At 43.0% G+C, this 72,089-nt stretch overlaps 2 protein-coding genes across 2 annotated transcripts; one reads left to right on the plus strand and one right to left on the minus strand.

Moving 5' to 3' along the window:
- Positions 1 to 4,716: 4,716 nt before the first annotated feature.
- LOC124144805 (lysosomal thioesterase PPT2-like) lies at positions 4,717 to 25,985 on the plus strand. The gene is made up of 9 exons (XM_046514376.2): positions 4,717 to 5,001; positions 11,672 to 11,825; positions 12,771 to 12,863; positions 13,614 to 13,668; positions 17,969 to 18,021; positions 19,388 to 19,471; positions 21,426 to 21,510; positions 22,833 to 22,887; positions 23,110 to 25,985. Exons 1-9 carry the CDS (start codon positions 4,858 to 4,860, stop codon positions 23,251 to 23,253), a joined length of 867 nt encoding a protein of 288 aa, XP_046370332.1. The 5' UTR covers positions 4,717 to 4,857; the 3' UTR covers positions 23,254 to 25,985.
- A 6,189-nt stretch (positions 25,986 to 32,174) lies between these two features.
- Positions 32,175 to 51,648, minus strand: LOC124144806 (kelch-like protein 24). The gene is made up of 2 exons (XM_046514377.2): positions 51,513 to 51,648; positions 32,175 to 34,716 (listed from the first exon to the last, which is right to left on the minus strand). Exons 1-2 carry the CDS (start codon positions 51,540 to 51,542, stop codon positions 32,968 to 32,970), a joined length of 1,779 nt encoding a protein of 592 aa, XP_046370333.1. The 5' UTR covers positions 51,543 to 51,648; the 3' UTR covers positions 32,175 to 32,967.
- Positions 51,649 to 72,089: the final 20,441 nt, after the last annotated feature.

The raw sequence follows: 72,089 nt of genomic DNA on the forward strand, positions 1-72,089 counted from the left end.
CATATATACCCTGTACACCCTCTATCCTTCAATGTGACATGTAGACTACGCCCTTCCATATTTCCTAAAACACCCCCGTCCTCCAGTATGATATGTTCTCTACGTGGTATATATATATGTCCCCTTCACCCTCCGTCCTTCAGGGGGATATATACACTACGTCCCTCCATATATAACCCGTACACCCTCCGTCCTTCAGCGTGATATGTACACTACGTCCCTCCATATATACTCCCTACACCCTCCGTCCTTCAGGGTGATATGTACACTACTTCCCTCTATATACACCCCCTACACCCTCCGTCCTTCAGGGTGATATGTACACTACTTCTCTCCATATATACCCCCTACACCCTCCGTCCTTCAGGGTGATATGTACACTACGTCCCTCCATATATACCCCCTACACCCTCCGTCCTTCAGAGTGATCTGTACACTACGTCCCTCCATATATACCCAATACACCCTCCGTCCTTCAGGGTGATATGTACACTACGTCCCTCCATATATACCCAATACACCCTCCGTCCTTCAGGGTGATATGTACACTACGTCCCTCCATATATACCCCATACACCCTCCGTCCTTCAGGGTGATATGTACACTACGTCCCTCCATATAAACCCCCTACACCCTCCGTCCTTCAGAGTGATATGTACACTACGTCCCTCCATATATACCCCATACACCCTCCGTCCTTCAGGGTGATATGTACACTACGTCCCTCCATATATACCCCCTACACGCTCCGTCCTTCAGGGTGATATGTACACTACGTCCCTCCATATATACCCCCTACACCCTCCGTCCTTCAGGGTGATATGTACACTACGTCCCTCCATATATACCCAATACACCCTCCGTCCTTCGGGGTGATATGTACACTACGTCCCTCCATATATACCCCATACACCCTCCGTCCTTCAGGGTGATATGTACACTACGTCCCTCCATATATACCCCCTACACCCTCCGTCCTTCAGGGTGATATGTACACTTCTTCTCTCCATATATACCCCATACACCCTCCGTCCTTCAGGGTGATATGTACACTACGTCCCTCCATAGATAGATAGATATTCTTTATTTCCTCCAATTGAATGAAGATTACAATATGCAGATATAATTATGTTACATGTTTAACATGAATTGGGGGTATATTTACACATGTGCATAAACATACAAGTTTTTTAGCAGGTATCGCCATTTTCTTATAAAGCGGCTTACATTAATTATTACTTCTGCCAACACATCTCTTTCTAGTTCCATAATACTTTCTATTGGACATCCACCAAGTAAAAACGCAAGAATAACATCATCTTCTCCCAGATCTTAACAAAAACATTTACATCCAGGATATCACATATGGTGTTAAAAAGTAAATTTCGGTCATTCATATTGACCGTGCAAGACATAAACAAGTGCTTTACAATATCATTGGCAACAGTTTTACAATAGCATTCTCTAGAGACAATTTCAGCTGATCCATAGACTACAAGCCTTGCAATATTAGTTGAATGGTTATACTTCTCCAAGGCTAGTTTCCAGAGATAGTAGTCGTTACTTGATCCTATTCTAACATATCTTGACAGACTGAGTCTTGAATTAAGATGGACATAAAATATATCATCTCGATCAGATTTAATAGCATCATTCACGGCCTTGGACCGGCATTTCTTATCAATAAATTGACAGTTATTGACGTAGTTAACAAGTGTATCACTTAGGTTATGCTTCTGTACAAGTTGTAGCATATTATATATCGGGGATTTTCTACTCCATACATTGCATATAAAACTATCTGTACACATAAATTGACCCAGGCGAACTAGAAACATTACTTTAAAAACGCAGTTATACTTTGCATTGCATAGCTTTCCTAAGAAGTAGAGTGCTCTTTTATCTATGTAATACTGTAGTGGCATGATGCCGATAGCATCCAGTACAACAATACTGGGAGTGCGCCTGTGTAGTCCCTGGACTTTTTCTTACAAAATTGACGTTGTACAACTTCAAGTATTTCATACTCTTTAAGAGGAAGTTTACCCCACACGCTGCATCCATAGAGGCCACATGATAAGATTACCCTCTCCCAGATACGTGCTGCAGATAAAGGATTCAGGCCACCAAAATACAACCCATTATTATGGTTACTGTTGATGAGTACACGTAACCTTTCACAAGCAGATTTTTTACGTTCAAGTGATGATTTATCTGTACTAAGATAACACCTGCATATTTAATAGATTTCCTTTGTGGAACATGCATGTCGCCAATTGATACAAACGTACTTCCTGGCTGAGGCGACTATGCTTGTCGTAAGAGGCGAGTAACGGGATCGGGTGGTCAGGCTCGCTGACTGGGTTGATGCATGTCATCGTATTCCAAATGCGTGGATGGATGCTCATGATGTCAGTCACTGGATCGTCTGGTCCAGACTCGATTATGTACAGAACACCGTCATATAGCTGGAATATTGCTAAAAGCAGCGTTAATCAACAAACAAACAAACAAACAAACAAAACTTCCTGGCTGGCCTCATTTTCATATTTATCTGAGTGAGTATGGTTTTACGCCGCTTTTAGCAATATTCCAGCAATATCACGGCGGGGGACACCAGAAATGGGCTTCACACATTATACCCATGTCGGGAATCGAACCCGGGTCTTCGGCGTGACGAGCGAACACTTTAACCACTAGGCTACCCGACCGCCCCCATATTTATCTGAAAGTGATACCAGCGAGTGAATGAGTGAGTTGTGTTTAACGCCGCTTTTAACAGTATTCCTGTCATATCAAGGCCTGTGAGCTTAATGTGGGAGGAAAGCGCCAAGTGATGCAGGTCGTTTACCACTTCGGTGAAACCCAAGAGCACGGGTATGGTGCTGACAAACCTAGAAACATAATCGGGGCGAACCGGGATTCGAACCCACAATCATAGGTTTCTGGCGTGCCCAAGGGACGCAACTCTGCACAGTGAATCGCGTCGCCTTAGATGACTGGCCCCCCCGTGCCCCCCGTGCCCCCCCGTGCCCCCCAGAATCATACCAAGTTTACCGTATTGGTTAATCGCATTGGCAACACTGCCTATTATATACTAGTGGATAAATTAATGTGCACCATTAATAATCACATTGAAAAAAACATGCCGTGAATCTTTCAGAATCGTACATGAATCTACGACAGTAGTTGAGAGGAATCGATTACAAGAGCACAACCGACCATGGTGTCCAACTGGAGGCCTTACGTCGAGTTTGCCTGCCAGTTGATCGAACTCCAGGCCTGGCATGGTCACGACATCTGAGGTTCAGGTAACAGACCCGTGGTTAGTTATCTTCACAGGTGTGTCCAGGTATCATCTTGACAGCAGTGATGGCCGTCAGCGTGTTTATCGACGTCGGATTGAACGTTACGCTGACGCGTGTTTCTCAACGATCTGGACCTGCACAGGATCCCTCTTGTGGTCATCAGTGGCAATTGGACAGATATACTTGGCCTGCTGTTTCCCCATCGAACATCGTTAACGCCGACTTCCAAACCAACCAGTGCGACGGTGTTGATCCAGATGCGACGGACCTGGGTCTAGATCTATAGAATGACATCTCACAGGCCTTCCTCAACCATCTCGCTTCGTCAACGAGGCACCCTGATCAAGCTTGTGTCAGGGCTAATGCTGGCCATGCCCGATACTGACCTGTGAACTGACAACAGTTATAATTACTGACCCCACACCGCGCCACATGACGTTTACAGGGTGTCATGTGTTGACACCGTCATGATGTGTTCATGTTGCATCGACATCAATATAGTGTTCTGTTGCAAAATCGTTCATTGTTTCCGTTTATTTCACTGATAGTCGATGATGCAGAGGAATTTATTTCTTCCAGCATATGATAAAGTAATACAATAAAGTTTATCAAAGCAGCGTTTCACTCGCTCGCTTTTTCCCACTGCGGGGTACGGGTGGCCCAATCGCCTTCAGGTGCCGCAGTTCATTGTGCAGAGTTGCGTCCCTTGGGCACACCAGAAACCTATGATAAATTGGTTAGGATCCTGATAAGGCCGATTAGGTTTCAAGGTTTGTCGGCACCATACCGTGCTCGTGGGTTTCCCCGAAGCAGTGAACGTCTGAGACCTGCATCACTTCGGGCTTTCCTCCCACATTAAGCTGACACGCCGTGTTATGACTGGAATACTGTTTAACAATACTTAAAGCACCGTTAAACCCAACCCACCCACTCCCCACTGTTGAGTCGCGAGTTACCCCTCTCACGCACTCACATACCCGTCGATAGAAAAAAGAGGCCTAGTTATAAAAAGATTGAGAATTTAAGGCTAAAAAAATTATAGCCTTGGTTCTCAGGCACTGCCCACATCACCATAAAATTCATTTCACGTTTCGTTTTTATTTCAATTTTCAATTTATTTTGTGCATTGTGTTTAAGTATAAGGATTTTTGTATTTTTTTTGAAAATGGAAATAAAAACAAAACGTACGGCAGACTTGATGATGATGCGGGTGGTGCCTGTGAACCAAGACTATTATTTTTTTAGCCTAATACGCCTGGTTTCCGTTTCACATGATTCGTACCACCACGACTATTGTGTTCAGATCGCTTTGTTTAATATGCACACAAAGGCACATATATTAAACACACGGAAATATTTACATGACGATGTTGTCAAGGAAGTAACTTGCAGTTGTCTATATATAAAGCCATGCAAGCAGAGTCGCCTCTAAAGGGAACCTGCTCGGAAGCCGCGTAGGATTGCCGAGTAAAACACGTGTCCTTATTTATAGACTTCTAACTGTTGGTTTGGTTTTTCGGAACACTTCTCTAAAGCCTCACACACGACCATGGCCTGCTGTGGAGTTGTGTTGTTGTGGCTATTGAGCACAACGTTGACGGGGACGACAACGGCATACAAACACGTGGTCTTCATGCATGGTGTGCTGGCTGGGACTGAGGAATTCACGCTGCTCGTCAAACAGCTGCAGACTGTGAGTTATCCCTATAAATTTTGTTTGTTTGTTTTTGCTTGCTGCTCTCAGCAATATGACATGTACACACCCAGCTTTATGTCGGCAGTCTGTTAATAATCGAGCCTGGACCAGACAATCTTGTGATTGACATCACGAGAATCTATCTTCGTATCTGGAATACGACAGCATTTGCGAAACTAGAAAGGTATGCTGCCTACAACGTACTACGATTCTTTTGGGTTTTTTAAAAAGAAAGAAAGGGGTGTGGGTGAGTATCTAGACCCCATGACATTTCAGGGACACATGGGGCGGTCTGGAAGCTTTGTGGTTAAAACATTCCCCCGTCACGCCGAAGACCCGGGTTTGATTCCCAACATGGGTGCAATGTGTGAAGCCCATTTTTGGTGTCCCCCGCCGTGATATTGCTGGAATATTGCTAAAAGCGGCGTACTCACCCACTCACTCACTCACTCAGGAGCATATTTTGTATATTATATTACACAAACACTCTTATATATGTATTGTGCTTGAAATAATTAAATTTTAAGGGGTATATTTTCAGCCAGTTTCTTCCGCATCTGACAATTGAGCCCTCGTCACCCATGCTCTCGGTATAATTAAACCAATAAGGTGACATCACGCTTCTGTTATTGCAGTTGATATTAAGCCAGGAATTCACTTGGCATTCAGAACAAGTTAAACTGAGGTAACTATATATGCAAAACTGCAGAGACATTGCATAAATAACCATGACATTGCGTGTGTTTTTTGGTAGAAGTCACGCAAATCTTTTGATTCAGGAAGTAAATCAACTCACTCCTTCGGACTGTTTAATTCTTCTTCCGGAATCCACAAGTTCTCAAGATGTCCCCTTTACTTAAAGCAGTCGATATTATTCAGCTAAAATATAACCTATTTCGTCGAGCTTCGTCGGGCACCAAAACCTAAATTCTCTTTTCCAAATCCACTGAGCATATCAATATCCTTTTCATGTACCTTGTTCTACTTATCTCTATCTACAACGAAGAAAATCGTTTACACGCCTCTAGCTACGTCGAAATAAACATTTCATGTTCAATATTCAAACAGCTCAGTTTATCGAAAAACCTCAGCTTTGGCGATAACCCCTTTTCTTCAGAAGTCATTCGACATATTGTTTCAAACTCTTTTTAACAATCCTGTGTTAATGGTGAAAATATTAAAAATATTGTCATGGGACTTGTAAGGGTGTTTGTAATCAGATGAATAATCAAAACACTATTTGGTATCCTCATCGCACATGTCATGTCAAAATGTAAACTTAACACCTATACAACCGGTATAACCAACAGGACCAGTATAAGTTTCCGATACAACACTTTAATGTAAACACAAACGTTACAAATGCAATGTATAATGCACTGAATGTGAACGTTTAAACAAGTATAATAGTGAGTGAGTGAGTGAGTTGGGTTTAACGCCGCTTTTAACAGTATTCCAGTTATATCGCAGTGTGTCAGCTTAATGTGGGAGGAAAGCCCGAAGTGATGCAGGTCTCAGACGTTTACCACTCCGGTGAAACCCACGAGCACGGGTATGGTGCTGACAAACCTAGAAACATAATCGGGGCGAACCGGGATTCGAACCCACAATCATAGGTTTCTGGCGTGCCCAAGGGACGCAACTCTGCACAGCGAATCGCGGCGCCTTAGACGACTGCCCCCCCCCCCCCCCCCCCCCCCCCCCAAGTATTATAGCTAAAATGCATAGAATTATCACAAAAAATGCCCGCGTGTTATCAGAAATCTGGAGACCACTGTAACTTGATAGCAGTCGTCTTTTCCTTAACAACGGTGTTATCGTTTCTATTCCTGTGTAGTATCACTTTTGTTAATAGGGGAATTTACACAGTTTATTATGATCAATAGGTAATTATCTTGATACTATTCCTATTCCTTTCAAACAGCAAACATTTTATATCAGAAAATGCCTTTGTAAACGCATGAAGTTATTGATTTAGTTGTTGTTACAGTTCAGCGTTCTCATTGTGTGTAAACACAAGGGTAAACAGATAGCGGGAAACTTTATCACCGTGATAACAAATAATATAAAGATCAAATAAATAGACATGTCACATCGAAACTGAACAGGACATATATATCCCGTAACGCGATCCCATTGAATGTTAACAAATGGTTTTCTTGTCAATAGGGTTACGAGAGCATGTCGGTATCAATAGTAGTTTCCTTGATATCTTCCTGGTGCTGTGTACTGTTGTTTCGGGTCAAGGTTAAGGTTCTTTGAGGACTTTAAAGTGTCAATATAAGCAGTAATGATTCTGTTAACATACCCTGTTTTATGTGTGTGTAGTATACCTCGCTTTGAACAGTGTTTGTGTTTCGTTAAGGTTTCATTCATGTGAGTTGAAGCCCAGAGGCAGGACGGTAGAATAGTGAGTGAGTGAGTGAGTTGGGTTTAACGCCGCTTGTAACATTATTCCAGTTATATCACGGCGTGTCAGCTTAATGTGGGAGGAAAGCCCGAAGTGATGCAGGTCTCAGACGTTTACCACTTCAGTGAAACCCACGAGCACGGGTATGGTGCTGACAAACCTAGAAACATAATCGGGGCGAACCGGGATTCGAACCCACAATCATAGGTTTCTGGCGTGTCTTTATAGTGCTAGCTCACTGAGATACCATGCCGCAGTTTAACATGAATACCCCACTCAAAAACAGTATACTGACTGTGAGACGACCAGTCCTTGTCGAGCGCCAGGAAGGGTAACAACAAGTACCATCTTTTAACGTTTTCTTTGGTATGACGCGGGCGGGGATCGAACCCCGACCTTCTGCTTTCCGGGCGGACGCTCTACCACTAGACCACGGAGGCGGTCGGGAGAAACTGGGGTAGAGCCCATGTCACTTACTGATACAACTCCCAATAGTGTATTATAAAAGGAACCATTTGCGTATCATATTATTTAACACCCAAACCATGTCTGAGCGCAAGTAGTATCTCCTTCGAGATATCACCACAATTATGTTCCATCACAAAACTTTCCAAGCCTTTGTGCTATCATCGGTTACCATGACAACACTCTCATGCCATCCCTTACACTTTTGACACTGAAACTGGGTAGCTGTATATTTTACACCAAAGGTACTGCTTAATACTGTTAACAAACTGAAAGAGATGGACGAATGATTTTGGATGATAAATAGAATCTTAACCTCGTGTCTGAGATATGAAATATATCAACTCTTATCGATAAATGTCTAAAACTCATCGATAAGCCTCGGGGATAAACTTGTATCTACTTGTGTTGATATATTTGATATAAGTTGACACTCAGGTGACATTCTCTATGTGAAGCTTCATCTTCAGTCAGCATCCCTGAACCGTACCAGGATATGCTGGTCGCGGGCTCGAATCTAAGACATGATTATGACCCTTGGCAAGTCAGAGGGACACAGGTGGCCCATTCGTGTGAGGCGTCGCAACTCGCTGTGAGTGAGTGAGTTGGGTTTAACGCCGCTTTTAACAGTTTTCCAGTTATATCATGGCGTGTCAGCTTAATGTGGGAAGAAAGCCCGAAGTGATACAGTCTCAGACATTTACCACTTCGGTGAAACCCACGAGCACGAGTATGGTGCTGACAAACCTAGAAACATAATCGGGGCGCACCGGGATTCGAACCCACAATCATAGGTTTCTTCAACTCGCTGTGCAAAATTGCGTCCCATGGACACACCAGAAACCTAGCGGGTTCGAATCCCGATAAGCTCCGATTATGTTTCTAGGTTTGTCATGTACCCTTGCTTTTGGGTTTCAACAAAGCAGTAAATATCTGAGACCTGATTCAATTAGGAGTTTCTTCCCACATCAAGCTGACACACGGTGATATAAGTGGAATACTGGTGGAAGCCACGTTAAACCCAACACACTCACTCACCTTTCTTGAAAATAGAAAACGCGATTTTTATACATCATTAGTATGATTCAACCTTGCTTTCGATAATTAAAGATGAAAACATATTGTCTCATGCTTGTCATGTGATGGAAGAGGATGATACATCTGTTTCCCAGAGAATCACGAGTGTCAGAAATTTATAAACTTCGCATATATCCTTTCTGGACACGCACACAAACGTGGGATTCTCACGTGATTTTGTTACATCCTTACTCATGCTATTAATAATTATCCAACAGTGGTTATACTTGTTGAGCATGTATGCTTCACCCCTCGACATAATTATAGCTAACGAAATTCCTGCTGTGCCAAAGACCTATTATATTAGTTACCGGCACGGGTGGCCAAGACGTCTAAGGCGCTGCATTTCGCTGTGCAGAGTTGCGTCCCTTGAGCACAGCAGGCACCTATAGCCGTTGGTTCCAATCCCGATTTTCCCTGATTATGTTTCTAGGTTTATCAGCACAATACCCATTCTCGTGGGTTTCACCAAAGTGGTACACGTATGCGACCTACATCACTACATCACTTTGAATACTGTTAAAAGCGGCGTTAAAGTGGAAAGTGTAAAAAGCACAGCTAATCAGTGACGTCATGGTAACGTAACACGGAACTACATTTTACGTCGCAATTACAAGGGGTCGTGAAACGTCCTTGCGTGTTAAGTGGGGAGAAATATTACGTTAGGTACACATTGACAAGGAAAAAAATAATGATAGATGGTAGTTTATGGAGTTAATATCACTTCCTGCCGTTTGTTATTCTCTCGGATATGTTTCCTTAAAAACTGTAAATTTCTCATTTAACTCGTCAATCGAGACTATTTCTTTCGCAAAGCGCCATTTTTGTTACTTCACCAACGTGTATTCTTTCGCTTCCAACAGCGGTTTCCTCGTTTTCAAGACTATTTTTTGTTTAAGTTGATTCTGTATTATAATCATTATCTAAATGTATGATATAGAATTTTCGTGACCCTAAATACTTTTTGTTACTTTTGTTATATTTTTTAAGATTTTGCAGACACGAAACTACTTTTTAGTCGCAAATACAAGGGGTTGTAATGTAATGATATAATTTAATTTTCTGGCAAAGTACACAAAAAGTATATAATAAATAGGATGTTCCATGTGTCTCGTGAAATATCATATTTCTCTCATCTCGTGACGGGGGGAAAAGGAGATATATCGGATATTCGATCCCCGACCGCGTCATACCAAAAGACGTTAAGAGATGGTACTTGTTGTTACCCTGTCTGGCGCTCGGCATTAAGGGGCTAAAACAAGGACTGGTCGGCTCAGTATACTGTGTCTGAGTGGGATATTCATGTTAAACTGCGGCATGGTATCTCAGTGAGCTAGCACTATAAATCGGCATCAGTCCGGACTAGTACAAGCAGCCGCACATACATATACGTGCATGCACGTCGCTAAATAAGTGCAATAATCTTGGATGCGACGTTAAACCCCATTTCACCGCACCTAATAATCTCCTCCTCATGCGTGCGCGTGTATGTGTAATATGATCAGTAATCAAGGGTAGATCACAAGGTGTACACTCGCATGCACCTGTTTGAATACACATTGATATAGAAGAGGTATAAAATCATCTGATACGTCATCTCATGCCTCTCTGTGTCCTTCTCATTCAACACCCCTCTGTCAAACCGTATCTCTGTAAAGGATAAAAACCTCCTCAGTCTTGACTGAGAATGTGAGCCCGGGTCATCGGGAAATTAGGTAGGGTCGACCCCGACGCCCCGGGCTTACATTCTAAGTCAAGGTGGAGGAGGAGGGTTTCATCCAACTTTTACACCGTCTAAATGCAAGAAATACCAGAAAGAATAAGAAGACATCGCGATATTATGGTGAAGCAATACTGTGCGTCGCGGTATAAAAAGAATTCGATGAAAGCGTGCGAGAGAAAGACCACGTGCAGCATGTACACAACTGAGGTCATGACATGTAAGATAGAAGACCATTTCATCCCCGTTTGCTCAGTGGGAAAACGGTTGGTTACAAAAGGACATACGATATATGAGGTTGTAGGTTCAATTCTCGTCATGGAATTTTCATGTTAAGAGAATTGTGGCTTTCATCCAATCAAAAAACATAGAAGTTCAGAGGGTATATTCTTAAAGCTGGGGAATATCATTTCATACTCGCGGAATGCCTAGGGTTCTCTGGTTAATAAATACATTCGCACTTTATTAGCTTTGTAAAGAACCTACTTACACAGCAGTGCTGCTGCTCCCTATAAACGATATTGATATTGACTTGTCACTACACAGAGCTATGCCCGTGAAGATCCTGGGTAGAATAGGTCTTCAGTAACCCATGCTTGTCGCAAAAGGCGACTGTGCTTGTCGTAAGAGGCGACTAACGGGATCGGGTGGTCAGACTCGCTGACTTGGTTGATGCATGTCATCGATCCCAGTCGCGTGGATCGATGCTCATGATATTAATCACTGGATTGTCTGGTCCAGACTCTATCATTTACAGACCGTCGTCATATAGCTGGATTATTGCTGAGTGCGGCGTTAAACATCAAACCAAATCAAACCAAATAAACAGAGTTCCGGGCTGTTCCATAGTGTTTCCCATACTGTATACGTTGATTATTTCTCCCACGTGTGCATGGGTCACCCTCTATACGGTGATTATAGACGGTCATTAATTCTCCCACGCAGGATCACCCTCTATACGGTGACTATAGACGGTAACTTATTCTCCCACGCAGGATCACCCGGGCACGAACGTGACTCTCATCAGTTCCTACAGTGAGGTGCGCAGTGTAAAACCGCTTTGGGTGCAGGTGAACACCATCCAGTCCCAGGTTGCTGCGGTCATGGCGGACAACCCTGCAGGCATCCATCTTGTCTGCTTCTCCCAGGGTGAGTGATTGGATATGCTTACAGGGGTGGGTTTGTTTGTTTGTTGTTTAACGCCGCACTCAGGCAATACTCCAGCTTTATGACGGCGATCTGTAAATAATCGAGTCTGGACCAGACAATCCAGTCATTGACACCATGAGCATCGATCTACGCAAGTGTGATACGATGACAACCAAGACAGCGAGCCTGACCACCCGACCCCGTTAGACACCTCTTACGACAAGCATAGTCGCCTGTTATGGCAAGCATGGGTTGCTAAAGACCTATTCTACCCCGGATACAGATAACCTTGTTAGAGATGGCAGCCTCCTCTCAGTTTCAGTCTGAAACATAAATACTTTGTGTGAGATAGGTGGATGGTAATACACGCATCTCACTGTGTCTGTTAATATTATTTATTGCCAGTCTGACATATTGCAGGAATATCATGACGACGAGTACTTTTATTCTGGACCAGAACAAAACAGTGACTTGAAACCTAATCCACGCCTTCGGGGTTAGATGGAATGCACTCAAGCAGGGTAATGTGGCCCGCTTTCTTCCCCTGTGACCCGTGAAGATCCGGGGTATAATATGTCTTCAGCAACCCATGCTTGCCGTAAAAGGCGACTAACGGGATCGGGTTGTCAGGCTCGCTGACTTGGTTTGATGCATGTCATCGTATCCCAATTGCGTGGATCGATGCTCATAATGTCACTGGATTGTCGAGTTCAGACTCGATTATTTACAGACCACCGTCATATAGATGGAATATTGCTGAGTGAGGAGTAAAACAACAAACAAACAATTGATTTTTAAGCCTGTTCCTGTATCCCCACAAGAGATGGTGACACACTGCTTTCAGAATGAGGGGTGATATATTTCCCTCAGAGAGAGAGGTTTGTCCACGTTCTTGTGACAATGAAGTTGCCAATAAAACCTGATGTATTCCTTGTCGACTTTCAGGGGGACTGATATGTCGAGGTCTCCTGTCTGTGCTCCGTCACAACGTTGACACGTTCATTGCCCTCAGCTGCCCTATGGCCGGCCAGTATGGATGTGAGTATCCACCCTACGCAATCTGAGTAATCCCCGAAACAAACTGTGAGTATTCGCCGACATAATGTGTGAGTATTCCCCGACATAATGTGTGAGTATTCCCCGACATAATGTGTGAGTATTCCCCGACATAATGTGTGAATATTCTCCGACATAATGTGTGAGTATTTCCCAACATAATGTGTGAGTATTCCCCAACATAATGTGTGAGTATTCCCCTACATAATGTGTGAGTATTCCCCAACATAATGTGTGAGTATTCCCCTACATAATGTGTGAGTATTCCCCAACTTAATGATTGAGTATTCCCCAACATAATTTGTGAGTATTCCCCAACATAATGTGTGAGTATTCCCCGACATAATGTGTGAGTATTCCCCAACATAATGTGTGAGTATTCCCCAACATAATGTGTGAGTATTCCCCGACATAATGTGTGAGTATTCCCCAACATAATGTGTGAGTATTCCCCAACATAATTTGTGAGTATTCCCCAACATAATGTGTGAGTATTCTCCTACATAATGTGTGAGTATTCCCCTACATAATGTGTGAGTATTCCCCAACTTAATGTTTGAGTATTCCCCAACATAATGTGTGAGTATTCCCCTACATAATGTGTGAGTATTCCCTATCATTAGTCTGTGAGAGCTTACCTTCAGTCAGTGATTCGGGCTTGTTGCATCTCTTTATTTACCGCATTGTCAGCCCTATGATTAGCCCTATAGTTTCATTGGTTCACTGTTGTAGACTCGGATGACATCAAGAAGTGGTACGAGAATTATCTCGCAAAAAACCTTTACAAGTGAGTAGACTCAAACAGATATATCTGAGTTGATCTGTGATTTGCCATGTCTCGACCTTTTTTGCAATATAAATATTTCGATGATATTAACATAACCGACTCTCAAAACCTACAACGCTACACCTCCTTCCTACAACCGACTGTCTACACCTCCTTCCTACAACCAACTCTCTACACCTCCTTCCTACAACCAACTCTCTACACCTCCTTCCTACAACCAACTCTCTACACCTCCTTCCTACAACCAACTGTCTACACCTCCTTCCTACAACCCACTCTCTACACCTCCTTCCTACAACCAACTGTCTACACCTCCTTCCTGCAACCAACTGTCTACACCTCCTTCCTACAACCAACTCTCTACACCTCCTTCCTACAACCAACTCTCTACACCTCCTTCCTACAACCAACTGTCTACACCTCCTTCCTACAACCAACTCTCTACACCTCCTCCCTACAACCAACTCTCCACACCTCCTTCCTACAACCGACTGTCTACACCTCCTTCCTACAACCAACTCTCTACACCTCCTTCCTACAACCAACTCTCTACACCTCCTTCCTACAACCAACTCTCTACACCTCCTTCCTACAACCAACTCTCTACACCTCCTTCCTACAACCAACTCTCTACACCTCCTTCCTACAACCGACTCTCTACACCTCCTTCCTACAACCAACTCTCTACACCTCCTTCCTACAACCAACTCACTACACCTCCTTCCTACAACCAACTGTCTACACCTCCTTCCTACAACCAACTGTCTACACCTCCTTCCTACAACCAACTCTCTACACCTCCTTCCTACAACCAACTGTCTACACCTCCTTCCTACAACCAACTCTCTACACCTCCTTCCTACAACCAACTGTCTACACCTCCTTCCTACAACCAACTCTCTACACCTCCTTCCTACAACCAACTGTCTACACCTCCTTCCTACAACCCACTCTCTACACCTCCTTCCTACAACCAACTTTCTACACCTCCTTCCTACAACCAACTCTCTACACCTCCTTCCTACAACCAACTCTCTACACCTCCTTCCTACAACCCACTCTCTACACCTACCACAACCAACTGTCTACACCTCCTTCCTACAACCGACTGTCTACACCTCCTTCCTACAACCATCTCTCTACACCTCCTTCCTACAACCAACTCTCTACACCTCCTTCCTACAACCAACTCTCTACACCTCCTTCCTACAACCAACTGTCTACACCTCCTTCCTACAACCAACTCTCTACACCTCCTTCCTACAACCAACTCTCTACACCTCCTTCCTACAACCAACTCTCTACACCTCCTTCCTACAACCCACTCTCTACACCTCCCACAACCAACTGTCTACACCTCCTTCCTACAACCATCTCTCTACACCTCCTTCCTACAACCAACTCTCTACACCTCCTTCCTACAACCAACTCTCTACACCTCCCACAACCAACTGTCTACACCTCCTTCCTACAACCGACTGTCTACACCTCCTTCCTACAACCATCTCTCTACACCTCCTTCCTACAACCAACTCTCTACACCTCCTTCCTACAACCAACTGTCTACACCTCCTTCCTACAACCAACTTTCTACACCTCCTTCCTACAACCAACTCTCTACACCTCCTTCCTACAACCGACTCTCTACACCTCCTTCCTACAACCGACTGTCTACACCTCCTTCCTACAACCCACTCTCTACACCTTCTTCCTACAACCCACTCCCTAAACCTCCTTCCTACAACCGACTGTCTACACCTCCTTCCTACAACCCACTCCCTAAACTTCCTTCCTACAACCGACTGTCTACACCTCCTTCCTACAACCGACTGTCTACACCTCCTTCCTACAACCGACTGTCTACACCTCCTTGCTACAACCGACTGTCTACACCTCCTTGCTACAACCGACTGTCTACACCTCCTACCTACAACCGACTGTCTACACCTCCTTCCTACAACCAACTCCCTAAACCTCCTTCCTACAACCAACTGTCTACACCTCCTTCCTACAACCCACTCCCTAAACCTCCTTCCTACAACCAACTCTCTACACCTCCTTGCTACAACCAACTGTCTACACCTCCTTCCTACAACCGACTGTCTACACCTCCTACCTACAACCGACTGTCTACACCTCCTTGCTACAACCGACTGTCTACACCTCCTACCTACAACCGACTGTCTACACCTCCTTGCTACAACCGACTGTCTACACCTCCTACCTACAACCGACTGTCTACACCTCCTTCCTACAACCAACTCTCTACACCTCCTTCCTACAACCGACTGTCTACACCTCCTTCCTACAACCAACTCTCTACACCTCCTTCCTACAACCGACTGTCTACACCTCCTTGCTACAACCGACTGTCTACACCTCCTTTCTACAACCCACTCTCTACACCTCCTTCCTACAACCAACTCTCTACACCTCCTTCCTACAACCAACTCTCTACACCTCCTTCCTACAACCAACTCTCTACACCTCCTTCCTACAACCAACTCTCTACACCTCCTTCCTACAACCCACTCTCTACACCTCCTTCCAACATCCGGGATCTCCACAACAAAACAAACAGAGGCGGTCTCACGCTAAGCCGGAATCTTTATTGTATAGTATGAAAAGTTATCTGAAAGGTAAACAACGAGGTGACACCTGAACCGAAACAGCCTCAGTAAAATAGCTTATGATAATCAAATTCTTCAAGATAATGATGACTAAACATTTTAACACTTTTTTAACACAATTTCAAGTTAGTAACATATAACATGAGAAAGTGTTTATAAAAGACATGCTGCCAATTTTTAGGGTTGCAATTCTTATATATGAGACTGCAAATGAAATGCCTGTACCTTTATCGACAACATACGAGGGGTGTTCATTAAAGATTTCCCCTGACCCACTTCCGATGGACCTAGTGGAATGAAACTTGGCATAGGTATTTCTCCACATAGGAACAACCAAGAGTTACACACTTCTCCCATCGTTTTATGCAACTATGGAGACCTCGCTTGTAAAAGCCCTCATTTTGCGTCTCAAACCAGGACTTGACTTCAGAAATCAGTGTTTCATATTCTGTGAAACGTTTTCCCTTCAAAAATGACTTCATGGTTGGAAAGAGGTGGAAGTCAGATGGTGCAAGGTCAGGAGAGCAAGGAGGATGTGGAAGGATTTCATAGCCACAGGACCGCGCTTCTGTCTGGGCAACATGAGAGTTGTTTACTGGAGCATTGTCTTGCAGGAGAAGGACACCCTTGATCAGCATGCCACGCCTCTTAAGCTTGATAGCGCCCCGCAATTTCCGCAGCAGTGAAGCATAATAAGCTCCTGCAATTGTTGTACCCTTTGCCAAGAAATCCATCATCACTACTCCGTGCTGGTCCCAAAACACCGTGAGCATGACCTTGCCTGCAGAGGGTTCGACACGTGCCTTCTTTGGGGATGGTGACTCCAAATGCTTCCATTGCATCGACTGAGCTTTAGTCTCAGAATCATAGTGATGGACCCATGTTTCATCCTGTATGATAAGTCTGTCAAAAAAGTTTGCCTGGTTCTGGCGTGTCCAGGGGACGCAACTCTGCACAGCGAATCGCGGCGCCCTAGACGACTGGGCCACCCGTGCCCCCTGAAAATGTATTTAAAAGTCAAGTATGAGTAATGAGCTACAGAAAGGGTTTTTCTTTTTGTGTATTGTATTCTAGACATTGACGGTCACAGACCGGTTATCTTTAAATACATGCAAACACATTCATAAAATAACTCATTATACTGATACATAAAATAATTCCAATGAAAATACAAACAATAAGACAAATAACATGACAAAAACATAAATGCAGACACAGTACTTGATACAGTAAACGTTATTCACGTTGAGCATACTGTTTAATAAGCATCCACGACTCCCATTACTAAAAAGACGTTACAATTTAAATTGGTACATAACGACTGGAATACCAGTGGTTGTCTTTGAAATAATTATATTTTAACCGAGACGTTTTATTATTATTATTATTATTTTATTATTCCGCATCGTTTTTTAAACATTTATTTTAACTACACGAAAGTAACGTATTATAGAGCAATCAAATATTAGACAGCAAGTTCATTGTTAAAGCAGAGTATTAAAGTTAGAATGATTTTGAGCAAGTTTAACAAAATGGAAAAATAACAAGTAAAGTCCTCACATCCTTTCTTCTACTGACACCTTATTCCCACCTTATTCCAACAACCGATTTGTCCTGAGCCTTTATAAGATTCTACTCCTTCTTGATGCTGCTCTGTTGCGTTGTTGCAGGGTTTTGTATACCAAGAAAGGACAGGAGATTTCATTCGGCAACTACTGGATGGGTGAGTTACACTGTACTGTCGAGTGTGTTACACTGTGCTGTCGAGTGAGTAACACTATGCTGTCGAGTAAGTAACACTATACTGTCGAGTGAGTTACACTATACTGTCGAGTGAGTTACACTATACTGTCGAGTGAGTTACACTATACTGTCGAGTGAGTTACACTACACTGTCGAGTGAGTTACACTATACTGTCGAGTGAGTTACACTATACTGTCGAGTGAGTTACACTATACTGTCGAGTGAGTTACACCACACTGTCGAGTGAGTTACACTACACTGTCGAGTGAGTTACACTATACTGTCGAGTGAGTTACACTATACTGTCCAGTGAGTTACACTATACTGTCGAGTGAGTTACACTACACTGTCGAGTGAGTTACACTATACTGTCGAGTGAGTTACACTATACTGTCGAGTGAGTTACACTATACTGTCGAGTGAGTTACACTATACTGTCGAGTGAGTTACACTACACTGTCGAGTGAGTTACACTATACTGGGATCAAGAAGGTGGGATGTTGGGATCAGGAAGGTTGGATGCTGGGATCAGGAAGGCGGGATGCTGGGATCAGGAAGGTGGGATGCTGGGATCAGGAAGGTGGGATGCTTGGATCAGGAAGGTGGGATGCTGGGATCAGGAAGGTGGGGTGTTCGGATCCGGAAGGTGGGATCAGGAAGGCGGGATGCTGGGATCAGGAAAGTGGGGTGCTGGGATCAGGAAGGTGGGATGCTGGGATCAGGAAGGTGGGATGCTGGGATCAGGAAGGCGGGATGCTGGGATCAGGAAGGGGGGATTAGGAAGGCGGGATGTTCGGATCAGGAAGGTGGGATCAGGAAGGTGGGGTGCTGGGATCATGAAGGTGGGATGCTGGGATCAGGAAGGCGGGATGCTGGGATCAGGAAGGTGGGATGCTGGGATCAGGAAGGCGGGATGCTGGGATCAGGAAGGTGGGATGCTGGGATCAGGAAGGTGGGATGTTGGGATCAGGAAGGCGGGATGCTGGGATCAGGAAGGCGGGATACTGGGATTAGGAAGGTGGGATCAGGAAGGCGGGATGCTGGTAACAGGAAGGTGGTATGCTGGGATCAGGCAGGTTGGATGCTTGGATCAGGAAGGTGGTATGCTGGTATCAGGAAGGCGGGATGCTGTGATCAGGAAGGTGGTATGCTGGGATCAGGAAGGTGGGATGCTGGGATCAGGAAGGTGGGATGCTGGGATCAGGAAGGTGGGATGCTGGGATCAGGAAGGTGGGACGCTTGTAACAGGAAGGTTGGAACCCGGGATCAGGAAGGTGCGATACGCTCTATTGTATATCTTTATTGCATTAATTACCTGCCTAACTCAGTTCAATCAATGTTTCAGATCCCCATCACTTGACGGAGTATCGCAAGTATTCCCAGTTCCTCGCTGTCATCAACAACGACACAGAACAAGGAAAAAGTCAAAGTAAGATGGCGGGGAGGTTGTTACCGGATAATCCAAATGCCTAAATACAGTTTCATGTCCTTCTCAATGTCTTCCAAACAGCGATAACGGAAACTGACTACCAGGGTTCGAATCAGGGGAAAATATTATGTGGAGCTTATTAGGATGCATACAAAAATCCTCGGACGCTTTTTTTTCGAAAGTGAGGAGGGATGCAGGACATTTAAATTTTCTGTTTCTTTAAAACAAGAGCGATGGAGGAACCCTGTTTATTTTATTATGTTGTCACACTCAGAATACCAACACAACGGGACACACACTTAACCCGTCTCTTTGATACAATGTCAGTTGTTAAGCATGCCACATTACGGATAACATGTAATATTAAATATGGTGTCTTTAGTTGACGTATACGGTGTCATATTAGGTTAGCAGGAAAATGTTTTTCTGCTAACCTAATATGACACCGTATACGGCAACTTAAGACACCATAACGAATATATTATGCCGAAAAGATTGTTACTGACGGTATACGGGCTCATGTGGGGGTCAGTAGTTCTGCTCTCTGATTGGTCAATCTCACTTTGAGGCAAAATAATGCAGAAAGTTTGTAAAAAAAAATATGACAGGCGCAGGAGTAAAAGTGAAGCGCTGATGCTCGAGAAACACTTTCTTTTTTATCCTTAGTGACGTTGCGATGTTTTTGCTATGTCAAAGTGACTTTAATTCCCCAGGGCACCAGCCTCACTTGCTCAGCTTGTCTAGCCAGATGGTATAATTTCATTTGAAAGGTTGGATAAAACCACTACATGGAGATTTCCCCCATTATATCTTTATATTCATATTCCACCTGGATGTTTTAGAATTCTGCTTGATGATTGGTCAACCGTCGGTATCGAATTAGGCGATAAACCTAGTGTGTTCCAAATGAGAGGTTTCGAATCTTAATTTGACACCCATAACACTTGGTTTATCGCCACTCTCCCATTCGTTTTAAAGACTCCCTCGAAATAATGCATTGGTTGAATGTTTAGGTTTAATGGTCGAATTCAGGGATTCATTTACACAATTCCTACATTTCTCCTTAATACTTTCCTAGCTTTAATATGAACCCAAAACAAATCATACTGTGCAGACACCATGTAAGAATTATATGCAAACGGTCCTCACTTGATAAAATGAAGTGACTTTGCAACGCCTCTGTTAGCGACCTTCCTTTTGATATTCTTTTCCTGACAAGCTGATAAAGTAGCCGAATCATTTTTTTCAAGATAATTTATTTAATTATCAACAGACATTTTATTATCTTGGACAGTTTATTCTTTTCGATAAAATTCGGCCAACCCTCACCCATCCCCAGACTCTCTTAGAATATATAATGGTAGGTCCCTTATGACGTCATAATGTTCTACAGACACGGGTGCCCAAGCATTATGTTGCGGTATACATGGTAGAATACAACTTTAAAGGTGTGTCGCATTGCATTTATTTTGTCTTTGGTCGCCAGGTTTTCTATCTAAAATCAATGAGCAATATTCCAGCAATATCACGGCTAGGGACACCAGATATGGGCTTCGAACATTGTGCCCATGTCGGGAATCAAACCCAGGTCTTCGGCGAGACGAGCGAACGCTTTTACCACTAGGCTACCCGACCACCCCTCCGCGTCATACCAAAACGTGTTAAAAGATGGTACTTGTTTTTATCTTGTCTGGTGCTCGGCAATAAGGGGCTAAAGCTAGAACTGGTCGTCTCGGAGTCTGAGTGGGGCGTTCATGTTAAATTGCGGCATGGTATCCCAATTTCACGTCACCTCACCAAAGAGTTCGCCTCTGTTTTGTCATTGTATCATGGTAGAATGGACGTTCGAAACCTCAAAATTGAAAACACCCTTGATGTATCTGCTAATTATATGATTTCTTTACATTGACTACAGCTTTCGCTATTAATCATATTATTTTGCCCATTGTTGCAGTGTACAAGCAGAACTTCTCTCGCCTGAAGAAATTAGTGCTGATTGGTGGGCCAGATGACGGAGTCATCGGACCTTGGCAATCCGGGTAGGTGTTGGGAAAAAACAGCCATAATTACCATGAGCAATCCGGGTAGGTGTTGGAATATCACAGCCATAATTACCATGAGCAAACCGAGTAGGTTGTGGGATATAACAGCCATACTTTACCATGAACAATCCGGGTAGGTGTTGGAATTAGACAGCCATAATGACATCAACAATCCTGGTAGATGTTCGGATAAAACAGCCATAATTACAATCAACAATCCGCGTCGGTGTTCGGATAAAACAGCCTAATCACAATCAACAAGCCGCGTAGGTGTTAGGACATATCAGATATAATCACAATCAACAATCCAGGTAGGTGCTCGGATGAAACAGCCATAATTACAATCAACAATCCGCGTAGGTGCTAGGACATATCAGACATAATTACATAAAAAGTAGGCCTTGCGATATAACAGTCATGATTACCATGAACAATCCAGGTAGGTGATGGGACAACAGCCAACATTACCATCAACAATCAGGGAAGGTGTGGGAATACAATAGCCATAATTACCATGAACTATCCGGGTAGTTTCTTGACATAGAACAGTCATAATTACATAAAAAGTAGGCACTGCGATATAACAGTCATGATTCCAGACATGGCATCCATAATTACAGTAAAAATCCGGGTAGGTGTTTGAATAAAACAACTGTATTTACAGCCATAATTGCAGTCAAAACTTTAGGTCTTTGGATATAACAGTCATAATTACCATGAACAATCCAGGTAGGTGATGGGACATCACACCCAACATTACCATCAACAATCAGGGAAGGTGTGGGAATACAATAGCCATAATTACCATGAACAATCCAGGTAGGTGATGGGACATCACACCCAACATTACCATCAACAATCAGGGAAGGTGTGGGAATACAATAGCCATAATTACCATGAACTATCCGGGTAGGTTTTTGGATATAAAAGCCATACTTACAATCAACAGTCCAGTTACGAAGTTCGGACATAACAGCCATAATTACCATGAACAAACCGGGTAGACTTCAGCAGATAAAAGCCATGATAACGATCAACAATCCAGGTAGGGCTTGGAATAGATATGGCCATAATTACCACGTTGGTTTAATACATGACATGGAACAACGTTTTTTACCTTTAAATGTCGTTTGAATGAATCCTGTTTTCAGTATCCAGACACCTAAACAGACGAGATAGATAGATAGGTAGATAGACAGATAGATAGATAGATTGATAGATAGATAGATAGATAGATAGATAGATAGATAGATAGATAGATAGATAGATAGATAGATAGATAGATAGATAGATAGATAGATAATTTCTGTTTTCTTCAGACACTTCGGGATGTACAACTCAACCGAGACTGTTCTACCCATGGAGGAACAAAGGGTAGGTATTCCCCATCATCCAAGTGGTAAAGGTGTCGTCTACAATGAATGTTTGATTTTGATGGTCAAAATGCGAATAAAATCAGGTTTCTATTTACATTAGATTACTCAGAATCTCCTATTTATCATCCTACAAGTCATATAATTGTTTTTATCGTTACTTAAATGGTATTATTGTTATTTATTATATATTATATATTATATATATTTATCATGTTCCCAGTGGTATAAAGAGGACAGTTTTGGACTCCGTACCCTCAACAACAGGAAGGCAATCAAGATGCTCACATTCGCAGGCGTTACACATACCAACTGGCACAAAAACATGACCATCTACCAGCAAGGCATCAAGCCATTCCTCACATAAATACGCACAGAACTATCACACACCAACATGACCATCTGCCTGCTAGGCATCAAGCCATTCCTCACATAAACACACACAGAACTATCACACACCAACATGACCATCTGCCTGCTAGGCATCAAGCCATTCTTCACATAAACACGCACAGAACTATCACACACCAACATGACCATCTACCTGCTAGGCATCAAGCCATTCCTCACATAGACACACACAGAACTACACACACCAACATGACCATCTACCAGCAAGGCATCAAGCCATTCCTCACATAGGCACACACAGAACTATCACACACCAACATGACCAACTGCCTGCTAGGCATCAAGCCATTCCTCACATAAACACGCACAGAACTATCACACACCAACATGACCATCTACCAGCAAGGCATCAAGCCATTCCTCACATAGACACACACAGAACTTTCACACACCAACATGACCATCTGCCTGCTAGGCATCAAGCCATTCCTCACATGAACACACACAGACCTATCACACACCAGCATGACCATCTACCAGGAATACATCAAGTCATTCCTCACATAGACACACTGAACTATCACACACCAACATGACCATCTACCAGCAAGGCATCAAGCCATTTCTCACATAAACACGTACAGAACTATCACACACCAACATGACCATCTGCCTGCTAGGCATCAAGCCATTCCTCACATGAACACACAGAACTACACACACCAACATGACCATCTACCAGCAAGGCAGCAAGCCATTCCTCACATGAACACACACAGACCTATCACACACCAACATGACCATCTACCAGGAATACATCAAGTCATTCCTCACATAGACACACTGAACTATCACACACTAACATGACCATCTACCAGCAAGGCAGCAAGCCATTCCTCACATGAACACACACAGAACTGCACACACCAACATGACCATCTACCAGCAAGGCAGCAAGCCATTCCTCACATAGACACACACAGAACTATCACACACCAACATGACCATCTGCCTGCTAGGCATCAAGCCATTCCTAACATAGACACACACAGAACTATCACACACCAACATGACCATCTACCAGCAAGGCATCAAGCCATTCCTCACATGATCACACACAGAACTACACACACCAACATGACCATCTACCAGCAAGGCAGCAAGCCATTCCTCACATGAACACACACAGAACTACACACACCAACATGACCATCTACCAGCAAGGCATCAAGCCATTCCTCACATAGACACACACAGAACTATCACACACCAACATGACCATCTGCCTGCTAGGCATCAAGCCATTCCTCACATGAACACACACAGACCTATCACACACCAACATGACCATCTACCAGGAATACATCAAGTCATTCCTCACATAGACACACTGAACTATCACACACCAACATGACCATCTACCAGCAAGGCATCAAGCCATTTCTCACATAAACACGCACAGAACTATCACACACCAACATGACCATCTGCCTGCTAGGCATCAAGCCATTCCTCACATGAACACACAGAACTACACACACCAACATGACCATCTACCAGCAAGGCAGCAAGCCATTCCTCACATGAACACACACAGACCTATCACACACCAACATGACCATCTACCAGGAATACATCAAGTCATTCCTCACATAGACACACTGAACTATCACACACTAACATGACCATCTACCAGCAAGGCAGCAAGCCATTCCTCACATGAACACACACAGAACTACACACACCAACATGACCATCTACCAGCAAGGCATCAAGCCATTCCTCACATGAACACACACAGAACTACACACACCAACATGACCATCTACCAGCAAGGCATCAAGCCATTCCTCACATGGACACACTGAACTATCACACACTAACATGACCATCTACCAGCAAGGCAGCAAGCCATTCCTCACATGAACACACACAGACCTATCACACACCAACATGACAACCTACCAGCAAGGCATCAAGCCATTTCTCACATGAACACACAGAACTACACACACCAACATGACCATCTACCAGCAAGGCAGCAAGCCATTCCTCACATGAACACACACAGACCTATCACACACCAACATGACAACCTACCAGCAAGGCATCAAGCCATTTCTCACATGAACACACAGAACTACACACACCAACATGACCATCTACCAGCAAGGCATCAAGCCATTCCTCACGGACAATTACTTCCCTTCCCCGTTACATTCTTACTATATCAATTACATGAGTTCCAGTTGGAATGAAATAGAACTGACAAAAAAAAGAAAATAATTAAGCTGGGGGTAAGAGTATTCGGAATCACGGAAGTCATCACTCGTTTGTAAACATAACGGTCATTCGGTTACGAATTCAAATTTAAGCATGGTTGTGGCCCCCCTATCACAGTGGGGAGTTTTGACTTGTGGCAGCGATAGTTTAGAGAGCTCCGCGAACGGGCTATCGCTGTGAGGAGCTTTGGTGTGCCTCGTGTGACGTCAGACAGGACCGGAATATCTATCAACAGCACCTCTAAAATCGAGTATGTGATACTCATACTGCTGATACCACAGTTGGAGCAAGGGGACGCACCATCAGTGAAAGAACAGTTATGTCACGTCATGCTGCGGTCGGCTCACGTTGCCGCTTCTGACATGTGTTGACCACCGTGTCCTTTCCGGTGACCATAACACCTTGTGCATTAACGTTGTGATCTTGCATGTGTCAGTTCTGTGGAATAAATGATGGTTTCTCATATGTACATGCTCATTGTCGAAACAAGCTGTGATTTGTGTTTATGAAGTACAGTTTGCTCACTATCAGGATTGCGTTTATGATGTTGGTTAGTATAAACTCATTGGTTACCACATGAGTTTGTCAACATTGTGGTGGTTTGGTCTTTAAACTTCAGACAGTTGACAGTTATTACTTAATACTTTGTTTGTTTGTTTGTTTGTTGTTCAACGTCGCACTCAGCAATTTTCCAGCAATGTGACGGCGGTCTGTAGGTAATTGAGTCTGGACCATACAATCCAGTGACTGACATCATGAGCATCGATCTACGCAATTGGGAAACGATGACATGCATCGACCAAGTCAGTAAGCCTGACCACCCGATCCCGTTAGTCCCCTCTTACGACAAGCACGGGTTGCTGAAGACGAACAAGAAAGCATTGATGCAGGGCATCAAAGGTCCGCGCAAGATGTGATGACTCAGAAATGCATAATTATGTTGTTACTGGGATAAGGAATTAAACTTTACTGCAAAAAGAATATTAAACAGGAGAAAATGTAGCTTTAATATTCTACACGGATCTCCTTTATGGCAGAAGTAACAGGCATGAAGCTGCATGATTATATTTACATCAAATAAGTGAGTGAGTTGGGTTTAACGCCGCTTTTAACAGTATTCCAGTTATAACACGGCGTGACAGCTTAATGTGGGAGTAAAGCCCGAAGTGATGCAGGTCTCAGACGTTTACCACTTCGGTGAAACCCACGAGCACGGGTTTGGTGCTGACAAACTTAGAAACATAATCGGGGCGAACCGGGATTCGAACCCACAGTCATAGGTTTCTGGCGTGCCCAAGGGACGCAACCCTACACGGCGAATCGCGGCGCCTTAGACGACTGGGCCACCCGTGCCCCCACATCAAATAAGACAAGGCTGGTATTAAAAAAACAATATATATTAATAGCTCCGTTTGCATGTGGTGGCCGTAGTTTAAAGTAAGTAAATCGTATGAAATGGCAGCACTTTCTGGCACAAATATATACATGTGGAAAATGCATCGAAACAGACTACAATACGATGCATACAATCAAATAATATAACATGACCTTTGCACTTTATTATGTTTTACAAGTTTCATTGTTCTCTCCAAAAACTAACAGCTGACCTATCATCACCAGGGATTATTTCATGGGGAACAGGTTCAAACGGCGACAATGTATCATCACCACATAAATAATGTTCAGATTCACTTGTTTTCATAACAAACTGTAGGTAATTTTACTGTGGTAATTTATTACACTTCCCCGCCTTCTGAATTTAAAGCCAAAATGACCAATTAAGAAATTGGTTAACAAATTGATTAAGAGATTGTAAATTTTGAACAAGAGCGGAAGTAAAATTTCTGTGGTCGGCTCGGAGTCAGTATACTGTCTCTGAGAGGGGTATTCATGTTACACTGCGGCATGGTATCTCAGTGAGCTACACACACACACACACACACACACACACACACACACACACACACGTGCATGCTCGTCGCTGTATCAGTGCAATAATCTTGGACGCGACGTTAAACCCAATTTCACCTCGCCTCACCTGTTGTTAGTAAATTCTTAAATCTCAATCTGACAATTTAGATATGTTTGTTTGTTTGTTTGTTGTTTAACGCCGCGCTATATGACGGTGGTGCGTAAATAATCGAGTCTGCACCAGACAATCCAGTGACTGACATCATGAGCATCGATCTACGCAACTGAGATACGATGACATGCATCAACCAAGTCAGCGAGCCTGACCAACCAATCCCGTTAGTCGCCTCTTACGACAAGCATACTCGCCTTTTTACGGCAAGCATGGGTTACTGAAGACCTATTCTTCCCCGGATCTTCACACGAGCCACATACAAAGGAATGCACACTACAAATAACTGAGTCAGTGACCAGAATGGAGGTGGCAGCATTCTTCAATGTGGTCTATGAATTCACGTCATCAACCACACATAACCAAACGTTCGGTGACAACGGTAAGGAAACCCTCTGTTGTGGGTATATTGACGGGCTGACGTGGTGACTCGTAACAGCCACTGGTGGCGCTACAATCAATCCCAAGAATTCCAGCCTAGTTCGGCAAGGGTGGAAACTGGACCTTTATGGTCAGTTAACTCCCTTGCCTCGGGAAGATATACCGAGTAATGCTATTTGGGTTGACACTTCCAATTCTGTCTCCATTCCGTGGTCAGTGATTCATGCTACCCTTGCGAGTGGTTGCGTCATTAAGGTCACGCAGGTATGATATACGCTCGTTCGAGGCAGGCCTGGGCTTCCTCCAATGTTGGCCATGGTTACACCTGTGCTAAATATCTGTGCGATGTAAACTGACGGCTGAAGGGAACTTCATCATAACTTTAGTTTAAAAAACATGGTTGTAAAAGATGGATACATGAAGTACAATGTATTCAAAATATCAAAATCTAAACAAAATCTATATTTAAAATGAGTCATTCAGCATCCGACAGTTGCCCGAATTGTGGTTGGTAGCAAAAATAGGCTTTCAGCGTGATCGACAAAGGGCACACACATCTAAATTCGCTCAAGTTCAATGCCACGTCACATTATTAGCGTGCTACAAGACACGCAAAAACTCTGATGGCGTCACGTGTGATAGGTCGCCATTCTTTTTGGAAGATCCGGGGTAGAATAGGTCTTCAGCAACCCATGCTTGCCGTAAAATGCGACTATACTTGTCGTAAAAGGCGACTAACGGGACCGGGTGGTCAGGCTCGCTGACTTGGTTGATACACGATCGATCCAAATTGCATGCTCATGATATTAATCACTGGATTGTCTGGTCCAGACGCGATTATTTACAGACCATATACAGACCGTCATATAGCTGGAATATTGCTGAGTACGGCGTTAAACAACAAACCAACCAACCAATCTTCTTGGAGGGTCTGGATCAGTTCTTGTCGGTCGGGTGAAGATTGTTGTTGCTGTCGAAGACGAGGATTCATGGCATCCCAGAGGTGTTCTATGGGGGGCCGTGCAGGCTGCGGCAACACGCTGACGTTGTTGGCTGCAAGGCAGTTTAGTACGATTCGAAATGGTAGGACAATCGGACGAAGAATGTCAACCATGTAACGCTGAGCTGTCAAATTTCCTTTAACGATGACCACACCATAACACCCCCTCCACCATACGACACGACCTTCTCAAAGCAACATGCCGCTGTTCGTTCTCCCCTTAGCGGTAAACACGCTGTCTTCCATGAGCTCTGAACAGACAAAACCGTCTTTCATCAGTGAAGACGACCCTCTGCCAGTCACGTCGCTGCCAATGAGGTACAGTCCGGGCCCGTCTCAGTCTCTGACGACGATCTTGCACTGTCAATAACTGTCATCTGTAAGGTCGGTAAGCCCCAGTTCCTTGAGACCTGAATCGTCTGGCCACCGTCTGTCGACTAACCATATGCCCCAAGGCTTTCGTCGCTGATGACGTCACTGCCAGAATGCGATTCCGGAGATGCAAAGTACGCAAGTACCGGTCTTCATTGGGCTTAGTTACCCTGATTCTGCCTGTTCTTGGCCAGTCTTATATCTGCCCGGTCTGTCCTTAACGTTGCTTTAGGTAAGCAACCAAATGTTCTAGCAATGTAGGCATGGGTATCTCCCATCTGTATCATACCCAGGGTTCGCTCGTGTTCTTCGGGAGTCAGTCGTGGCATTTCTGTGGTGTTTTTTTGGTTTGTTTTTTTATCAGTGTGAGTGTCTGACATGCCGTCCGTATCATTCATATATCCTTATTGCCCATGTAGTTTTTGCTGCCAAAGCGCCACGTGTTTTTCACTTTTTTGCATTTTCTGCACACAAAAAACAAAACGTGCCCTGGGCGCGTATCCCTTTCTGTATAGAGCATTGTTGTGTTTGAACGATTTGTCTGCATTGATTTAGTTTGAATTTGTTTTTAAATTTTGGCAATTTTTATTTTTAAAGTGGTAAAGTTTCTTTTGGCCGTCAGTTTATATGTCTATGCAATACATCTGTATGTTATGTGTCAACGTATTGTATTGCTTTTGTATTTGCTATATGTGTGTTATAGCTCTGCCATTATAAGTTGTCAACCGATCCTGAGGGATGTGTGGCGTGATATACCCTATAGTGTGACCCTATGCACGTCAGGGTACTTCACACCATTCCATTTGCCCCGGGGGATCGGTTGACAACGAATTTATCAAACCGACATCCATTCATTCAGGTCCAGAATATATGTCCACAGTTTCACTGAGTATCACTGAGCAAAACTTGTAGCAGACGACAATAACGAACCGAGTTACTTCCCTTTGCCCAATGCATTCGGATAAACATCGCTTCATTTCAGAAACTCAACGATACTTATGAAGCAAGTTACCTGAGATGTGTTCCGATTAATTTCTCACCTGGCTACATGGCATATGTACCCCCGCCTATGAGGGCTGTATGGAAACTAGGGCTGGTACGAGTCCGAATTTACTACCCGGGTACCCACCCCCCTATTACCCGACCCTACCCGTGTACCCGTCCCAGCCCTAATGGAAAATCACTGCCGCTCCTCAACCAACCAGAAGCTACTATGTTAAGATAAATGGCATGTAATATATTTCTGTACAACACCTCTGCGTTATTCCTCTCTCTCAAAACAGTTGGAAACATACACCATGAATGAAAGACTTCTCACACTTTATACAGTGAATATAGGCAACATGTTAGTCTTATCACAGAAAGGTCAATCGTTATGGGAAAATGACATGATCCCGCGAACAATTAACAATGACAGGATACAGGGCAACACAATAGACTGTCACACAGTGAGACACATCTGTGGAAAGTCAAACAAACAGTTGACACTCACCTCCTCTAGGAGTATTCAATGGGAGTAAAGGGGGGTGTCGTTTTATACATGTGCACAACATCAACACCTGGTAAAAAGCTAGGCACCACACCTTTTTTCACATATGGTGAAGTTAAACGGAACTTTAAGTAATATACTACTCAAAAGAAGTTAAGGGTCACCAAATTCTTTCATGTTACTGTAACTAATCTGATATGGCATGACAGATTAACTATTGTGATATGAAATAATCGGGTGGTCTTTAACTTGTTTTGAGTAGTATATTCCCATGTGCATTGATCAGAATATATGCTTAAGATCCCACCAAAAAGTGATGAAAAAATTGCGAAAGTTCCATGTGTATTATTCTAGATAGACACACACGTACTGTTTTACATACCATCTTTGGGGCGGTCGGGTAGCCTAGTGGTTAAAACTTTCGCTAGTCACGCCGAAGACCCGGGTTCGAGTCCCGACATGGCTAATGTGTGAAGCCCATTTCTGGTTTCCCCGCCGTGATATTGCTGGAATATTGCTAAAAGCGGCGTAAAACCATACTCACTCACTCACTTTATAACATACTGAAAAAGCAGCGGCGTCAATTTAAAGGGTACTCAAATAAATATTGTCATTGAACAGTCACAAAACATTGTATCAGATAATCTATTTCGTTTTCTGAATTTAAACATATAAGTATGACACATTGTGAATAGAAAAATGCGTTTCACGAAAAAAATAATACAGGATACGATTATAAAAACATGACTTATATTTTTTATGAGATAACATGAACTGCTCGGTTAAAAAAAGTTTACTTGAAAATATGACTTGACCAAACAATTACAAACGTTATTATTGGGTTGAAAACGCCCGTCGTGAGGTACTCATTGATATGAAACATACTGTAAACTACGTTTATAACGAACATGCTTATAAAGAAATGACCGATATAACGAAGCTATTTTTAGTCCCGACTATTTGTTGTATATATGCTATATTTATGCTTATAACGAACTATGGTTATTACGAACTAAATTCAGTGGTCCCCTCGAGTTCGTTATAACCGGAGTTTACTGTATTATATCGCCAATGGTTTGTAGCCACTAAACATGGTTTTGTACTTTCTTTTTCCCGGCAGTTTAGTAATGGTGCTTAACATTTGTATACTATACATGGTGTGATGTACCCTGTGAGCCTATGTTCCCGAGGACCCGTGAAGATCCGGGGTAGAATAGGTCTTCAGCAACCCATGCTTGCCGTAAAAGGTGACTATGCTTGTCGTAAAAGGCGACTAACGGGACCGGGTGGTCAGGGTCGCTGACTTGGTTGATGCATGTCATCGATCCCAATTGCGTGGATCGATGCTCATGATATTAATCATTGGATTGTCTGGTCCAGACCGCCGTCATATAGCTGGAATATTGCGGCGTTAAACAACAAACCAACCAACCAACCATGTTCCCGAGTCGTCGGGGGAATGGTACATAAGCTCACACACAGGGTACATCACACCTTATGCCCCGAGGGATCTGTTGACAACGAAATTATCATACTGACAGTTATTCATACAGACCCTGAATATAAGTATGTCCACATGTATGAATATATATATATATATATGAATATATATGAATATATATATATACTCGTTACATTTGTCTTGAGAAGCAGACGATGCAAACGAACCGAGTTACTTCCCTTTACCCAACTGAATTCGGAATTATACATAGGTTCATTTCAGAAACTCGTCGATACTTAAGGAGGTTACTTGTGTTCCGATTGATTCTCAGCGGGCTACGTTGAAAATAAATGCCCGCTCCTTAACCAATCAGAAGCAAGTATATGAATGTAAGGTAAGATTCACCCCACACATTTTGTTAATCTGAAGCGTTATCACAGAACACAAGGGTAAACTTCATCGTTAGTATTTGTCTGTGTCCACTTTTTCCGATATTCCCTTATATAAAGGAAATGCATTCCCACGTTACCCACGTGCTAGAAAATGGTGCAAATGAACAAAACAGTAAGAAATCCCATATGAAGGAACCTTCCCAATTGCTGATCTGTCTTTAGAGCAGAATTCACCTTTGGGAAGTGAACACCGGTACCATTCCACACTTTCCGATCCCCAACCGTTTCGCTACTGTTCCTCCGCCCATTCGACATTCAGGAACTTCTTTTTGATGACAATATTGGCCACCCCAAAGTTGGCCCTCCCCGGGAGTGTGAAGCTGATGGCCGTGTTCGTGTCGGTGTCGAGCAGGGTGGGGTCGAACCATACAGTATCCCGGAGTAGCGCGTCCCCGGACTCACCCCCAACTATGACCACCCCACCCCGGCATTTCATAGTGCCGAACCGACGGCGGTTAAAGTTTGGGATTTTGGACACAATTTTACACCGGTACTCATCATCGTAGTCCATAACGGTCCCGTCGGTGCAGAAGATGTAGATGCGTTTGTCGTAGAAGATGCTGCGGGTCAGCTTGCAAGGCAGGCATAGATCGCCAATAAAGTACGTGCTCTGGAACCGGGTGTCGAAACACTGGATCGCGGAGGTCTCCTTTTCGTCGCTCTGGAGACCCCCGAACACGAATATCTTTTCCTTGGAGACCGCCGCCGACATCGACCTCACAGCTTGAACGAGACAGCCCACCTTCCGCCACGTGCACGTGCTGAGTTGAAACTCCTCAACATCGCATAGCGTCCTTTTTGACTCCTCGTTTGCCCTGTCGTCATAGCCTCCCAGGACATACAGCGATTCCCCGACGGCCACCATGACGTGACGTCGACGTCCTGCTATCATCTGGGTACATTTATGCCACTCGTTGTGATCAGAGTTGAACCTGACTAGGCTCTGTGGCTTTTGAGAACCTCCGGACACGAATATATCATTGCCGTACACGGTGCAGCAGTATTCGCGACCTAGCTTGAACAGTAGCGGACAAAGGATGAACCATTTCTTCTTCCGGTTGCTGTAACAAAGAACGTCCGTGACCTTCTCCCCGCCTTCGGAGTACCCCCCGAGTAGCACGAGCACCTCCTCGCTGTGGGTGTGGTGGCGGTGGAAGATCCTGGGGGAGGTGAACTCATGTCTCCGGGCGGGGAGCATATGGTAGCTGACTGCCTCGCTCACGATCCGCTGGCATCGCCTGCTTTCCTTCACTATCGGGTGCGACTGAACCTCGTTGATGAGGTACTCGGAGGTCACCAAGGGTAGACGGAGGTGCGGGATGAGATCATCCATGGAGCGGGACCTCCCTTCAACGTCCGCGTTACACCACGAGAAGACGGCGTCACAAACGTTCTCCTCTTGCGGGACGTTCAAGTCGTCGCTGGAGATGATTTGTTGCAATTCCTCTTTGTCTAAGCAGTAAAAGTTTTCCGATTTACTTATTTCTTGAAAATGGCTGAGTATGCACGCATACGATTTCTGCTCTAACAGTTTGCACACATGCGCACGAGCGATTTTCCACAATGCTAAACAATTTTCTGAACAAATATGGCCCATTAAGAATTTCTCGCATTTCTCCGTCAGCAGCGTGATCTGAAACATGGAGGACGCTTTCAAAATTTCTTCGGCGTTGTCGACGTCAACTTGGCACCTCCCTGTGTACAAGAACGTCACGATGTTCTCAAATGCGTTCGTGGAGAGTCCCTGTAGCCGAACGCTGTTGTCGACGCTTTCTTTCATTCCGCTTGAAAACATGGCGTCGAAGTAGGGTGACGTGGCAGCGAGCACGGCCTTGTGGCATTCGAACACAACGTCCTCGATACACACGGTGACGTCGGTGTGACGTCGCTCCGTGTAGAGGCGGTGCAGGTTGCTCTGGAGATGCAACGCCGTCTCGACGTCGACACCCGGCAACGGCTTCATTACATCACATGGACACTGAAACATACAGATCGATTGATATTTCATTTACATCTCATCTTTCCTATACAATATTAACATTTATGGCGTCCAATACGGATTTACGAGATGTGAATATTTATTTCAGAAATAACCAACGAGAGTGAGTTGTTTTGGTACAATAAAACGCCGCAGGGAGCATAAACCATGAAGAGCTCAGTAAAAAAAGCAAATTTATTGATTTACAAAGATAAGACGTCTGGTGTACCCAATAGCAGTTGTGCATTGTGTATTTTTAAGAAGCGTTTCCATCTGAGCGATTTATAACAAATACGTTTTGTTGTTTGATAACAGTTGGAATGGTTTTTTAATCAGAGTCAAACGAAATATAAAAAGTGGATATTTCAAAGGTTTATTGACAACACTTTCGTCCACACAAGGCACATATGTAATGTCATCGTCTTTATGCATGATGCAAACACTGAATTAATGGTTAAGGAATGTCTTCAAATTATGGTGGCCGTCGGGTAGCCAAGTGGTTAAAGCGTTCGCTCGTCATGCGAACCCGGGTTCGATTCTCGACATGGGTACAATGTGTGAAGCCTATTTCTGGTGTCCCCCGCCGTGATATTGCTGGAATATTGCAAAAAGCGGAGTAAAACCATACTCACTCACTCACTCTACGGCACACAGAATGGTGAAATATAACTAAGGTACCGGTCTTTTATTTTAGGGGGGTCGGTCAGAGGGAACTCTAGGGTAGGGTCATAAAAAATACACAGATAATAGGGCGTGTCATGACAAAATGGACATTTTATAATAAGTATAAAGTGCATTAAAATTTTGAATTTTGTCTTTTCGGGGAAGGTTATGAAAAAAGTATACAAGGACATAGGGAGGGTCATTATTTTCAGTACATGAGTGCATCAAAAACCTCTGACCAACCCATTTAATAAATGACCGGTCCCTGACACAAATGACATTGAAGTCAATTCTTATAAAAAATAAGTCAACATCAATAAGTTCCTGGGCCCATTTGCACAAAAAGATCTTAGCGCTAAGATGATCGTAACTCCCATACTTTAACATAGGCTTACAATAGTCGTAGCGCTAAGATCGCTTTGTGCAAGTGGGCCCTGGGCTGCTTATTTAGTCATTAGCATAAACATTGTAGACAGCAATACAACATCCGTGACATCGATCTGGTAATAATGCAGAACGAACTATTATCAGCCAATCAGAAAACAGTTGTCCGTTACTGGGCGTGGCTTACTTGTTTTTAGGTTTATGGATTTATTAATGACAGGGAAACAACAAGTACCATCCTTTAACGTCTTTTGGTTTGACGCGACCGGGGATCGGAGCCTTGACCTTCCTCTCTCCGGGCGAACGCTCTACCACTAGACCACGGAGGCGGTCCCACAAAACATTGAGATAGAGTGAGTGAGTTGGGTTTTACGCCGCTTTCAACAGTATTCCAGTTATATCACAGCGTGTCAGCTTAATAAGGGGGGAAAGCCCGAAGTGATGCAGGTCTCAGACGTTTACCACTTCGGTGAAACCCACGAGCACGGGTATGGTGCTGACAAACCTAGAAACATAATCGGGGCGAACCGGGATTCGAACCCACAGTCATAGGTTTCTGGCGTGCCCAAGGGACGCAACTCTGCACAGCGAATCGCGGCGCCTTAGACGACTGGGCCACCCGTGCCCCCCACAGAATAGAAATCTCAGTATAGGAGCGAGTGACTGTGTTGGGTTTAACGTCCCTTTGAACAGTATTCAAGATTTATCACGGCGTGTCAGCTTGATTGTGAGGGAAGCCCGAAGTGTCGCAGGTCTCTGACGTTTTCACCTTGGTAAACCACGAGCACGGTACGGTGCTGACACACCTAGAAACATAACGCGAACCGGAATCACATTATGGAAACACGAACCAGGATGAACTGTTCGACGTACGAACACACTATACAGTAAGCCACCCTATTTCCACCTTCCTCCGCCGATATTCGCAATCTCTACAGTATCAAAACAATCCGAACGAATACCTGCATTGTAGGTAAGTGTGTCACTTTAGCATCGATTGTTCTTTTGTATATATGGCATTGCGATGAAACAGCACGGAAACAATTTGACAGCACAGGATAAAATCAAACAATGAGTCCAAACATCGACCATATAATTCCTAGATGCAAGTTGTGAAGTGTATTGGGTATTGCTAACATATTCGTTCCTACATTATACATGACTTGTCAAACTCATCTGTAACCAACCGCAGTCGGTATGTCAGGGAGAAATCAATGAATAAACAACCCGATGTACCGTACTCTGTCTTATGTACGTCCAAAGGATTATGTAAGTTGGTTAACCACTTGTATTGCCCGGCCTTATTAAACTGGTCCCACTGTTGGCTCGTACAACATGCTAAGCGCTTTTAGCTTTTAGTCGGAGGCGACCAAAAGACTTTTAAAATGGTACTTGTTGTTACCCTGCCGGGCGCTCGAGTTATAAGGGACAGTATGTCGACAGTGTGTTTTTAAATTATTGACGAAAACGTGTGACGTCAAATGCCCGATTCAATTCCCAAACCAAAACAATAGAGCTCTGCACAGCGAAGCCGACATCGCAAGCGCTGCGCAGAGTAAACTGGCTTCAGTAATGTTTTTTATTTGAGGCAAATTGAAGAGAAAGGTCGTGTGTTTTTTCTTATAGTTGCCAGCTTGGTTAGATTTGAAGCCAGTGTCTATCACAGCCTAGATTACAATATAAATGCCTTGGCTCAAGCTGGTCGTATGAAGCCAATCACTCTCCTTCCTTGTGGCCAGCCGGTTACCTCTGTCACATCGCCACATCTTACCAGTCCATTCATGTGTTTTTCATGTGTTTCATTTTGGACGAGTCTGCACATTTAGATAAACATATGTCATGAAATGTTTAACTTTCATTGAGAAAATATCCTAACGTGAAACATTATTTTCACGTGCTGCCATCGAAGTCCTGCGGAGAGCTAGCGATACGGTCACTTTGATGTGTACATATATAGCCATACACCTCACTGTAGCAGTTGTAGCATCTCTTTTTAATTTTGCAAAACAATATGTAAAGCGAACCGAAAGGCTTGCATTAGTCCTGTCTGTTCTTATTTTAGAATAAGTAACCCGTGAAGATTCGGGGTAGAATAGGTCTTCAGCAACCCATGCTTGCCGTAAAAGGCGACTGTGCTTGTCGTAAGAGGCGACTCACGGAATCGGGTGGCCAGGCTAGCTGACTTGGTTCATGCATGTCATCGTATCCCGATTGCGTGGATCGATGTTCATGATGTCAATCACTGGTCCAGACTCGAATATTTACAGACCGCCGTCATATAGCTGGAATATTGCGGCGTTAAACAACAAACAAACAAACAATCAGAATAAGTGCACTTGTTTTCAAACAAGAGAAAAGTCCGGTCACGTGACACCGGCGGTGCGTCACTGGAGAAGGCAAGGGCATTGCCTTCAACAATAAGAATCACCCAATCACAGAATGAGAATATCGGCTCACTCGAATAGTCCCCACCTATACATCCATTCACCCTCTCACTCTCCCTCCCTTAAACACAGCAACTTAGATGCACATGAACAGTTCACATACTACTGTACAGGCAAGCGTATGTGTTTAACAAACAGCTGCCACAATAGCGTGTGTCTGCAGCAAGACAGACATTAATATTCTATGTAGCAGCCGTATCTGTTCATCTCAGTGCAAGAGAACATCTTTGTCTGTCGCGTGGGGCAACAACATGCTGGATGTGATTCAAGATACCGTAAACACATATGTGTGTGTGTGTGTGTGTGTGTGTGTGTGTGTGTGTGTGTGTGTGTGTGTGTGTGTGTGTGTGTGTGTGTGATTCAACCTACCGTAAACACCTCAGTATGTTTTCGGGGGTTGGCTGATGATTGATGTTCGTTGGTTGGTGTGTGGGTGGATGAGTTTGAGGGTGGATTGGATTGGTTGGTATGGTGTGTTGGTTGGTAAGTTGGTTGATTTGTTGGAGGGTGTATGGGTTGGTTGGTTATTTGTTTAGCGTGTGCGTAGGATGGTTGATGGGTGGATGGTTTGGTTGTTTGGTTGGCTGTCTGGCTGGCTGGTTGGTTGGCGGGTGGGTTTTAATAGGTGCGTTGGTGGTGTGTTGGTTGGTGTGTGAGTTGGTTGGTTAGTGGGTTTGCTTGGTTTGTTGGGTGTGTATATATGGGTTGATTAGCGGCTTAGTGGGTGTGTGGATTGGTTACTCGTTAAATGGGTGGATAGATGGGTGCGTATGGGTGTGTTTAGAGTGAGTGGCATTGACGATAGACCTTGACTATATATTGATCCATTGTAGAATAAGAAACGGGTTACCAGCGTGACGAGCTAATATTTTTACCACACGGCTACCCCGCTGTCCCTTGTATTTACTGACACGTGGCAGAAAGTCCTTCATTAATTGTCGCCGCCGCCGCCTTGCAGAATTCTTTTCTATCACGGCGTGTCAGCTTGATGTGGGTGAGGTGAAATTGGGTTTAACGTCGCGTCTAAGATTATTGTACTTATATAGCGACGTGCATGCACGTGTGTGTGTGTGTGTGTGTGGCTGCTTGTACTAGTCCGGATTGATGCCGATTTATAGTGCTAGCTCACTGAGATACCATGCCGCAGTTTAACATGAACACCCCACTCAGACACAGTATACTGACTCCGAGGCGACCAGTCCTTGTTTTTAGCCCCGAGCGCCAGACAGGGTAACAACAAGTACCATCTTTTAACGACTTATTTGGTATGATGCGGCCGGGGATCGAACCCCGGACCTTCCGCTCTCCGGGCGGACGCTCTACCACTAGACCACGGAGGCGGTCCTTGATGTGGGAGGAGGGACCAGAGTGATGGCGGTCCCAGACGCTGACCGCTTTGGTGAAACCCACGAGCACGGGTATGACCAGAACCCAGCAACATAATTAGGACGAGTCTGGGAGTCGACCCACGACCAAAGGTTTCTGGGTGCTTAAGGGACGATGGATGGAGTTTTACTCAGCCGTGCATGATTAAATGAAGGGATTTTATCTCTACGAGTTCCTCCCACTGGAATCCTATTTGGTAAGTCTTTGCTTCAGTATTGTTGTACATGTTACGATCGTCATAGTGCAAAGATGGCTTTGAACAACCGAAGCCAGGGTTCAGTTCTACAAAGCGAAAGTAGCGCTGCGGTTATAAGATCACCCTGCTGAAGGGTCTTTCGTAACAGGCACCCTGTGGAGATTCCGGGTCAGAATTGTCAACCTATGTTCGTCGTACGAGTCGACTTATGGATCGGTGGTTACTCGATGACGTGGTTGATCACGTGTCATCGTACCCCGCCGGCGTGAATCGTTGTTCATAATATAAATCACCGGGTTGTCTGGCCAAGACTCGATTATTTACATGATCCCGCCCTGCAGCTGGATGCGGCGTTAAACAACAAACAAACAAAACTATAATAGGCATTCAATAATACTGGCGCAAAGATCACTTCCGAATCGAAAATCCTACAGCATAGTACATAGTCTCTTGTTTCATTAATTAGTAAACTTATATATCTTTGAATGGCACTGCGTTGCTATGGCACGGCGGAAGGAAAGAGTTGGGGCATAATCGTTGAAGATAGGCTTCAAGTGAAAGTCATGATGACATTATCGTCAACTGCTACAACTGAGAACGTCGTAACAACCGTCAATAGAATATGATGAATAGAATTGGCCCGCCTCCGTGGTGTAGTGGATAGAGCGTCTGCCCACAGAGCGGATTGGTTTGTTGTTTAACGCTGCACTCAGCGATATTCCAGCTACATTTGTATATGACGGCGGTCTGTAAATAATCGAGTCTGGACCAGACAATCCAGTGATTAATATTATGAGCATCGATCCACGCAATTGGGATCGATGACATGCATCAAGCAAGTCAGCGAGCCTGACCACCCGATCCCGTTAGTCGCCTCTTACGACAAGCATAGTCGCCTTTTACGGCAAGCATGGGTTGCTGAAGACCTATTCTACCCCGGACCTTCACGGGTCTCCCAGAGAGCGGAAGGCCTGTGGTCTGATTCCCGGTCGCGTCATACCAAACATTACAAGAATGGTATTTGTTCTTTCTCTGCCTGGTGTTCAGCACTGTCAGTCAGTCCGTTCCCGATGGTTGTATCTATGACTTTGCAACCAACACGATTAAGATCGTCTCTGTGGTCTAGTGGATAGGGCGTCTGCCCAGAGATCGGTAAGTCAAGGGTTCCATCCCCGGTTGTCGATACCAAAAGACATTAAAAGTAGGTACTCCTTGTTTCCATGCCTACCGCTAGGCAATAAAGGGATAAAACACGGACTGGTCGGCAAACTGTAAACTGGATATTCATGTGAAACTGCGGCGTGGTATATCCGTGGGCTAGCACTATGAAACCGACATTAGTCCGGACTAGTCCGTACGTCCGTCCGTCCGTCCGTCCGTACGTACGTACATGTACGTACGCACGCACGCACGCACGCACGCACGCACGCACGCACGCACACACACAGTTTGACTAGTGACGTGTCAACGTATCCCGACGGCGTTGATTGTGCTTGCTCGTCCCTAAAAATGGTATTAATCTTGAACGCGAAGTTAAGGCACACTTCACATCACCTTCCATGCAAAGGAACACAGGTTACACACAAAGAAGTGTCGGCCATTTGTTTACAGGGCTTCCTCTTTGAGTGTGGTTGCGTTTTCGAGTCTGGTTGAACGGTATTCTGTTGCAGATGAAGAAGATGCGATTAGACAGCATTCGTCAACATTTTAACATCCCCCCCAACCCCCTCCTCTCTTGACCAATGAAAAAAAAGATTGTCCATGGCCAGATGGTCAAGTTGAGCTCAACGGGTTCATTTTTCAACAGCGATTCACAGAGCACGTACACCGTCCTCGCAGAAGACGAACCATTTGTCACCTTGACTACACCTCACGTATATTAATCACTCAGTGTCAGGTGATCTACCCTCCCTCGTGATGTCATGTTAAGATTTCAATAAATCCAATATGGATGCCAGTCATGTGAAATGGACCGCCGTCGTTTCACAAAGCGACCTTAACCCCCTGGATGCCAGAGGGACATATATGTCCCTCCTCTACAACCCTCACTTTGAAGTCGAATAATATTCAAAATACATCACCCACACAACAACACTTTACAGTTTTGAATAAGGTGGGAAATTCCCTGTCCTGTGATATCATCCACTGCTATTTTTGGAATTGAATGTATGTCGTTATACATACGTATATAACTCCATTTGATATGTTATTATGTCGTTCAGATATTAGGCATTATTTTGTTCGCTCACAGTTTCCGTAAAGCTTCTTAATAAAAAAAATGTCGCACAGTACTTTTATCGGTCTACGATAAAAAGCGGAGAAATTTACTGTTTTTCAACGCAGAATAAATTCTCGGACAACACTTAGGAGTGTCTTTTTTAAAAACCGGTTTGATATTTACAGTTAAATTTACACTATTAAATAAGAAATTTCATATTCTCCACCTCTGGGTAATTTTATGGCCAGAGGTAGATCCAGTGCCGCGTGAGCGCAATTCTCGCACAAACTTCACTTTTCGGATCTTAGGAAAATGTGCGTCAGAAAAAAACCTCGGCATCCAGAGGGTTAACGTCATGACTGTGGTATATCTGTGTTCTACAAGGAGATTCATAGCGTTACGGTCGCGTTATCAAGCGAGACCCTGAATTGCTCTGTTATCTGTGGTCGGGTCAAATTGACCCGAGGGTATTGAATACTGAAGTGGTTAAGTGATATCGGCAGACTTTTGACAGACCCGGTAAATTGTTATATTTTGGCGAAGTGTTATGAATAAATCGATGTGATAGATAATGGCCCTTAACTATGGCATGGAACAGGTACATTAGAACGCGACAATCGCGGAACAAACACTGTCATGGATAACATAGAATGTACGACTGGCGCTAGAAACAAGAAATCAATTTCCCGTTGATGTAGGAATCTTTATTGGAGATGTGTTTTGCAACATTTCTGTCAATATAATTATAACCTTCTCAGTTTTCTGTAGCGATATAGCCGATGAGGCAGGACTGTTTTATGTGCGCCGATTGGGGAAGTCAGTTTTCTGTAGGGGTATGAAAATGACTGTTTTATGTGGGCCGAATGGGGAGGTCAGTTTTCTGTAGGGGTATGAAAATGACTGTTTTATGTGGGCCGAATGGGGAGGTCAGTTTTCTGTAGGGGGTATGAAAAGGTCAGTTTTATGTGGGCCGATTGGGAAGTCAGTTTTCTGTAGGGGTATGAAAATGACCGTTTTATGTGGACCGAATGGGGAAGTCAGTTTTCTGTAGGGGGTATGAAAATGACCGTTTTATGTGGGCCGAATGGGGAGGTCAGTTTTCTGTAGGGGTATGAAAATGACCGTTTTATGTGGACCGAATGGGGGAGTCAGTTTTCTGTAGGGGTATCAAAAGGTCAGTTTTATGTCTTCTATTCTAGACCACGCTTTGCAAAATATTTTGATTCAAAATTTGAAAACTGAACATAAGAGTGTTTGGGAAGTGTTCTGGACTGGTGGAGATTGTATGGCAGTACTTTCCACAGGCTCTGCATAGTCTCCTCCGTTCAAGCCTTCACCCCACTGAAGCGAGAAATAGACGATAATTTTGTACTACAGTAAACTACGGTTATAACGAACTCAAAGCGACTACTAATTTTAGTTCGTTATAACCGTAGTTCGTTATAAGCATATGTAAGTATAACTACAGCAAATAGTCGGGTCCAAAAAAGTAAGTTCGTTATATCCGTCAGTTCGTTATAAGCGTGTTCGTTATAACCGTAGTTTACTGTATTTGTAACATAAACTGAAAGGCAGCGGAAAGCATACCGAGGTTTTTATTGTGTAATTGAAAATTGAAAGAACTGTTTTCAAATTTGACTGTATATGTTCCCATCACCCATTCCTGCAAAAATATATTGAGTCAACGAAAAATGGGGTAAGATATGAACTTGCAACCACATGAGCCTCTAAAATGTTGTGCATTTGTTCCAGAAAAAGCAAGTATATTGATTTCTAAAGATAAGATGGCTAAGATACCTATCAGCAGTTGTGCAAGATGCAAAAAATACCTTTTAAAAGTTTTAAATCAAATAATAGTTTTTACAAAATAATACCATGTAAAAATATTCTTTAGGTGCTGACTGGAATGTTAGCACAATGTGGCAATGTATGACAGCATGTATGACTGTTTGAAAACGTTTGTTTATATATATCCACAACATCTGTCTACCCATTGTGGTGAGTGAGTGAGTTGGGTTCAACGCCGCTTTTAACAGTATTCCAGTTATATCACCGCGTGTCATCCTAATGTGGGAGGAAAGCCCGAAGTGATGCAGGTCTCAGACGTTTACCACTTTGTTGAAACCCACGAGCACGGGTATGGTGTTGACCAACCTAGAAACATTATCGGGGCGAACCAGGATTCGAACCCACAATCATAGGTTTCTGGCGTGCACAAGGGACGCAACTCTGCACAGCGACTCGCGGCGCCTTAGACGACTGGGCCACCCGTGCCCCCTCTACATATTGTATAGGGGTTTGGTTATCACAATCGATTCACATCACAATGCAGTGTGTGTGAGATGCCCGGATGACCAAATTGTGACGTCGCTTGGACATGCTGAGAATATGTCTGAACCATTAAATCGTGAATATACATGTATGATAATGATATCATATCAATATGGCGCCGAGTAACAGCCAGGCTTCTCGCGGGTGCTTTATGATATTGCTTCCCCGGTCAATGGATCAGTGTATACTCGCATTTACTTTGGAGCTCCCATGGGAGTATAATCCTGTATTAATTTTCTCACGAAACGCATTTTTCTTTTCACAATGTGTCACACTTATATGATTAAATTCAGAAAACGAAATAGATTATCTGATACAATGTTTTGTGACTGTTCAATGACAACACTTATTTGAGTACCCTTTAAAATAACGCCGCTGCTTTTTCAGTATGTTATAAAGTGAGTGAGTGAGTATGGTTTTACGCCGCTTTTAATAATATTCCAGCAATATCACGGCGGGGGACACAAGAAATGGGCTTCACACATTGTACCCATGTCGGGAATCGAACCCGGGTCTTCGGCGTGACGAGCGACCGCTTTAACCACTAGGCTACCAGACCGCCCCTGGGAGTATACAACCCAAGCTAGAAGGTTAAGTCATATTAATACCGGGTACCCATTCACTGCTGGGTTAACAGAAAACATATGTTAACAAAGGCACTTGCAAAGGATGCACCACTTATGAATCCCAAGACTCTAGGGTCAAGCTATGACCTGCGCGTTGTACACAGGACGACGCCCCCCCACACAGTGATACAGTTTGACATATACATGTAACGTACGTATATGGAGGCCCAGTCTGCAATAATACACGCGTCAATAACAGGCTGACGTTGAATAATCGTCATTTGGTCCGAATAAAGAAACTTACTGATTTTGACCATTATAGATTTGGCCCATTGACTATTAAGTGAGTGTGTGAGTGAGTGAGTTGGGCTTTACGCCGCTTTTAGCAATATTCCAGCAATATCACGGCGGGGACACCAGAAATGGGCTTCACACATTGTCCCCATGTCGGGAATAAAACCCGGGTCTGCGGCGTGACGAGTGAACACTTTAACCACCAGGCTACCCCACCGCCCGATTATATGATATTCATCGTAATAATATTAAACCGGACTCTTTACTGGTCAGTACAGTCGTATATTCATAATAACCCCCTTGTGTATATTTATTATATACAATGAAATGTGTTTACAAACATGACAACTATTTATAAAAGCAATCACTCAGCGATGTATTAAGACAAAAAATCACACCAAATCTTCCGATATTAATAAAGATACATATCATACACAACCGAATCATCATATAAAGATGAACACTTCAAGGCAGGATACGCAGAAAAAGGTCAAATCAGGACTGAAATACCGATAAATTGATCGCTGGCTGACGACATTAGAATGTATCATAGAACGGATAGTTTTATCGATGTGATAAACCAATCCAATAAACTTTGTGTCACCATCAGATAAAAACGCAGATGAGGTCACCAGCACGAACTACTTTCAAGCTCCATATATTGCGACAATGTCTTCTTTCTCAACTGACTACAATAACATCGTAAAGCATCACATAACAGTCCGCATGACAGAACATGGGCTTCGTTGTTAATTACATTCACAGTCCGCGACACTATGGACTACATCAACCGCCACTAGGCTCCACCGGGCTCCATAAGCCACCACGAGACTCCATTAGGCTTCACTAGGCTCCATCGGCTTCAAAGAGGCTCCATTTGGCTCCACCAAGCGTAACCATTGGGTCCAATTCTCAAGTCCCCTCGCTTGCCAGTTGAACCGATGGAATCAGGTCACGTGACAGTAGCAAGGTTAGTATGGAGCAAGGTAGTCAGCTCGTCGCGATGTATAATTAATAAGTACTTATTCCAAGATATAAAAATAACTCATTCGTGTGTCTGCAATTTAGTTTTGAAACCATTTCAGTCGTGATCATATTTAATTCACGTGCAGAAAGAGCAATAACATGAGCTGACCTTTTCTCACTGAACATATGAATCTAACCAAACATGGCGACCATTTAGGAGAAATGCGAAACTTTCAATAATTCAGTGAAGTCACTCTTTTGTCATATGACAAAATCATTGCGTCACAAAGAAAAAGGGACATCGTTGAAAATATGCCGGATATAAATGGAATAATTGGTACCCATCTGATAACTAACATAACTTGTTCAGAATTGACAAAAGCAAATATTTGACAAATTTCAAACATTTGACAAATATCCTCTACACAACTGGTAGACCTTCAGTTTCTTTACGCAAGTGGGTAAGAGTTTGCTCGTCACTCCACAGGCCAGAGTTGATGCATGTCATCGATCCCAATTGCGTGGCTCAGTGCTCTTGATGTCAATCACTGGATTGTCTGGTCCAGACTCGATTATTTACAGACCGCCGTCATATAGCTGGAAAATTGCTGAGTGCGGCGTTAAACAACAGTCAAACAAACAAAACTTTGGTACAATTTCACTCCTTCACTCACTTTCACTCAGTCCTTCTTTATGTTCAGCTGGCAGCAAAATCTGTTTCATCGATGCAACAAACGTAAAAAAGGTTGTTTATTTTGCGAGTTTGTTTGTTTTTTAACGCCGCATTCAGAAATTATCCCGCTGTATGACGGTGGCCTGTAAATAACTGTGCCTGGGTGCCGTGTGCAAAGTGATCTCAGGGCTAAGGTGATAGTACCTCCCATACTTCATCTTAGGCTTACGATCATTGGAGCGGTACGATCGCTTTACGGAACGGGGCCCAAGAACTGGAAATCCAGTGATTGACATCATGCGCATCGATCTACCGAATATTAGCGAACGATGACATGGCATCAACCAAGTCACCTCAGCCGAGAAGATCCGGGACGAGAATAGGTCTTGAGCAACGCATGATTGTCGTAAGAGGCGACTATGCTTGTGATAAGAGGCGACTATGCTTGTTATAAGAGGCGATTATGCTTGTGTTAAGAGGCGACTATGCTTGTGTTAAGAGGCGACTATGCTTGTTATAAGAGGCGACTATGCTTGCTATAAGAGGCGACAATGCTTGTCGTAAGAGGCGACTATGCTTGTTATAAGAGGCGAGTATGCTTGTCGTAAGAGGTAACTAACAGGATCGGGAAGTCAGACTCGCTGACTTGGTTGATGCATGTCATCGTATCCCAACTGAGTACATCGATGCTCATTATGTCAATCACTGGATTGTCAGGTCCAGACTCGGTTATTTAACCCGGGTCCCCCAGGGGTAAACTGATATTAAGACGTAACACAATCGCCAAATAAGGTGTTTGTTATACATTACAGAAATGACAAGAAATAATTCAGGAAAAATATAGGTCTAGGGGTCCGTTCCACAGATGCTTTCTTTGTGCTGAGATGATCGTAACTCCATTACTTTAATTACATGTCCTTTTTATGAAGATTTAAGACAAGCTCTTTATAAATATTGTATGCGATTAAATCCTACCTTTGCCGATTTAAACAAATGTATAAATATTTTAAAGTCAGAAAATGTACATGTCCTATTAGCAATAGCTAGCACACTTTATAAACTGTATAAACGTGATTAATTATTTAATTCATGAACATGATGGTAACTATGACTATTACTATGTATAATAATGTTTCGTACAGGATACGAACAATATCCTTCAATCTTATGTTTTATATGTACATGTATTTATTGTTTTATTGTGTCTCAAAACCTTATGGCTGGGTGTTACTTAAATTATATGTCCATTTTTCGTATATACACATCTTATGTAAACTATACTATTTCTCTCTCACTTAAACATAGACGGTGAGGTGAAATTGGGTTTAACGTCGCGTCCAAGATTATTGCACTTATATAGCGACGTGCATGCACGTGTATGTGTGTGTGTGGCTGCTTGTACTAGTCCGGACTGATGCCGATTTATAGTGCTAGCTCACTGAGATACCATGCCGCAGTTTAACATGAATACCCCACTCAGACACAGTTTACTGACTCCGAGCCGACCTGTCCTTGTTTTAGCCCCTTAATGCCGAGCGCCAGACAGGGTAACAACAAGTACAATCTTTTAACGTCTTTTTGTATGACGAGGACCGGGATCGAACCCTTCCGCTCTCCGGGCGGACGCTCTACCACAAGACCACGGAGGCGGTCTAAACATAGACGAACGACAGACGTACTGCTAAGATTGCTTTGAGGAACGGCCCTGAGGGGCAATGATAGTTCGCCCATGTCACGTATATGTTTGTCACAGATCTATAACAAAACTGTGAAAAGACGTTTATCGCTCTCTGACGCCTTTCACACATTTTAGCAAGCTGCACGTGCAAACCTTTTAAGTATGATTGGCGTCATGGGGTAAGCGAGTCATGACAACAATCCAATGCTGAACTATCAGTCTGAGCATGCGCGATGCAGAGGGTATATATTGCCCTGCAAAAGAAAGTATACATCCATGTTTGATGGTGTCTAATAGTGAAATAAACAAGAAATAGTTATTCGATGGCGATATCTCTGATACGGGTAGCATAGTTGTGTTTTGGACTTTAAGTGTGCAGTGTAATCGGCGACTTCTTTTCAGCACAGTAACGTTTTGTAATATTTGGGTCAAATAAAATTTTCAAATGTATACTTTCTTTTGCCCGGCAGTGTATTTTGGATCGGTGAAGACGGGGCTGTTCGTATGTTCGACATTTACATAGGGACTGAATACATCGATTCTGGACGTTAATAGCAACGCATTTCCGAGAAATGTTCATACTTAATCACGCAATTTTAATATTTAAAACCAAAATGTTTCGAAAGAATATGATGACAGTATATATGTCTGTGCGTCATGGCAATTACTGCTTATCGACCGAGGAAACAACAGGGTTAATTATTAATGGCCGGTTACTTATTGATACGCTGCGACCTAGTTTGACCATGGCGTAATGCTGCTCCGGTGATAGGACTAACGCTTTGTCTCTGAAAATATATAATTTTGACAGAAACAAGCAACTTTATCTAAATTGAAGAGCCCCAGTGAAACGGGAAACTGCGGAAAATCTAGACTTGCTTCATTTAGGGCTACAGCATTACTGTAAGGGCTTGGTGAAGAGAAAATAATATGGTGCAGGGACTGTGAGAAAGACTACTCCAGTGGTGTGGGGAATTATACGCTAGTAATAGGTCATGCGCTGAAGATACACCAGTGATAGGTCATGCGCTGATGGAATGCACCAGTAATAGTTCATGCGCGGAATGATACACCAGCAATAGGTGATGCGCGGAATGATACACCAGTAATAGTTCATGCGCGGAATGATACACCAGTAATAGATCATGCGCGGATTCATACACCAGTAATACGTCATGCGCAGAATTATACACCAATAATAGGTCATGCGCGGAATGATACACCAGCAATAGGTATTGCGCGGAATGATACACCAGCAATAGGTCATGCGCGGAATGATACACCAGTAATAGGTCATGCGCGGATTCATACACCAGTAATACGTCATGCGCAGAATTATACACCAATAATAGGTCATGCGCGGAATGATACACCAGCAGTAGGTCATGCGCAGAATGATACACCAGCAATAGGTCATGCGCAGAATGATACACCAGCAATAGGTCATGCGCAGAAAGATACACCAGCAATAGGTCATGCGCGGAATGATACACCAACAAAAGGGCATGCGCGGAATTATACACGAGGATCGGATGGTCAGGCTCGCTGACGCATGTCATTGTATCCGAATCGCGTGGATCGATGCCCATGATATCAGTCACTGGATTGTTTGGTCCACACCCGATTATTTATGATATATAGCTGGAATATTGCGGAGTGCGGCGTTAAACAACAAACAAATAAAACAATGAATTGGTTGACTTGGTGTATACGATCGACAATCGATCACGCTTTCACTATTATATCGTGATGGAGATTGATGGTGTCCATTATATATAGACTCCCTGATATTGACACTCTGAAATCGCCTTTCCCACTTGAAATGTATGGTGGTACGTTACAAGTTTTGTTATAGCTATCAATTATTAACGGGGAAATCGAAAAAGGTTGGATACGTTACAACCAGCAATATATTCCAGTGTGTCTTAGCAGAGAGTTTGTCTGGGATAAGAAATACATTTTAAGTCAATGAGAGGCCTGCATGTCCGGGGGCCATTTGTAGAACAGCATTTGATGGTCAAACCAAATAAACTAATTTCTTGTACAAACTCTCTCTATCTACCTTTCTATTTATATCTTGTTATGCCTCTATTTATCTGTTTATCTATTTATCTATTAATGACGCTTACGTATTATTGTTTATTGTCTTCAAACACAACACTCTAAAAGGCATATCCACTAAGCGACTATGCTTGTAAGAGGCGACTAACGGGATCGGGTGGTTGGGCACGCTTGGTTGTTGCATGTCATCGTGGCTCATGATGTCAATCACTGGATTGTCTGGTCTAGACGCGATTATTTACAGACCGCCGTCACATAGCTGTCATATTGCTGAGTGCGGCGTTAAACAACAAACAAAACAATAAAATAATATTCACCACTGCTGCAAAGATAATTCGATTCAACATGGCACGGCCATCCAATAGCATGTTCTTCAAATTGCAATTTACTTATTACTAATGGAAGAAACGATAGTTTACTCGGCACTACATTCTATATGACTATTCGACATTCACGATGCCTGTCTCCAAACAGATTTGTGTTTGTAACGTGATATTCAAATGTATGATCGGCGATGCAACAACGTTCGACAACACCTGCTGCTCGGTGCGACATTGGTAAGGGTGAGATCATGGACAGGTGAGGTAGAGTGAAAGTTGTGATTATGGTTTTACGGCACTTTTAGCAATATTCCAGCAATTCACACATTGTACCCATGTGGGGATTTGAACCCGGGTCTTCGGTGTGACGAGCGAACGCTTTAACTGCTAGACTACCCTACCGCCCCAGGTAAAGTAGGACCAATACTACCTCGACACAGTAGCTGATTATATATGTTGCGTAACGACGTATCTAAATGAAATGATTCATCGATGCGACATTGGATATATACACAGACTGCGTATATTCCTCATGTCAATCAGTATATATCAATGTGACTGTGGGTTTTGTTCATATCGTGTGACAATATGTAAAATGTAAATGATAATTTCTCACCTGAACGGTTTGTGTGGTGACCGTTGACATCTTGGTAGCTTTTCACAATACAGGAAAACACCTTTCCAGCTTCGCGTCCATTCTGCTTCTGCGGGAATAGTGACGTATACACGCCCCGCAGTGATTATGTCCCTTTGATGGCGCCGGACTATATTTGTGTGCATGAGTGTGTCACAGTGTGTGTGTGTTGTCACGATTGACATGATACAAACTGCATTTGTGATTCTTGTCAGGACCCACTTGTATAAAATGATCTTAGCGTTACAAATAATATAAACCTATGTTAAAGTATGGGAGTTACAATAATCGCAGTGCTGCGATTTCATCGTGAAAGTTGCCCAGGTAAGACGCGGAGTTATCCCCCTTATATCACGTGAACGACAGACTAGCTGCCTTGAACTTATTCAGGTTTCGTAAAGGTATTTCACCGTGCACGCTCAATGACTTGACAGTGTATCAGCGCCCGGGGAGCCGTTGTCATGGTGACAAATGAAGCGTAAAACAGATCGATTTAAATAAGTCAGGCTATGCAAACTGACGAGGAATAGTATTCACTTGTGTATAGCCTAGTTCAATACAAAATCTGAACACGTTTCTTGTCTGATGCTTCTAAATATATGACGATGGTGAGTGAGTTGGGTTTAACGCCGTTTGAAGTTGTATCACTGCGTGTCAGCTAGATCTAAAGCTACGCATGCTTGGAACGTTAGCCACGTAGGGGAAATCCTGGAGTATGGGGTGAGTGAGTGAGTATGGTTTTACGCCGCTTTTAGCAATATTCCAGCAATATCACGGCGGGGGACACCGGAAATGGGCTTCACACATTGTACCCATGTCGGGAATCGAACCCGGGTCGTCGACGTGACGAGCGAACGCTTTAACCACTAGGCTACCCGACCACCCCTCCTGGAGTATGGGTATGGTGTTGAGAAATGATCATGAACATAGCGAATATGGGATTGATCATTCGAACGCCCGAGCAGCGGATCACGGCACCAAGGGACGCAACTCTGCACTGTAAATAGCGGCGGCAGAGTCTGGAAGCACAGGGCGGCGGGGTAAGGCAGGTGGTTAAAGATCTTCCTCAGGTTCAGACTTAGGTTCGAGTCCCACCATTGGTACCATGGTCAAACCCCATTCTCTCTGTCTGCGTACATTGTTGCTAAACGGGTGTAAACCCAAACACATTCACATAGAAAATCCGAATTAATCGGAATGTATATAATTTTCCTTCAGTGGTTTCTGGCAGAGTAGAGTACCGGTTACTTTATGGTGTTTGTTGTATTGATTATTACATAGATCACGAAACGCGTGAAGATCCTGGTTAGAATAGGTCTCCAGCAACCCATGCTTGTCGTAAGAGGCGACTAACTGGTTCGGGTGGCCAGGCTCGCTGACTTGGTTGATGCATGCCATCAAATCCCAATTGCGTGGATCGATGCTCATGATGTCAATGATGAGATTTTCTGGCCCAGATTTGATTATTTACAGTCTGCCGTCAATTAGCTGGAATATTGTGTTAAACAACAAACAAATAAACAAACAAACAAAGATAATGAGTAAGTGAGTGAGTTGCCTTTCCGTCGCTTTTAAAATTATTCAAGATATATCACGGCGTGTCAGCTTAATGTGGTAGGCAAGCCCCAAGTGATGCAGGTCTCAGACGTTTACGTCTTCGGTGAAACCCACGAGCACGGGTATGGTGCTGACAAATCTAGAAACATAATCGGGGCGAACCGGTATTCTAACCTCCAATCATAGGTTTCTTGCGTGACCAAGGGATTTTATAGGTGAATGTGCCGCATGTATGGTACTTGACAGGACGGCCATCTTCGAAGATAGATTCCCCGTGAACTGGCTGATCTAGTGGGTTGTTACATACAGTCGATAAGGTTCGATTCCACACTGGTGGACATGGGATATCTGAATACATGTTTGATGAATATTTCGAGAAAATGGCATATATATGTGTATATATGTATATTTATTTATGTAAACTGACGGGCAAACGAAAGTATACCCCAATGTTTTATGGTGGCTAAAAACGAAAGTATACGCAAATGTTTTACGGTGGCTAAAAACGAAAGTATACGCAAATGTTTTACGGTGGCTAAAAAACGAAAGTATACCCCAATGTTTTATGGTGGCTGAAAATGAAAGTATACGCCAATGTTTTATGGTGGCTAAAACCGAAAGTATAAGCCAATGTTTTATGGTGGCTAAAACCGAAAGTATACGCCAATGTTTTATGGTGCCTAAAAACGAAAGTATACGCAAATGTTTTACGGTGGCTAAAAAGGAAAGTATGCACAAATGTTTTATGGTGGCTAAAAACGAAAGTATACCCCAATGTTTTATGGTGCCTAAAACCGAAAGTATACGCCAATGTTTTATGGTGGCTAAAACCGAAAGTATACCCCAATGTTTTATGGTGGCTAAAACCGAAAGTATACGCAAATGTTTTACGGTGGCTAAAAAACGAAAGTATACCCCAATGTTTTATGGTGGCTGAAAACGAAAGTATACGCCAATGTTTTATGGTGGCTAAAACCGAAAGTATACCCCAATGTTTTATGGTGGCTAAAACCGAAAGTATACCCCAATGTTTTATGGTGGCTAAAACCGAAAGTATACCCCAATGTTTTATGGTGGCTAAAACCGAAAGTATACGCCAATGTTTTATGGTGGCTTAAAACGAAGAAACCATAGATGGTTATTCGATGGTTATGTGGGTTTGTGGGTTGTGCTGTCTGTCTGTCTCTGTCTTGCTGCGTGCGTACGTGCGTGCGTGCGTGCGTGCGTGCGTGCGTATGTATGTATGTATGTTTGTATGTATGTATGTATGTATGTATGTATGTACAGTTTAAACATATTTTTATTTCAACTAAAAATTGAGATAGGTAAACAAGACAGCCCTTATTTTGAGACCTCTCCGTATATAGAAATCAAGTAACAAAGATAGTTAAGACGTATACATAATATTTACACAAAAACTACCTTGGTGGTCAGTTATCAAGCACGATCAGCAGTGTCCGGTTTTGATAGTCAGATTGATGGGACTGTACGTAATATTAAGTACTACATAATGTACACAAGACACATATATATTATACGTGAGGGTTTTTTGCATTAATTAAGTTTAAATCTACCAGTATGGACAGATAGAAGAATTTCGTGATTTGCTTCAGATGATAGGCCTTCACATCCGTAAAATACTGTATTCCTATCATATCCTTTTGTGTAATATAATTGATTCTAATTTGATCATAATTGCAACAAATAAAGAAGTAGTGTAGCGGGTCTTCATAGTGGTGACCAGAGGAACAACCAGGGCTGTCAGTTATGAATCTGTCGAATTTAAGGTAATTTAATGTAAGGTTCCTACATCCGAGTGTGAGGCGGCAGTGGATAATTTGACAGAATCTGGATCCAAAATCTGTATAAAAAAATCTTTGTAATTGTTATTGTATGACAATACATTTCGAAAATTTGAGTATGGGCCAGTAGATTTAATTTCTTCAGATGGCTTATTCCGTAATTTTGTAGAGTTAGGTAGGAAGAATTTTGCGTAGTGTTCAGTCTTGCATCTTATTGTTTGGATGTCTGAGGAGTTTCTAAGGATGAAATCAATGCAAGCGTTAACTAAGTCTGAAATAAGGTTGCAGAGACAAGCTGGTGCTAAATTGTTTGCCATTTCGTGGATTAAAGATAAAGATTGATTTGTGCGCCTTAGTGGCAAAGGTTTAAGATTTGTTTCTGTGTACATGTTATATGGCGTGGCGTGTGCCCCGTGTCGGGCCACATGTGGTTGTAAGAGCATCCAGATTAAATCTTTCCAGTGTCAGCTCTTGATCTTTAGTACAGTTATCCCAAAGTATACTATAGCTACAGTAATCGAACTTTGGTAAGATGAATGATTTATACGTGATTTCGAGACTTTTCCTGGAGAGACGGTATTTTAGACTTCTAAGACAGTTTATCATCGGACTGACCTTTAATACAATGCTACCTCTATGATAACGACAATGGGTATCACGCTGGAGAACCACGCCTTAATGTTTATGCATTTCTACTTCTTTTACAATAATTCCATCGATAAGGAGATTTGGTTTATTTAATGGTACTGTTTTGCGGTAGAATGAAATAAGTTCGTTTTCTAGTCATGGCTTAACTACACTTGCCACGCTTTAGCCCAGTTGGAGATTTCGATCAGATCAGTGTTTAACGCTGAGGCTGCTGTGCCTTGGTTTTCAACAATGATATGCAGGGACGTATCGCCAGCAAAGAGTCGGATATTACTAAAGTATTTATGTTATTAGCTTAATCATTTATGTAAATCAAGAACAGCAGCGGGCCAAGAACAGACCCTTGTAGTACTCCAGCCAGTAAAATAACTAATATTATCCAACACAAAGTTTGTGTCGATGACGGGGATGGGGTGGGGTTGGGGGACGGGGGGTAGGCATAAAATTGATAACTCCCATAAAAGGGGCAATTAAATTTCTAAAGGAAATCGCGAATAAGCACAAATAATCCGCGGACTTTCTGTGGAGTTTTTGCGAAATAAAGTCAAAGTAAAAGATTTTTTTCTGTTGTAATGTATGTGAATCTAGTTAATATACTACACTACAAGAAAATAAACACTTGCGTGTATACAAACTAAACGAGGTAGCATTGTGTATCTATATCTAACATACTGGTATTTATCTACCACAAGATGTTGAAATAAAGAGGTTTAAGAGGCAAAATAGAGGTGAGAATAATAGATTTGGATCACTCAATATCAGCAAAAAACTTTACGGCATTAGGGAAATATCGCTTTCTCGCCCTGTCGCTTTCTCGCTTCCGCGCTTTCTCTCATGACTGATTAATCATACTCATTAGTCATATGAAAGGATCGGGCGTTCTTTCACTTCTTTTGAAAAGTATATACTGTAAATCTTGAAATTAACGCGAAAGTTAATTAAGTACAAAAAATGCGAGTGGACTTAAAAGTAATTAAACTTTGCATTTATGTCTCAGAAATGGCTGTTGATAAGACGGCCTCACTGCACACCTCGAATTGCGGAAATATCACTAGTTTTCTTGAATACAAAAACAAACAATAATCTATTTTCACATCACGATTTATTGAGAACAATATGTCATTCAAACACCTATAAGACTTCCCGTTGCGGCCCCGTTATCATTTTTATTATGTAGTTAAACCAAACTAATAGTACGAGTAATATTACGGCGCACGGGTGGCTCAGTCGCCTAAGACGCCGCATATCGCTGTGCAGAGTTGCGTCCCTTGGGCACGCCATTAACCTATGATTGTGGGTTCGAATCCCGGTTCGCCCCGATTATGTTTCTAGGTTTGTCAGCACCATAACCGTGCTAAAGGGTTTCACTAAAGGGGCAAACGTCTGAGACCTGCATCACTTTGGGCTTTCCTCCCACATTAAGCTGACACGCTGTGATATACTGTTAAGCGACGTTAAAACCCACTAACTCATAATTAATATGACTTGCCATGTGGGAAAAAACAAAGCAGAAAGTTCCTTTCATTTCGATGTTATTAATTAATTAATTCACGTTATGCAAGTCACAAAACGTTAAGCAAGAAAAAATAGTATTTTGTGGATAACTTATTTATCAACGTATCTCTCAAATTATGCAGGCGCCCAAAGACAGCTGTGTGCTGTTAACTGGTGCGCCTCGGGGTACAGGTGGCCCGGTCGTCTAAGGTGCCGCAATATTCTGTGTAGAGTTGCGCCCCTTAGGTGTGCCAGAAACCTATGATTGTGATTTGTGAGCACCGTACCCATGCTCAAGGAAATCCCGAAGTGGTAGACGTCAAATAACTGCATCACTTCAGACTTTCCTCGTGCTTTAACTATAATTATATAGTTCGGGGCAGACCCGTGATGATACGGGTCAGAAAAGGTCTTCAGCAACCCATGCTTGTCGTAAGAGGCGACTAACGGGATCGGATGGTCAGGCTCGCTGACTTGGTTGATGCATGTCATCGTACCCCAGTTGCGTGGACTGCGTGATGTCAATCTCTGGATTGTTTGGTCCAGATTCGATTATTTACAGACGGCCGTCATATAGCTGGAATATTGCAGAGTGCGGCGTTCAACAACAAACAAAACAAACAAACAAGTTCAGGCAAAACTATACTTTATTACAATACTACACTTCACAACAAACTTTATTTCTTGAACAAATTTAAACATATGTTTTTGTCTCTCATAATCTACTGGTGGTATATATACAAAATTGCATCACGCTGCTGTATGAATATACAGTAAACTACGGTTATAACGAACACGCTTATAACGAACTGACGGATATAACGAATTTATTTTTTGGTCCCGACCATTGCTGTTTATATGCTGTATATATGCTTATAACGAACTACGGTTATAACGAACTAAAATTAGCAGTCCCTTTGAGTTCGTTTTAACCGTCGTTTACTGTACATATGTATGTGGATGTACAGAAACAAACAATCCCGAACCAGTTTCCACCTCAGATTTTGAAGAATCCACTTTACTGGCGTTTGACATATTTACCCATTTTTATAAATGTGTCTATAGTACGTATACATATTCTGTATGGAACCCAGTAGAAGGCTTATCAGTACAAGTGTCTTCGAAATGAACCTTTTCTGTTCCGTGCTTGATTTGTCCATGATGCTGCGTTTTGTCAGTCTAGAGTTACCTCCCTTTGACCACACGACACACTTGCCTTTTTCACAGATCATGGGCTCAGTCTGCTGTGGGAAGGGTGGGCTACTGAGTGAATGTAGTTTACCGCCGCATAAGCACTATTTAAGCTAAATAATGGTAAAAATTAGGGCTTTTATAGTGCCCATCACACTTGAAAATGTTGAACTACATTTACGACACATATTGGAAGTGATCATATGAGATATTACCTCACGAAACAATACAAAGTTTGGTAAACATTTCGTGTGCTTATTTCTCCTTAAAATATCATATTGTGTCAAGAACTTGACCATGATACAACTCCCTGGGAAATCTTTCATAAATTATAGACGCTTTTTGACACAATTGCACCAAAATTATTAGTTCAAAACTTACAAGTGGTAAATCGTTGGACGATCCCCGGTAACCCAATTCGTATGGAAATTGATTATGCATGATTCATAACAGTAAATTTTGTAAAGCACATATTCCACACATAAATATTTCCCACAAAATAGCGATACCGCGAAAATATAGAGAGCCCCCACCCCCTTGAGTCGCTAATGGCAGATACTTTGTTTACCGATCTCGCTTAATCGCTTAAGAAAATCAGAATTGATAAATCATATTTGAAGTGTAATTAGGTTGAACAAATGACACGATTTTTTTAAATTACATATATTTAATAGGTTAGTAAGCGTACGATCAATCATAAATTAACTACCGCGATACTAAAGCGTACCGTGCTAACTGGAATACTGTTCACAGTGACGTAATTAAAACCTAACTCTCACACTTCCTCTGTTTCAGACGCTGTCAGCTTTTGGGGCGTCACTGGTTACCCTGGTTACGCGTGGAGTACTCACTATGGTTGTTTGTGGGCTGTGATATTTATTTCCGGTCATGTGACTTTTGGATTTACAAAAAAAGCCCTTAAAGGTATTAACAAGGGTTTTCCTAAACTGTTGACTAAATACACAGTACATGACTACATTTAAGGCGGAGTTACTCACATACAAAAACCGCAAAATGACTGTCACTTTCGCTACGACTTGAAATTGGGTGAGAAAGTCTTCCATAGTCATAAATGAAAATATGTTCATGAAGAGAAACACTGGTATCTGGAAGAAAGATATCCCTATGATCAAAACAGTGATATTAATTTGGCTTTTATAACTCGTGCGTTGAGAAACGTTGTGATAAAGGTCCCCTTTTCTTCGTAATAATATTATTTTATGAAGTAGGAATATATTCAAGGCCAACACAATAAGTCCTAAAATGAAAGTGAAAAAAACAAACACTCTCTCATAGTCCTTGCGAAATGACTGCACTACCATTCCTTCAAAGTCATCTTCAAACTTGTTCATCGTGGTCGTCATTATCATCTCCTTAGTCATCTGCGGCAGATGAAACAATACTGACGTCATCACTATCCCTGCAATGGCGATACGAGTTCTCCGAACTGTCACAACCCACGTAACCTTGAGCGGCGTCACCACGGCAATACAACGCTCGATGGCGAGTGCTAACGTCAGCAGAAGGCCAATATTAAGCAACAGATAACCTATAAATCTCTCCACAGCCTGTCCGAGTGGCCGGGAATTGATAACGACGCCTGCTGAACTTGCTCTCGGTTGTGCGGATGGGTGAGAAACTCCAGTGGTGTTTGAGGCAGGAAAATGTTCATTTGATACATTAAAAAACACATTATACTCTTGGCGTGTCTCGTTTTCAAATGATGACGTCACTTCCGTTTCCATTAGAGACTTTATAAGGAGATACAATTTCTGTTTTTCTGAAATCGTGGTATTTCTGGTATCATTCCCAATGATGAAATGTGGGAAGTCAAACTTCGTGACGGCGGAAAACTGAAGGGACTGCTGATATGCAGAAATGGCGGGTTGAACGTCGGAGTAAAGCGAGTAAAACAAAATGGCGGTGTCGCACACAGTCAGGGCCTGGAGAAGACAATATGGCGGCGAGCGCAGATGACGTCGACAGAGGATGCGCAGACTAAGAATGTTGCACACGACACCCACTGTGATAATGAAAGCGAGGCAAATTCCGTGCAGGATGAAGATGAACCTGATCTCAGTCAAGATGTCGTCGATGTTGAGGTTTAGAGATTCGAGGCCGTCCGCCTTCTTGGAATCCATTAGTACGTATGCACCTAATATTCAAACGTGTACAGTTTACTGTGTGCAATGAGTCTAGCTTGAGTCGGCAAGGACGTAATCTGGTCACATGGAAAATTGAAGAATGTTTGTAATTTTCTACGTGCGACACATCCACCTACATCATGGCTAATGTCTTCTTGTATCGCGCCTTGAACTCAAAACACACCCGCACTTTTTATATCCCCACCCAACGTCGCACCTCCAACCCACGCGAAACAATTTATCCCACGGCTTGAATGGTACTATTTGACTGACCAAACACTAAGTGACTCTTAACCTTCATTTACATCCGGGTATCGCCAGTAATGAACCGCCATGCCCTCCCCGACCCTTATGGGAGAGAATGTTGTATCGTAGCGACAATCATCGCGACCTTTCGTCCTCTGCAGAGAACGTCACTGAACAGTCTGGCTTTGTGTACAGAATGGCGCTGTTGGGTACAAGAACATTTATCAGATACCATTCCAGTACCAATAACAGAAGTCTCTGATAATCACACTGTGTGTGTGTGTGTTTATACTCCGTCTGGCAGATAAAGGTCATCCTTGTAACCCATAGTGACAACTCGGCGATGATGCTGATACGATTTGTTTGTTTCGTATTTTCATTACAAGGCATGATGCAGTCGGTTGTACAGGAAGTCTAGAGACCTGATAGGGACGCAGGTCGTAGACGGGCACCTAGTTTGATGGAACCCACGACTGTGAGTTACTTTCAGACCAGTATTCATTGATGGAAGATTCTTAGGAGCCCCGAGGGGCTTCGAAACAGATAAAGCCAAACTGCCAATAATAAAAATCACCAAACTGACCAAATTTAAAAACTCTTATCCATATTCTCATAGATTATTTTCGTTATTCTTTGAATTGTTTCAAAGGGAAAAAAGGGGCGGTGGGGTAGCCTAGTGGTTAAAGCGTTCGCTCTTCACGCCGAAGGCACTGGTTCGATTCCCGACATGAGTACAATGTGTGAAGCCCATTTCTGGTGTCCCCCGCCGTGATATTGTTGGAATGAAAAAACGGCGTGAAACCATACTCACTTATTCACTTCAAAGGGAAATAATCACTTTGCACATGCAGATAGTTTTGTTGACCCGTAAACACTTATACATTCTTGGCTTACCCGGGTACTCTCTAACGTGACACGGCACAGAGTTAGAAGGATCCAGTGACATAGGATCATAGCCGTAAGTTATAACTTAACGTGTCCCGTTATGATTCAGGATTAGAACTGGTCTTCAGAAACCAATATAGAGACGACTAATTTATAACGGGATTAGGTGCTCAGGCTCGCTGACTTGGTTGATGCATGTCATCGTATCCCAATTGTGTAAATCAATCCTCAGGATCAGGTTCGATTATTTACAGACATATTGTTGAGTGCGGCGTTAAAGAACAAACTTAAAAATATAACTGAACGGTGTTGAAACTAATCCACGAGTTCATACAATCTCATTAAAATCAGATCTTAGTTATTGCTACCGCTAAACAAGGATCAGAGGACATCCCATTAAGGGTCACGTCAGACCGACCTTGCGCGAACTTTGACCGACCAATGGAATGACCAATCAGAAGGCAACTTTCTCGTGCTTTACGGCACTAATTCTAAATTGGCGACTATGCTTCGAAACATATTTTGACAAATTCTCGATTACAAATTTGAAACCTGAACAAAAAGAACATTCTGGAATGGCTAAAAGATGGTCTAGATTGTATAGATTCAGTCGTTAAACCCGTACTATCGTTCGGAGTTAAAGTTTTCGAGGTTGCATGATTAGAAATCACATTCCGACTGTCACTTTCATAATCTGGTAAGCGATGCTCTGATTGGTCGGATGAAACGTCGTTCTGACGTGACCCGTAATGGGATGTCTTCAGATCTTTGTTCAGCGGTAGCGAGAACTGAGGTCTGATTTTAATGAGATTGCGAGTTCATATTGCACTGCTCAAGGGACCAGTCAAAAGGAATGGCATCAAGTGAAGAATTTTCAGACCGCTTCAATGAATGTGAAAAACAGTTTACTGTCCCAGCACAGCGGCCTCGAAGGTGAGATTATAAGTTGTAGCAGGATCACGAGGGCTCCAAGGGGTCCGGCTCGTATAAAAGCTAACGCGGGACGCATAAAACCCCATCTACCCCGAGTGATCCTGCTCCAACGCTCTTCCCGACATGTTTTAATGTGACATTGTAAAAGAATTAACGCAAATTCAATATTGATTAGCCTGTGCTATGCCACTTGACTTTCGTCGACTCGGAAACAGCGAGCGGCCTTTTGCGTCGAAGCGGGTATAATTATAAGTTTTTTCCTGCCTCTCAGGAGTCCATGTGCAGCCTGTCTCGTGGCGGGATACATGGTATTTTGTCAAGATCACGTGGACCAATCAGATCTCATCCTTCTGACATAGAGGTATGATAACGTATTTTATCAAGATCACGTGGACCAATCAGATCTCATCATTATGATAATGGTTGATGTACCCTCGGGCTTGGGGAACAAAAGCCAACATAGAGATTACATAATTATCAACTCATGTCACTCGAGGGGCCGATGGACAACAAATTTATGTTACCGCACACCCACCGCACAACTAATTATACTGCAGGAATGTCGTATGCTGTTATGCATGCATGATCTGGTCCCAATCGGTAAGAATACAGTCAGCAGACTACAGAAAACAAACAGAGTTATTCCCCCTAGATCTATTTCATTCGGAAAATATCGTATATTTATTATGCCTCAAAGTGAGATTGACCAATCAGAGAGCAGGACTACTGACCCTACATGAGACCGCATACCGTCAGTAACAGCCATCTTGGATTTTCCAACACCCACCTCACATATTTCACATGAAAATGCTGGTATCGAAATTCGTTATTTGACACTGTTTTGTGTTTTACAATCATTAACTGTGATGTGCTAGGGCATTAATCTGTTTTTTAGATCACATTCGTGACTTTATTGATAAAGATGACATTTAAAAATGTCTACAAGGTTTGGCCTCTAAGGTTTGAAGAGTGGGGTCCCTTTGACATCAGCAATGGCTGTCAAACGCTTTGTTAGTAGCACCGATGAGGAAATCTCTGACAAAAGGCAAAGTGTGCGATATGGTTTTCAGAAAATGTAAACTTTTCGGCATGATAAATTCGTTATGGTGTCTTTAGTTGCCGTATACGGTGTCATATTATTTTTATCCACTTGCCTTATCTCGCCACCCTATGGCACATGATTACGGTGTCATATTAGGTGAGCAGAAAGAATATTTGTCTGCTCACCTAATATGACACCGTAATATTTTTCTGCTCACCTAATATGACACCGTAATCATGTACCATAGGGTGGCGAGATAAGGCAAGTGGATAAAGATCTTCCTCAGGTTCAGACTTAGGTTCGAGTCCCACCATTGGTACCATGGTCAAACCCCATTCTCTCTGTCTGCGTACATTGTAGCTAAACTGGTGTAAACTCAAACAAATTCATATAGAAAATCCGAATTATTAAGAATGTATATAATTTTCCTTCAGTCTGTGGTTTCGGGGCAGAGTAGAGAACTGACTTCTAGATGACGTTTGTAGTGTTGGTCATTTAATAGATAGATAGTGAGTGAGTGAGTGAGTTGGGTTTAACGCCGTTTTGAATACTTATTCAGTTCGATCAGGGCGTGTCAGCTTAATGTTGGACGATAGACCGAAGTGGTGCAGATCTCAGACGTATAACACTTTGGTGAAACCCATTTGAAGGCTTTATGGCGGCGGTCTGTTAATAATCGAGTGTGGGCCAGACAGTCTAGTGATTGACATCATGAGCATCGATCTACGGAACTGGGATACGATGACAAGCATATACCAAGTCATAGACGCTGACCATCCGATTTAGTTAGTTGCCTTTTACTACAAGCATGGGTTATTAAAGATCAATTCTAAACCGGATCTTCACGGGTCGTACCATCTTTAAACGTCTTTGAACGGGGATCGAACCACCGACCTTCCGCTCTCCGAGCAGAGGCTGTATACACTAGACCACGGAGGCGGTCAAATAAACTTTAGAATAACACACTGATTAAAGCACATGTAAAATGTTTGTTTCTAAGGTGAGGTGGGGTGAAATTGGGTTTAACGTCGCGTCCAAGATTATTGCACTTATATAGCGACCTGCATGCACGTGTGTGTGTGGCTGCTTGTACTAGGTCGGACTGATGCCGATTTATAGTGCTAGCACACTGAGATACCATGCCGCAATTTAACATGAATACCTCACTCAGACACAGTATACTGACTCCAAGCCGACCAGTCCTTGTTTTAGCCCCTTAATGCCGAGCGCCAGACAAGGTAACAACAAGTACCATCTTTTAACATCTTTTGGTATGACGCGGCTGGGGATCGAACCCCGGACCTTCCGCTCTCCGGGCGGACGCTTTACCTCCAGACCACGGAGGCGGTTTATTTCTAAGGAGTCCATGACAAAGTAAGTAAAGAACGTGAATTGTAAACCTCAAAGTTTGCAATGCGTTAACGATCCAAATATGACATTAAACAGATGTAAAGATACACGTATGCACACCCTTACTTATATAAACTGACGGCCAAAAGAAAGTTTCACATTTAAAACGGAAATTGCAAAATTTTGAAAACACAAGTTCAAACTAAATCAATGCAAAACACATCGTCCAAACACAACAAAGGCCAAAGTAGAAAATGATACACGCCCACGGCACGTTTTTCTTTCTTGAAAACACGTGCCGCTTGGTCAGCCGAACTAAATGTGCAATAACGGTATATAAATGATACGGATGGTATATCAGACATTCACACTGTTAAAAAAACAACGACAGAAATGCCACGGCTGACACCCGAACAACGTGAGCGGGCCCTGGGTATGATACAGACGGGAGCCTATTGCTGTACCTAACCTGATGCAACGTTACAGACTGATCGACATCATACATAAGAACAGGCAGCCCCAGGGTAACTACGCCCAAAGAAGACTGGCACTTGCGTATATCGTATCTCTGGAATCGATTCCGGACAGTGAAGACACAGGCAACACCTCACACCATTCGGGCAATGTGAATGTGAATTTTAATGTGGATTTCGTTGAGATTTTTATCTTTTCAACACATTTTACGTCATCCATTTATCTTTTGTGTTTTTTAAACAAAAGTGTTTTAAAACTATGTTAAAGTTTCTTTTGGCCGTCAGTTTAAAACAGAATTAATACAAACAAAATTAATAGATATCTAATGAACGAATGACAACATAAGGACAGAGTGTCAAGTTCTGTATAGTAGATGTCCATTGTTATTGTTTGTTTCCATGAATGTGTATACACTCTGCAGAAAGGAAACGCAAAAACAATAAAATCATAAATATATGACAGTGTTGCCGATATCCATACCAAATTAATATGAAAAATGAATTCGTCTTTCTTTTCTGCATGGCGGGATTGATTTGTGTGGGGAAGTTTGTGAAATTGTGTATTTTGTGAACATCGCAAAAAAACAACCACGTGAGAGCCTGGCGCCGAAACACACCAACATGACATGCACGTGCAACATCACTTGTTGGACTAGCACGCTTGGACACGAATGGAACGATAAGGACAACTAAAACAGAGACATCGTGACGTGGAAATGACAACGTGTTGGCCAAATGCGCATTAAAAAGTGTCGTTTTTGCTCAACTACTGATTGGAATGTCAGTACAAAAAGTTCTCTTTCGCCACACCTTACATATTTTATGAACCATGCATTATCATCACCAAAGGCTCCCGCCGAAGTGGCTTCCTAAGTGGAAAAGAAGAACTGTATGATTTGATCAAGTACTCATTTCAAATAAAAGAAATATATAAAACTGTGTTTTTTAGTGGTTAAAAGCGTTGGCGGGTGCAGGCCCAGTGTGAACACCTCGTGGGGAATCGGGGTTAGAATTTGTCACTGCAAGCTATTTTGGTCTTAAGAGGCGTCCACTGGAACGGGTGGTCAGTCTTGGTGACATGCTTGATGACGTGTCATTGTACCCCGTGCATCGCTGCTTACAATATCAATCACTGGATTGTCTGATTAACATTCGAGTATTTACAGGCCGTAGGAGTGCTGTGTTAAACAGCAAATAAACAATGTGAGACGCCTTTTCTTAGTGATACTGTCGTGATATGGTAGAAATGTTAAAAACAGCGGCGGCGTAAAACTAAATTCACTTACTCGTTACTGTACCACTGTGATGGTACGTCCATTGCCCCTGTCGTGGTGCAGCTGCCAGGCGTGAGTGAGTGAGTGAGTGAGTGAGTGATTATTATCGTAAAACGCCGCATCAGCAATCTTGCAGACATTCGTGGAGAGAAATGTCTACCGTCTTATGTTGTTGTTTGTTGTTTAACGCAGCAATATTCCAACTATATGATGGCGGTCTGTAAATAATCGAGTCTGGAAAGACAATCCAATGATTGACATCATGAGCATTGATACACGCAATTGGGAAACGATGACATGCATCAACCAAGTCGATCCCGATCCCGTAAGTCGCCTTTACGACAAGCATAGGTTGTTGAATTATTCTACCCCGAATCTCCACGGGACTACAGTCTTATGTAAACAAAAACAATGAATGTGACGTTGAAAATTCACTAAAATCTCAGTCAATTACCACATTTAAAGGTTACTGAATGTTAAGATCTATCACAAACATTCACGCCAACCCAAGGTGTGAGTCAAGTAGTTTTTCTACTTAAAAATAAAAAATGATGTGAGCACAACCGCCTGCTCATCAAACAGACGTAAATCTAATATACACATTCTTCAGCTCAATCAGAATAAAAGTAACATTCACTTTTTTTAAATCTCGACAAAGCCTGATTGAAGTCTTTCATTCAGGTTAAAGAACCTCTTCGACCATTGTGTGTGAGAAAGAGTACGCACTTAGTCTGCTTGAAAACGTCATAGATTATTAGATTTCAAACATATTAGTCAGAAACATGTTATGTTTTTTCGTGGCTTGATGGATGATGTTGCTTCAGTAAGTATGGAAACAACCCAAAATAGATGAAATGAAACTGCATATTGTGTTAGAAAAAGATGATTTATCGATGTACAATTGGTAATGTCCAACACTGCATCAATATTATCCATGGCTGGGTTATTAACGTAGCAAGTGCAAAAGGTTACCATCAGCAGCACGGGCAACCAGCCTGTATCAGTCTTTGACGAAACTGTTAGGTTTTCATGCCGATGCCGATTGTGAAGAATGTAAATGATTGTGAAGAATGTAAAGGATAGCACGTAGGTCAGGGTCGCCCGCTGAAGTCAACCAACCAACGTCTGTCGCTTGTACAGGAGGTAAAGCGTCTTCAGGCACATATCATCATCGGTTTTACCAGTGCTTTGTCACCTGTTTCACCAGCAGATGAGGAAACGACCAAATGTTCTGGGACATTCATGAAGCCATACGTTGGCCGGGATGTTCCGTCTTTTGCAAACCAGTATAAAGAGAATGTTTTGGCCATTGTTGATACTTTAAAATGGATAGGAGACAAAACCTAATGGACGTTTTTTTTAATTAGCATTCGACCTAAACAAACAAATCTTTTTTGACCCGCGGGACAGACTATGAGTAAAATATATGTACCTTGTGGGATCCCTCTATTCGATTTCTGCAATATTTGACTGTTAATACAGTGGCAGCATGCCAAGGGCCATCGAGGTCAAGCTGATTGCTACTTATGATGCAACAACATACTCTATATCTCCCGGGCTCGCATTTTGGGTGAACCTTTAATACCCCCCCCCCCCCCCCCCCCCCCCCCCCCCCCCATCCGTGGGAGGTGGGAAGACATATCCACGACCTGAGTCATTCGGTTCAGGCGGGACATGGACGTGGAAATGTGCAAGCTGGGCTTAACCTGTTTAGCTTGAGAGATCCTTCGGGGTTTACACATTCTGATAATAATATTAATAGCAACAAATGTTATTTGGGATAACACTTTCTTAGTGAAGTACAGATTCTCGTACTTTTAGGGGGTATATTGATAGCCACTTTAGAACTGGCAGGGACCATGAGAATCTGACTGTATTAAAACAAAGCATTGAGATAGCCGCCACACAATGTGAATTCTGCCATGTGCATGAATGTCAAAGTGAAGAAATTAAATCAAACGCGTAAACAGCAGGAGTTACTATGACTGTTAGATGCAGAGACGGTTTCGAGGTGAAAAGGTAGAAGGCTTCTGAAATGGAACCTAGCGGCATTAAGTGAGGCACATATCTTAATAGAGATTTGGAGTAGGAGCGTAGGCGAATTTTAAACACGTTAACCTCGTACGAAGTCGCAAGCGTACAAGGAACGTGTTGAAGTTACTGTATGGCAATGTCAACTTGGCAATGGACAGTATCCCAGTAACTAAACCGGGCGAGGGTGAGGGTGAAGGTGAGGGCGAGGGCGAGGGACAGGGATGAGGGCGAGGGATGGGGGTAAGGGCGAGGGCGAGGGCGAGGGCGAGGGATGAGAGATGAGGGATGAGGGCGAGGGATGGGGGTAAGGGCGAGGGCGAGGGCGAGGGATGAGAGATGAGGGATGAGGGCGAGGGATGGGGGTAAGGGCGAGGGATGAGAGATGAGAGATGAGGGATGAGGGATGAGGGTGAGGACGAGGGTGAGGGCGAGGGCGAGGGCGAGGGCGAGGGATGAGAGATGAGGGATGAGGGATGGGGGTAAGGGCGAGGGCGAGGGCGAGGGCGAGGGATGAGGGATGAGGGCGAGGACGAGGGTGAGGGCGAGGGCGAGGGCGAGGGCGAGGGCGAGGGATGAGAGATGAGGGATGAGGGATGGGGGTAAGGGCGAGGGCGAGGGCGAGGGCGAGGGATGAGAGATGAGGGATGAGGGCGAGGGATGGGGGTAAGGGCGAGGGCGAGGGCGAGGGCGAGGGATGAGAGATGAGGGATGAGGGTGAGGACGAGGGTGAGGAACGCCAGAAACCTATGATTGCGGGTTCGAATCCCGGTTCGCCCCAATAACGTTTCTGAATTTGTCAGCACTATACACTTCTCGTGGGTTTCATCTAAGCGGTAAACGCCTGAGACTTGCATCACTTCGGGCTTTCCTCCCACATTAAGCTGAGAGGCCATGATATAACTGGAATACTGTTCAAGGCGGCGTTAAACCCACTCACTCACCCTCGTTAGTGGTTCATTTTTTCAGGTTTCAGCTGCAGTAACCGCATCTCTGTGCTGTTCCCAATAAACGACTTCAATATTGACACAGAGCCATGGGCTGTCCCATCGTGTTTTCCTAATACATCTCCGATCCAAACAAACACTTCTAAACCCTTCTGCAAAGCACTTTATATGTCCGTACCCTCTCGAGAATTCAAACCGATAAATACTTCCAAAGATGCTTTCCTTGAGTGTTTTAGGAAGCCAACCGTGTTACAGATTATCATTCATGTACGTTATGGCAGGGTTGTGAGTGCGGTATGTTCTGAATAGGGAATCTATTACAAAAACACGGCCCGTAACTCTGTGGAGCGACAAGTCAATATCAAAATCGTTTACAGGGAGCAGCAAAGACACACGAGTTCCACAGCTATGTAGTCGGAGCTCTTAGGAGATGAAAAATAATATTTTATTACAGTACACTGCAATGTTACATGGGATGTGCAACTCGACGTTAATAAGACATATATATATATATATATATATATATATATATATATATATATATATATATATATATATATATATTATATATATATGTAGTTCACTCTACAAAATAAAAAAAGACTGAAAGCACATGTCACGTGTTACATCAACTATACATACAAAATCTTAATGTAAGGAGTGAGTGAGTGAGTTGGGTTTAACGCCACTTTTAACAGTATTCCAGTTATATCGCGGCGTGTCAGCTTAATGTGGAGGAGCCCGAAGTGATGCAGGTCTCAGACGTTTACCACTTCGGTGAAACCCACGAGCACGGGTATGGTGCTGACAAACCTAGAAACATAATCGGGGCGAACCGGGATTCGAACCCACAATCATAGGTTTCTGGCGTGCCCAAGGGACGCAACTCTGCACAGCGAATCGCGGCGCCTTAGACGACTGGGCCACCCGTGCCCCCCTTAATGTAAGGAAGTAACGTTCAAACATTAATGGAATTTATAAGACAGCCACACGACAAATCGCAAAGAACAATAGCGTGGTTTATTTTGCGGTAAAACATTGTTCTATCTTGACGTCATTTCTGGAGATTCGAACATGCGCCCGCAACTTGATGACGTCGTTAGTTGGACGAGATTATTTTTTAGAGGGACGTGTCTATAGTGAGTTGTTCCCCCTAGATGTAGCTGGACAGGGCAGATGAACGCAATGGGCGAACGATCGCATCCCAAAATGGGAGAGATGTGACAATCTGTATTGGGAGAAAAGTCACAGAAAATCGACGTGAAAATTGTGAGAATATGCGGGAAAGACCAAATGTAACCCTCCCGTTCATAAATTGGACTGCTCCGACATTGCCAAGGTCGGATTCTATTCAGGGAGTCATCGTTACTTAAATCCGGTTAAATATTTTCAAAACGTACTTTTCACTAACATCCTTAAAGAGTCTGTACGTAATGTTGATATCTCATATAAGAAATAAACGACTCGTTGTTTATCTTACAATAAAACACTGCTGCGCCGCTTATGGTTTATTCTCCCTGCAGTGTTTTATTGTGCAATAAACAATTCCCACTCGTCGTTTAATTCTTAAATAAAACGGCCAGAGAGTAATCATTCTGGATTATCTGACTACAAATGAAAGGCTATACAGCACTGACAAGTTCTTTCTGTAATGTTTTCTGACATAGTTGGTGAGTTTCACTGTCCATCGAGACATGTTCGTAGACTTTACTAATAATCAATTAGTATTTTTTTAATAGGTGGCTTATCGTCACTAACTAAAAATGGTTAACTGGTAATCAGATATATTTTCATTGCCGGCTTTTGGTATGAGAGAAATACCCGGCATACAACAACACACACTAGGACTTTTATACCTCGGTGAGATTCGAACCTACTACCTATTCATGTGTAGTCCGTCACGCTACCACCTGTGCTTAGGAGACTGTCAACTTTCCTTATCACCATTAGCTTGCTTTATTTGTATATTTTTATTTTAATATTATACCAAGTTAGTTGTAAGTCTTGGTGGTATATGAGTTATGCACGTGCCTCGGAATCTGATTTGCACGTCTAATCTCAATATATACTTAGTCTAGTATAATTATAGATCTCATCCATATATGACTTACAGCCTCATCATATGATCTTCATTAAACACGTTTAAATTCTAAAGATGTTTGGATTAAGGGGATGTTGCGTTTAAGTGGTGTTTAGGCTGTAAGGCGACAGGTCGTATGTTACACCCAAAACATGTTTAAATAGAACACACCGAATCTAGGTAGGCCTATATAACATTCTAGGTTCAAACAAGACTTGCTTTAAGTCTGATATTGTGTTTTCCACTAGTTAATATAATGAAATTTCACTTCAGTTTTGCAGTACTACTTACGCAATGTGTATAAACACATTCCTAAACAAGTCTTTATGTGTTTACATTCTTAATACATTTTTTACAGTGTGGTTTAAGTAATGAATTATACTTATTTCATAAGTGATATTTGCTAATCTTCAGCATGTTCTTGCAATCTACCAAGCAGGATAATAAATTCGTTGTTGACTT

Source organism: Haliotis rufescens, unplaced genomic scaffold (genome assembly GCF_023055435.1).
Source record: "Haliotis rufescens isolate VD_foot unplaced genomic scaffold, xgHalRufe1.0.p SCAF_8, whole genome shotgun sequence".
NCBI lineage: Eukaryota > Metazoa > Mollusca > Gastropoda > Lepetellida > Haliotidae > Haliotis > Haliotis rufescens.

What these genes read in the sequence shown, in the direction of transcription:
- LOC124144805 (XM_046514376.2), top strand. Translation starts at nt 4,858, where the DNA reads ATGGCCTGCTGTGGAGTTGTGTTGTTGTGGCTATTGAGCACAACGTTG. An exon ending in TATGGCCGGCCAGTATGGAT is followed by an intron (nt 12,864 to 13,613) that starts GTGAGTATCCAC and finishes TCACTGTTGTAG; the next exon opens with ACTCGGATGACATCAAGAAG. An exon ending in CTCGCAAAAAACCTTTACAA is followed by an intron (nt 13,669 to 17,968) that starts GTGAGTAGACTC and finishes GCGTTGTTGCAG; the next exon opens with GGTTTTGTATACCAAGAAAG.
- LOC124144806 (XM_046514377.2), bottom strand. Translation starts at nt 51,542, where the DNA reads ATGTCAACGGTCACCACACAAACCGTTCAG. An exon ending in TCACCACACAAACCGTTCAG is followed by an intron (nt 34,717 to 51,512) that starts GTGAGAAATTAT and finishes TGTATGTTTCAG; the next exon opens with TGTCCATGTGATGTAATGAA.